Below are 72,089 nucleotides of genomic sequence, written 5' to 3'. Positions count from 1 at the left end.
GGGTGGCAAAGGCAGGAGATGATAAATGGACGAGGGGACCACCATCCTATCGATGCATTTTCTAAGCAATATGCCCATTGCTTAGAAGTCATAAAAATAAGCTGAACTGAGGTTCTTCCACAGAAGACCATTAAATTATTTTTTAAAGTCAATATTCATTCACATATATTTTATGAAGCTTTATTAGCCCTTCTTATAAATATATTTCCTTGGAAAATACAAATCAAGTTTATTGGGTTTTTTTTAAGCATTTTTCAACCCAGCCAGGACAATGAATTGCACAATTTTTTTGGGAACAGCTTTTTAATAATTTTTGGATTGAGACAATAAAAATACAAGATCATCAAAAAGATTTCAGTTGCCAGGTCTGAAAACAATTCCTCATAAAGCAATGTGAGGAACAGCTTTTAACTGTCAAAAGAATACAATGTGTGATACACACAGCATTTACTCCCAGTCCATTTCACGCTTAATGAAAAGCAAACATATAAAGGATATTTTAAATCCAAAAGAAAGCTGAACCTTACATTAGAGATAGATTACAGTAGAAGTCCAAAAATCTGGATGCTACAAATCTGGACCACCCAAGAATCTGGACTTTTCAATACCTCTCAAACTTTTAAAACTTAGCAGGCTCCTGTGTATGTTTTATTTTTCCTTAAAAATAAAGCTGCTTATTTTGATCAATGAAGCGTGCTGTATTTGCTAATGAATAAACTAATCAAAATGTATCTGTTCATCTCCTGAAATTTGTGTTTTAAAAGTACTGCCTGAGAATCCAGAAAATCCGAAAATCTGGACCGACCTAATCCCGAGCAGTTCGTATTTTCGGACTTTAACCAGACATAGCTTTTGAATTGACCTGAATTCAAAAATGCTAACTTAAGAGAAGATTAAAATGGATGTGTGCCTGGGCATAGTGAATTTTACAAAAGTTGAGAATATGAAGCATGCACCTGTTGATTAATTTGAAATGAAGGATTTTCTTCAGTTTTATATTATTGTCTGTATTCTTCCATTTCTGATTCTCTCTGCACTCACTAGTGTGCAAGGCTGCATCCGATTAAATAATCTCTTAACCTTTTGGGCACTAAATTATAAAGGAATTAGATTCCTTTACGTATGATTCAGCAAAAAATACCCCACAAAACTAGGTTAAATATCTACAACAAACATTTATCAGAGTTCTTGCAGATGATAAAACAAAACCCAGCAGGGTTTCATTTCAATGACTCCATTGAGACAACTTTAACTGAAGCTATGGCTTCTACTATTCTAAACCTTTGGCTTCTACTGCTTGGTTTGGAAGTCCATTTTTAACGGCTATTTTCTTCTTAAACAATCTCCTAATGATGAGGTTAAAGTTAACCTTTACTATAGGATCCATGTTCCTGTTGATCAAATGTTCAAATTCAAAAATTAAAAGTCACAGCGGTATGACAGGGTTGGAAATGGCTCCTACTCAAATTTCTCATTTCTGGACATTTTCTTTCACAGAAGAGGTCCTCCAACATATGGACTCCTGGGAGCTTGAAGTTACTACCCTCTCCCCCACATTCCTATCAATGCTGACAGATGTCTGGTCCCCTCAGCTTCCCCTTCCTAAAATCCACAATAACCCCCTGGTCTTGTTGGCATTGAGAGTAATATACTGACTCATCATTTCCTATTATTTGGCCAACAATGGCGGTGTCATCAGCATATTTATAGATTATGTTGGAGTCAAAGTTGTCTATGCAATCACTATTGCTTAGGTAATAGAGCAGGAAACTAAACACACAGCGTTGAGGCCTGGATTGGGTCAACTGATGAGCAAGTCGAGGATCCAGTTACAGAAGGTTGAACAGAGAACCCGATCCTTGAGTTTGATCATAAGTTTTGCAGGTATGATGATGTTAAACACCAAGACGTAGTCAACTGTGCTCAGGGTTCGCTGGGAGGCTGAACTTAGTATGTCCTATGATCAGCCTCTCAAAGCACTTCATGATGGTAGATGTCAGGGCCAGCGGATGGTAGATCTCTAGAGTCATAGAGTCACAACACAGAAACAGACTCTTCGACCCAATGTGCCCATGACAACCAAGCTAGAACCATTTACCTGCTTGTGGCCCATATCCCTCTAAACCTTCCCTATCCATGAACATATCCTAATATCTTTTGGATGTTACAATTTCCCACATTTCTACCACTCCCTCTGGCAGCTCATTCCATATATTTTTAATCTTTCCCCTCTCACCTTTGAACTCTAACTTTACCCTGGGAAAAGAAAATGACAATCTTATGATTTTATAAATTTCCATAGGGTTCCCCTTAGCTTCCTCTGAACTCTTTTCAGCTTAATATCTTTCTATAGTTGGGTGACTAGAACTGCATAGAATACTCTACGTACCATCTCGCCAATGTCTAGTACAGTGGTAACATGATTTAGCTTTACTTCTTTACTCACTGTCATATGCCATATGCCTTCTTCACCATCCTGTCTCCAGGTTATCACTTTCAGTGAACTATGTACCTGTACCCCCAAGTCTCTCTATTCCACAACACTCTCCAGGCCCTAATATTCACTGAGTAATTCCTGCCCTGATTTAACCTACGAAAAGGCAAAGCCTCACACCTGCCTGTGTTAAATTCCATCTGCAATTCCTTGGTTCACCTTCCTAGATCAGCTAGGTCCTGTTGCCTTAGATAACACTCTTTCCTGTCCACGAAACCATCAATTTTGGTGTCATCCGTGAAGTTACTAATCATGTCTACTACATTGTCATCCAAGTTGTTAATGCTGATAGTAAACAACAATGGACTCAGCACTGATCCTTCCGGCACACCTCTGGTCACAGGCATCCAATTTGAGTAAAAGCACCTCCTCTACCACCCTCTACCTCCAATTCTGTGTCCTATTGTCCAGTTCACCCTGGATCTTATGCAATCTGATAATCTTGCAGGGCCTTGTCAAAAAAACCTTGGTAAAATCATTAGACCCTGAATTATATTTTTCTTTTGGTCCAGGATGATGGGGGTCTTGAAGCAGGTGGGTGGCCTTGACTGTTAGAATGAGAGGAGCAAGATATCTGTGAATACTCCCACAAGCAAGCTGGCAGGGCATGTAATGCATCGAATGACTCAAAGACTTGTTGACTGAAACCAAGGCTTTTATTAACAAAAGACTGGAGCGTAGTACATCAAGGTCGACCAGCCCAGACTGACCTGGGTCTGGTTAGGAGCAGTCCTTTATGACCTGTCGGTAGGCGTGGCCACGGCTCTCAGCCAATCACTTCTACTATATGTAAATATATACAAATATATAGTATCCTGTACTATCACACCAGATAATTATACATTACAATGGTTTACCACAAATTGTGCACAAAGAGCCAAAGCAAGACAATGTCTTTGGCTCATTGATCATTCAGGGGATGTCCTTGTGCCACTGAGTGCTCCTCTTCAGGCTCCTGTACCATTTTTCCCAATGGTAGCAGAGTGAAGAGGGAATGGCCTGGCTGTTGCGGGTGCTTTTTTAAGACACTGCCTCTTGTAGATATCCTCAACGGAGTAAAGTCTGATGCCCATGATGTAGGAAGAGTTAACAATTTGCTGGAGTTATTTGTCCTGAGCGTTAGCACCTCTATACCTGACAGTGATGCACCAGCCAGAATGCTCTCCATGGTACATCTGTGGAGGTTTTTGAAAGTCTTCAGTGACATATGGAATCTCCTCAAACACCTCACAAAGTATAGCCGTTGATGAGCCTTATTTGTGATGGCATCTACATGGAGGTTCCAGGACTGATGCTCAGAGATGTTGTCACCCAGGAATTTGAACTTCTTAACCCTCTCCACTACCGAGCTCTTGATGAGGACTGGTTCCTATTCTCCTGACTTCCTCCTGAAGTCCACAATCATCTCCTTGGTGTTGCTAAAGTTGAGTGCAAGGTCGATGGTGTGACACCAGTCAAGGAACTGATCCATCTCCCTCCTGTTCACTTTTTCTGTCAGTTATGATTCTGCCAACACTCTTGAGAGGCACCTGTGTCGATAGTCAGTGAGGAGGAGACATTTCCAATTCATTCTTCTGATGAGTAAGTCAAGGATCCAGTTGCATAGGGGAGGGTGCAGAGGCCCAGGACTTTGAGCTTGTTGACCATCACTGAGGGAATAATGGTGTTGAAGGCTGAGCTGTAGCTGATGAAGAGCAGCCGTATGCATGAGTTGGTGTTCCTGAGAGGGTACTGAAAATCTGTGCCAGCCAACTAGCTGGAGTGTTCACAGACATTTTCAATCTCTCATTGTTGCAGCTAGAGGTTCCACCTGTTTCAAAAAGATCCAGAGCTGAGTGGAGAGCCAGCCGTATGGCATCTGCTGTGGAGCGATTGTGACAATAGGCGAATTGCAGTGGGTCCAGTCCTTTGCTTAATTCTGGCCATGATCAACTTCTCAAAGCATTTCATTACTGTACAAGTTGTTGAAGCAGCTCACCCAGCTCTTCTTGGGAACCAGGATGATTGATGTCTTTTTGAAACAGGTGGAACCTCTAACTGCAGCAATGAGAGATTGAAAATGTCTGTGAACACTCCAGCTAGTTGGCTGGCACAGATTTTCAGTACCCTCTCAGGAACACCATCAGAATCTGACGCCTGGTGAGGGTTTACCCTCTTGACTGATGTTCTGACGATGGCCTCGAAGGTTGATATCACAGGTTCCTCAGCCTTTCCAAGGATTCTCATTGGACCTGTTATGTTCTCCTTCTCCAAGCAGGCATAGAAGATGTTCATCTCCTTGGGTAAAGAGTAGCACAGCCATCTATGGTGTTTGCCCTCACCTTGTAGGCTGTAACGATCTGTCTTTGTCTCTAGCTTCCTCTGCAATTGCCACTTTGTTGCTGTGGTGGGTTGTTAGCCAGAATCAGACACACACAAAGATAAAGACTGTGCAACAGGTTTTAATCCACAAAGACTTCCACAGAGCTAGGCTGGCTGTGGCTGCAACAACTCTGAGTGAGGCCTCAGGAGGCTTATATACTGGAGGGTGATTGACACCCAACCGGGTGTTGTCCTGTCCCCTTACACTCCTGCAGGTACAGAGGTTTCCCCCTGCAGTAGGCCGATGGTGTACCACCACAGTTGTTGCAGAGCTTACTTTCCATACACTTAACTCTCTGTGTAAAAAACATTACCTCTCCTGTTCCTATTAAATCTCTCCCTCCCTCAACCTGAGGTTTGCCTGGGACAAGTTTGGGTCATGGTCATACCTGGATTTCTTGCATGGTCATATTCACCCCACTTGAACACCTCAGACCTAGCCTGAAGTAGTGAGTGGGTCTGCTTGTAAGCAGGTAGGAGAAGCATTTGTGCTCGTCACCTGCATTTTCCACCACCATGTTAGATAGGGTGACCATTTCAGAATGTCTAAAATGGAGGGTATCCCTCTAAACTTCGCATGTGTGCACGGGAGGGCTGCCTGCACATTTGTGCATGTGTGCGCTGCCCTGTATGTTTGTGTGAGTGAACACAGCTTCAGAAAACTCAGATCAAAAATGTCAACCACGCAGTCTCCCTCTCCACACCTGCACTTGTATTAACATAATGCAAGCTATCTATTTATTATTGAAGTTTAAACAAACATTTCCATAAGCTGTATTTCAAATATTATACATTTATCATATTCATATTTGCCATGATTTTCCACATAATATTTATCTGCGATATTTAATAATTAAAAGAAGAAAACTATATACATGTAGGGAGTGATTTTTTTTTAACAACATGATCATTGATTTGTAAGAATAAGGTCAGGCCTATGAAGTATTATGTGGTTAAACCATTTTCCCCAGTATGAAACAAATTGTTCCAATTTTTAATTAACAGATGCTGTTATTTTCTCCATTTTATAAATGTCCATTATTATTTCCTTTCATGCGTTTAAAGTTGGGTATTGCTGTGATAACTATTTCCTGGTAAGAGTCTTTTTATTAGCCACCAGCAATATATTCATTAAATAGTTCTCTTTCTTCAACCATTCTTGAGGTATATACTCAAAATATATGGACTTGGTAGTTTCTAAGGGTATTTCACATTTAAAAATGTCTTGTAGGGCATTATGTATCCCACTCCAATAATCTTTGATAACAGGGCAGCACCAAATATGGTAATGGTTTGCATGTTGATTTCCACAATTTCTCCAGCAAACAGGGAGGTTACTATCATAAAGGGATTTCTGAGAGCGTGTAATAAAATATCAGGTTTTTTCACCCAAACTCCTTCCATTTCTGTGAACTAGTACAATTCCATTGGCTCCTCCATATTATTTTCCATTTTTCCTCAGATATACAGGTAGTCCTTGACTTCTGACCTACACGAGTTACGTCTACCTGCATATATGACCAAATTTTTTTTTTAATTCTTATTAAAACAACTGTACGTTCATATTATGTATTAAAAGTACTGTATACAGTGGAACCTGCTCCCCATAGCAGCCCAAAGTCCCCATTCCCCATTGGCATCCCAAGGTCCCCACACCCAACAGCAGATTTAAAAGTCTGTTCCCCATCGGCAGCCCAGTCCCCATTACCCCTGGCATCCCGAGGTCCCTGTTCCCCAACTTATAACCAAACCCAAGTTACAACCAATCCTCCTGTCCCCATTACAGTCATAAATCAGGGGCTACCTGTAGGTATCCTTCCTTCCTTTCCTTATTTTGTTTTATTTTTTCCGAGGATGATTGGTTAGATATTTGTAATGATAGTGTAACTAGATTGATAAATGCACATTATGCAATGATTAATTATAATTTTTTACATCAATTATATTTAACACCTGAAAAATTTTAAAAGTATGGTTTTCATGAATCAGATTTGTATTTTAGATGTGGTGATACGGTTGGAACTTTTTTTCATGCGGTTTGGTCATGTATACATATACAAACATTTTGGAAGAAAGTTCAATTGTTTTTAGAATACCTGTATAAGATTAAAATACTTTTAGACCCGACAGTATTTTTATTGGGTAGTTTGCAACCTCTGAAAGGTTTGGGATTAGATAAGTTTCAACTTGCTTTTGTACATTTAGGTTTATCTGTAACGAAAAAATGTATTGCTAGTATGTGGAAAGATACGAATATGATTGATATTAATAGATGGCATAATGAGATGAAATATTGTTTAATAATGGAAAAAATTACATATGTTTCGTGTCATAATTATAATTTCTTTATTAACAAGTGGTTGTTATATTCAGAATATTTACATTTTGACTTACAATGATTTTTCTTTAATTTTTTTTCTTCTCTTTATGGCTCTCCTTAGGAGAGTTATATATATAAAATATAACATTCATCTTTATGGTTTACTGTTATATATGTTACTTATTATCTGTACTTAGATTGAATAAATAAAATAAAAAAAAACAAGATATGTTTTTGAAGATTGTAGATAGGCAGGGGAATATATTGATAGGAGGGGATTTTAACCTTAATTTGGACCCAAAGATGGATAAAACTGGACAAAAGACTAGCAAAAAGAACAAAGTAGCCAAATTTATGGTTAAATCAATGCAGGAAATGCAACATTTGGATATATGGAGGAGGCAACACCCAAAGGAGAAGGAATATTCATATTATTCGAGTAGACATAAAACATACTCAAGGATTGACCTGTTCCTGTTGTCAGCCCATATCCAAGGGAGAGTTAGGAAAACAGAATATAAAGCTAGATTGTTATCTGATCACTCACCCCTGTTATTGGCAATAGAACTGGAGGACATCCCACCAAGAACATAGAGATAGAGATTAAACTCCATGCTACTTAAAAGACAGGAATTTAGAGAATTTATTGAGTGCCAAATTAAAATGTACTTTGAAATAAATACGGAATCAGTGAAAGACAAATTTATATTATGGGATGCAATGAAAGCCTTCATTAGAGAGCAGATAATAAGTTATACAACTTAGATGAAAAAGGACTACAATCGGGAAATAGAACAGCTGGAAAGGGAAATCGTAAGTACAGAAAAAGAACTAACAACAAGGGAAGATACAACAAAAAGAAGAGAATTGGCGGACAAAAAATAAAATATGAAACATTACAAATGTATAAGGTGGAGAAGAATATAATGAAAATAAAGCAGAAGTATTACGAGCTAGGAGAAAAAGTGCACAAAATACTGGCAGCTTAAAACAGAACAAGCTAAAAGAACTGTATTGGCATCAAGGAAAAAGGACAAACAAATTACATATAACCCAACAGAGATCAATGAAAACTTTAAGGAATTCTACGAACAACTATACTGAACTGAGAATGAAAGGGAAGAAGACAAAATAGATGAGTTTTTAGCTAAAATTGAACTACCGAAATTGCAAGAGGAGCAAAATAAATTGATAAAATCATTTTAAATAGAGGAAATATTAAAAAAGCTACCAAACAATAAAATGCCTGGAGAGGACGGACTCCCAATATAATTCTATAAAACATTTAAAGAGTTATTAATTCCTCCTCTCCTGGAAGTAATGAACCAGATAGAAGAAACACAAAACTTGCCAAATTCATGTAAAACAGCAATAATTACAATAATACCAAAGATGGGGAAAGATCCACTAACACCAGCATCATATAGACCAATATTTCTACTTAATTCAGATTATAAGATAATAGCAGAACTATTAGCAAACAGATTGCCCGACTGTGTACCAAAAATAGTAAAACAAGAACAAACTGGATTTATTAAGAAAAAGCCTTTGACAGGGTAGAATGGAATTATTTATTCAAAGTATTACAGAGGTTCAACCTACCAGAGAAATATATTAATTGGATTAAAGCATTATATAAGGGACCATTGGCAAAGGTGACAGTAAATGGATATATATCAAACCAATTTAAATTAAGCAGATCTACTCGGCAGGAATGTCTATTATCTCCCTCACTGTTCGCTTTAGAACCATTGGCAGAACAGAAAATAAAATAAAAGGGATGAAAATAAAAGAGAAGGAATATAAAATCAGTCTATTTGCAGATGACATCATAGTATTCTTAACAGAACCAGAAAATCAATAAAAGAATTACATAAGAAATTGAAGGAATACGGAGAAATATCGGGGTACAAGATCGATGCAAATAAAAGTGAAGTGATGCCAATGAATAATGCGGATTACACAGAGTTTAAAAAAGTATCACCATTTAAATGGCAAACACAAGCAATCTGATACCTAGGTATTACATTAGATAATAATTTAGGCCACCTATAAATTATAATTACAAATTACAAATTAAATGATCAGCCATTAATGAAGAAATTACAGGATGTCTTAGAACATTGGAAAGAATTGCCACTAACACTGATAGGAAGGGTAAATTGCATTAAAATGAATATCTTCCCAAGGATACAATACCTATTTCAATTATTACCAATTCCCTTTATGGAGAAATTCTTCAGTGAGCCAAAGAAAATAATAAAAAAATTCTTATGGAAAGGGGGGAAACTGAGGATAGAGCTAGATAAATTAACAGAATGATACAAACAAAGTGGTTTGCAGCTACCAAACTTTAAAAATTATTATAGAGCAGTACAATTAAGATATCTATCAGATTTTTATCAAACAAGGGAAAAACCAGATTGGACCAAGATAGAGCTAGATAAAATAGGGGAGAAGGTACCAGAACATATACTTTATAAGTGGGATGAAAAACTTGTGCAATATAGTTCACCAGTACTGCACCATTTACTCATCATAGGGAAGAAGATTCACTTAGAAAGGAAAAAAAAAACAAATGACCCAATACCAAAATCATTATTGACTCAAAATCAATGAATCCCTTTTACAATAGATAACCTTTCCTTTAGAGACTGGGAGAGAAATAATTTATTATTTTGAGAAATAATTTATTAACATTTGAACAAATTAAGTACAAATATGGTATAACTCATGGTACAATGTTTGCATACCACCAACTGAAAACCTACTTAAAGTATAAATTGGGAAACAGACTGAGATTACCTGAAGGAAGCAGCTTTGAATATGTGATTACAGAAACAACAATAATAAAAAGATTTATAACAAACATGTACATCAAGCTTCAAGAGAAAGAAAATGATGAAATAAGCTATAAACCCAAACAAAAGTGGGAAAAAGATCTAAAGATAAAAAAAATGAAATATGGGAAAAGTTATGCTCTGGAACTATGAGAAATATAATAAAATGAGGTTACGCATGATACAATATAATTGGTTACACAGGCTATATATCATGCCCCAAAAGTTAAATAAATGGGATCCAACATTATCAGATAGATGTTTTTGCTGTAAGAAGGGAACGGGAACAACAGTACATGCAATTTGGGCATGTGAGAAAGTGAAAAAGTTTTGGGAAGATCTAAATCAGGTATTAAATAAAATCACAAAAAGCAACCTACCAAAAAATCCAGAGATCTTTCTTCTAAGTAATATAAGAAGTAAAGAATTAGGCCTCAAACAGGATGATGCGCAAAATATTTATTATGATAGCCTTAGCTGTAGCAAAAAAATGTATAATGTCAACTTGGAAATCAGAAGAGAGCCTGAGAGTACAGCAATGGTACATAGAAATGAATAAATGTATTCCATTGGAAAAAATAACAATTAAAAAAAATAAAGTCACATTATTTGAACAAATTTGGGAACCACACATGGAACACAACAGAGAGGGCCTACCGCGGACCTCCACCCCCTAAAATGGCAGAATGAGAAGACGAAATGAACTGATCCAGTATGTAAAAGTAGATGACACAATTTTCTTGTTTATTTTCATTGTGTGATGACATTGCTTAATGGGTTTATTGTATTGTATATGTTAAATGTTTAATGGGTTTGGTGGGGGTAAAAAAGGGGAAAAAATGCCACTGTGTATATTCAAGAGGGAAATGTTTGTGTGTATTTTGATTAATATGGTTCATAGTATGAAAAATAAAAAAATTAAAAATAAATTAACACATCATCCACAAATAAATTAATTTTATATTCATCCTCCCCAACAGTAATATCTTTAATATTAATATTTTGTCTAATAGATTGAGCTAAAGGTAAAATCAATAAAGCAAATAAAGCTGGAGACTATGGATAAACCTATCTCATTGATCTTGATAAAGTAAATGACGATGAAATTACTCCATTTGTGTGTGTGAGCATCGGACTTGTCAGTCACCAACGAGCCTGCAGCAGATGTGGACATACCCCTCCATAAATCTTCATCCACGAAGCCAAGCCAAAGAAAGAAGCTGATGAAAAGTGGACCAAATTTAAAATGTTCTAAAATTTTGAATTAAAAAATGCCATTCAACCCAATCAAATGCTTTTTCTGCATCTAAAGCCACTACCAAAGATAAATCATATCGTTCTATTAAAGCATTAATTAATGAAATTAACTTAACAACATCATCAGCTGAATAATGATTTGGAATAAATCCTGCTCAATCTACATGAATTAATTTTGGTAAAAATTTTGCTATCCTATTTGCCAACACTTTAGCTACAATTTTATAATCTACATTTAAGAAAGAAATTGATCTATGCAAAGCTACTTTTACTGGACTCTATCTTTTTTTGGAATGCTCTAGGAAAAGGTTCTGGAAGAGAGGACATTCCCACTGCTTGTTCTAATACTTGTCGAAATACCAGAAGTAATAAATCATAAAATTCCTTATAAAATTCCAACGTAAATCTATCTTCTACTGGAGATTTCCCATTTGGCATCATTTGTAACACTTCTTTAATCTCCATATCCGTAAAAGAAGAATCTAACTCTTGAATTTCTAATTTATTCAAAAATGGAAGATCTAACCCAGCCAAAAAAAATTCTACTCTATCAACATTGTGTTCTACCTCAGACTTATATAAATCCTGATAAAAAGGACAAAATTCATCATTAATTTCTTGAGGTTTATAAGTAATTTTTGTACCTTTTTAACAGCATTTATTGTCCTCGAAACTTGTTCCATTTTTAACTGCCAAGCTAAAACCTTGTGCACTCTTTTACCCAATGCATAATACCGCTGTTTAGATCTTTGAATTTATTTGTCATACTGATATGTTTGTAAAGTATTATAGCACATTTTCAAATTAGATAACTGTATTTTTTTTATCTTCAGAAACATTCCTCTGCAGATCTTTCTCCAAATTTTTAATCTCTTCCTCAAGCCTATTTCTGTCTACCAAATATTTTCTCTTAACTTTAGCAGTATAACTAATAATATGACCTCTTAAATATGCTTTCAAAGCATCCCATAACACAAATTTACTTTGTACTGAATTTTCATTTAACTGTAAAAACATAATAATTTGATCTTTAATAAAGGTAATAAATTCCAGCTGTAAATTGAGCCAACACTAGAAAAAATTCAATTCTTGAAAAAGATTCATGTCTCGCTGAATAAAATGAAAAGTCTTTTTCTGTCGGGTTCCTCCTCCTCCAAATATCCACCAAATTTAAATCGTTCATAACTTCCGCCAGACTATCTGCCATCTTTAATTTTCTTACCAACTTTGGGGATTATCCAATAAAGGTTCTAAACAACAGTTAAAATCTCCTCCCACCAATATATTATTATTTGCCTGATTTAAAAGCTTCAGTAATAATTTTTTCATCATTTATATTTGGAGCATAAACATTTAAAAACATCCATAACTCAGAAAAAAACTTACCCTTCTTTTCCAATACTCAATCCAATGTAAAAGACAAGTTTTTGTGAATTAAAATAGCAACTCCACATGCTTTAGAATTAAAAGAAGATGAAATAACTTGACTCACCCAGTCCCTTTTCAATTTTGAGTGTTCTTTTTCCGTGAAATATGTTCCTTGCAAAAAAGCAATATCCACTTTCATTTTCTTAATATAAGCTAATACTCATTTCCTTTTTGTTGGGTTATTCAAACCCTTAACATTAAAAGTTGCAAAATTTAAGTTAGACATTATGATAAAAATAACTCAAATACACAATAAAAATGCAAATACAATTAAGGCTCCAAACTACTACTAAATATATATATTTAAAAAAGCACCCACCTACCCCCCAAAAAAAATCCCACCCCTTCCCCCCTCTAAAATAACCCCCTTAAAAAAACTGCAAAGGCAGTACTCCCCTCTATTAACCGGCTGTGGTTAATACCAACAGTGGCTGATGACTTCGGTAATAACTGGGATGCCAACTTCTCCCCAACCAGACAACTCCATAATCAAGTACACAGTTCCATCAAGATTCGAATGTATTCGGAACTTCCACCTCCAAATTCACCAATTGTTCAGTTTCCAGCTTTCTACCTCCCTATCCATTTCCAGCTTTATTTATAGTCACCAAAGGTTTAATAGAGAGATCTTGAGTTAACTTGGAATCTGGCAAGGAATTAGCAAAAGTTAATGCATCTTGAGCCCTTTCAAAAAATTGAGACTGATACTGCCCATAAAACACCTTCAATATTGCTGGATATTGAAAAGCAAACCGATATTCCTTCTTCCACAAAACCGTTTTAGCCATGTTAAATTCCTTCTGTCTCAAAATGACCCCCTGACTCAAATCTGCATAAAAAAAGACCTTATTACCCTGTACCATCATCGGGCTTTGATTCATATGTGCTTGCTGAATTGCTGCACACAGGATCATTTCCCGATCCTGATACCTGAGACATCTAATCAATACCGCCTGCGGTGGTTGACCTGGCAAAGCTTTCCATCTTAAAGCACGATGGGCACTGTCCAATTCCAGACCCTCGGTAAAATATTCAGAACCCAAAATTTTAGAACATTTTAAATTTGGTCCACTTTTATTGGATGGGTAAAAGCCCTATATAATAATTCATCAGCTTCTTTCTTTGGCTTGGCTTCGTGGATGAAGATTTATGGAGGGGTATGTCCACGTCTGCTGCAGGCTCGTTGGTGACTGACAAGTCCGATGCTCACACACACAAATGGAGTAATTTCATCGTCATTTACTTTATAAAGATCAATGAGACAGGTTTATCCATAGTTTATCCATGCATTCTTTAAAAAACCTTGTAGGATTTGCTCCTTCAATACCCTCAGGCAGACCCACAATTTTAATATTATTTCAATGGCTTTGATTTTCCAATGAATCCATCTTCTGCAAAAAAAATTTCTTCTCATTTGCCATCCAGTAATAGATTCTTCAATCTGGTCAACTCTATCTTCAACATTTTTCACTCTGTCTTGAACCACATCAACTGCTGTCAAACATTTATTAATGTCCAACTTCATTGAGGCAATATCCCCAGACATGTCAGTTATTCTAATTCTAATATCAGCAAACTGTTCATCAACACTATTAAAGCTAATAGATATATAGTCCATCAAATTTTTGTTTTGTTTAGTTATCCCATCTAACATAGCTACCACATCAGATCCAGGCGAAGGACTCCGCAAACTTGGAGATTTATATGGAGAAGGTGCCTTTAAAGTTCAAGGTTTACCTTCCATAATATTAGCAGCTGCCATAAGAAGCTCATTATCTTCTTCATCTCACAACAAAGCTTTTATCAGATTTTCAGATGTGGGGGGACATGGCAAGATGGCGTAGGGTGAAGACGTGGGAGCTTATTTCTCCTCAGCTGGACTAGCTACCTAGTTGGTAGGTTCTTGTTCCACTTGTTCATATATAGCCCTTACCTCTCTAGCAGCCTGGCTGTGGGTCTGGACCCCCTCCATATCAGGCCAACTTCGTCAGCGCAGCCATGGATGCCCCCCCCCGCAGCCCGGACTCGTTCGAGGGTATTGCGCATGCACGCAATAGCGCAAATACTGGCAGTGGCCAACGCGCGGGAGCAGGTTTCCAATGAAGATGCATCGGCACACACTGGTGTGCCCAAGGATGTGCCGACGCATACATACTCGCATCCCTTGGGCCTCCCATGTTCGGCCACGCTACCAGATGTGCTCAGTGCAACGCCCTCACGTCCCCCTTGAAGCGCGGCCAGAGAGGCAGTGGCAGTGCTATTTTGCATGCCTGCACGTATAGAGGATGCCACCGCTTCAGACAACTTATCTGAAGGAGTATGCTGAGGCTTCAAATCCATGAAAAATCGATCCTGAGGCTTCAGTTCCACGGTAGGCCCAGATTCTTCTTTCTTTTCCAGCACTTTAAAATGTAGTTTTTTTATTGTTGTGATTTCCCTCTTTTTACTTATTTCTTTCTCATAACAAAGGAAACTTTTCCTCAACTTTTCAAATATTTATCAGTTCATTAAGTTCAGGTTTTAAAATGTCCAGCTGAGGAGAAATAAGCTCCCACGTCTTCACCCTACGCCATCTTGCCACGTCCCCCCACATCTGAAAATCTGATAAAAGCTATGTTTTTTCCAGAAAGTGTTTCTCTTTATGCATTTAAAACTGAGTTACTCTCTCCTTCAAAGATCAAAGCCAGCCACACGCCACTACTCCACAGTCTGGAGTTGACTGAAGCGATGCACAGCCAAAGATTATTCATGCCAGAAGTACACACCTAAGCCCTATGCTAAATGTTCCCAACCCAAATCCCCTCCCCCATCTACACTATTAACAGTATTTGCCAAAAGCAGATATGAAATACATGATGGGCCCATCGTACGTGCGCTGGCCAGCCTCGGTACTGAAATCCATCGCATATGCGTGAGTGCCAACTGGCGCATGCGCACAAGAAGAAACATGGCCTATGGACCCTGGGACGTCGCAAATTGATAGGTAAGTGTGTCCCTGCCCCCACTCCCTTGCACTTTCTGTAGATTCTTCCCCTTCATTTTTCTTCCATTTAGGGAGTGTAGGGCTTACACCCCCTAAATGAAGGACAAATCAATGTTCGACTCGAGGTGGCACCAGACGGAGGACAGGGTCCTCAAAAACTAGACAGTTCAGCCTAAAACCGGACATCTGGCCATCCTGATATTAAATATGATAATCTTAGCTACTGTGCATTGCATTTAATATCCTGTATAAATAACTGCACAATAGCTGCAGGGTATCCATGAAGGCTCGAGAAGTTGGTTAAAGAAATGTAAACAAAATATTATCAGCACATAAAATGATAACTCTAGACAATACAACCATTAGTGAAAGATAAATAAAATTAATGTCAAAACATCCTCCTTCTAAACTATATAGTGCAAGGCCTCAAGAGATGGACTGAATATAAAAATGAAGGCTTTAAGATGAATTGCTGAACCAAAATGACCATGCTCAAGTATAATCTCCAAACTTTGTATTTTTAAGTAATTCTTGAAGAAAATGAGTTTAGTTTTGGCATAATCGATTATTAGATACAACATGCATCAAGTACAATGCATTATAAAATGTGATCCACTGATTGCAAACAATGAATTATGTGTGCCCGTGTGTCAATAATTGCCTTTATGAATAGATAGATAAGGTGCTTGAAAGAGAGCAATCCATCAATACAAGAACAAAATCGCAATGATAGGTATTGCATTTCATATCTGCTTTTGGCAAATACTGTTAATAGAGTAGATTAATAAAAATCTCACATTTACATGTATTTTTAAAAACATACTGTATAAATAACTTGATTCCAAAGCAATCTTGTACGAGTGCCCAATAAACATAACTCTCATTCTAATATAGTTTACGTTCTCCAAAATCATTTTGTAAAAATTGGATTTCATTTTGTTATTGGTGTGATTGATTAAACAACATTCTTGGATCAAGTGACAAGCTAAGCTTATCTTTTTAACACCATTTGATAAATTAGCCACAGCTTACAAGGCTTTATTACAATTTTATTAGCTTCATGGTACTTTTTTGGCTGTAAAATGCTTTGAGAATTATATAATATGCCCCCCATAATGTTGGGGACAAAGATGCCTTTTGTTTCCTTCATTTGTCCCTGTGCTCCATAGTTTTACAAGTTATAATCAAACAATTCCTGTGTAACTGAAGCGCACATTCCAGATTTTATTCAAGGTTATTTGTCTACATTTTGGTTTCACCATGTAGAAATTACAGCACTTTTTATACATAGTCCTCTCATTTCAGGGCATCATAATATTTGGGCCTTTTAGCTTCACAGGTGATTGTGAGCATTCAGGTATGTTTAATTGCTTTATTGATGCAGGTATAAAAGAGCTCGGCTTGCTTCTAAGCTTTTGATCATCTTTGCAGACTGTCGTTGCCATTTTTCAACACGACGACCAGAGTTGTGCCACTGAAAGTCAAATAAGCCAGTATGAAGCTGAAAAACTAAGCAATAAGAATCATCACCCAAACCTAAGGATTACTAAAATCAACAATTTGGAACATCATTAAGAAGAAAGAGCGTACTGGTGAGCTCAGTAATTGCAAAGGGACTGGAAATCCAAGGAAGACCCTCCACTACTGATGACAGAAGAATTCTCATCATAGTTAAGAAAAAATCCCTAAACCTATGTCCAATAGATCAGAAGCACTCTTCAGCAGACAGGTGTGGATATGCCAATGACTGCTGTCCTCCGAAGACTTCATGAACACACGGGCACACATAATTCATGAACTTCATGAACATAAAATGTATACCATTAGTTAGCCACGGAAAGGATGGCCAGATTACAGTTTACCAAGAAGTATGTAAAAAAGCCTACAGAATTCTAGAAAAGGGTCTTATGGACAGATGAGACCAAGATTAATCTGTATCAGAGTGATGGCAAGAGGAAAGTGTGAAGACATAAAGAATTGCCCAAGATCCAAAGCAGACCACCTTTGCCATGGTTTGCATCTTGCAGTGCAGCCTCTATTTCTGTTCATGAAGTTGTGTGAAGACATATTCACACCTGCCTTCTGTCATCAGTAGTGGAGGTCTTCCTTGGAATACCAGACCCTTTGTGATTACTGAGCTCACCAGTACGCTCTTTCTTCTTAATGATGTTCCAAATTGTTGATTTTAGTAATCCTTAGGTTTGGGTGATGATTCTTACTGTTTTGTTTTTCAGCTTCAAGCTGGCTTATTTGACTTTCAGTGGCACAACTCTGGTCGTCGTGTTGAAAAATGGCAACGACAGTCTGCAAAGATGATCAAAAGCTTAGAAGCAAGCCGAGCTCTTTTATACCTGCATCAATAAAGCAATTAAACATACCTGAATGCTCACAATCACCTGTGAAGCCAAATGGCCCAAATATTATGATGCCCTGAAATGAGAGGACTATGTATAAAAAGTGCTGTAGTTTCTACATGGTGAAACCAAAATGTAGACAAATAACCTCAAATAAAATCTGGAATGTGCACTTTAATTACATGTGAATTGTTTGATTATAAATGTAAAAATGTGGAGCACAGGGGCAAATAAAGGAAAAAATGTCTGTCCGCACATTATGGAGGGCACTGTGTGTATATATATATACATACATATATATATGTATATATATATACATACATATATATATATATATATATACATACATATATATATATATATATATATACATATATATATATATATATATATACATACATACATATATATATATATATATATATACATACATATATATATATATATATACATACATATATATATATACATACATATATATATATATATATATATATATACATACATACATATATATATATATATATATATATATATGGATGTATGATCAGTTCCTTTGTTGGAAACTATTTGCTATGACTGTTCTTCTTTTCTTGGTCTTTAACCTTACATGCTCCAAGATTTCCCATGTTGTGAATTCTTGATTCAGAATTCACTAATTAAAGTGTTGAAAAAATTTTTGTTTCTTTTTCTTATGAATTTTTTTATTTGGCTTATCTTTGCAAATATAGGTTTGACATGGTTAATTTAATTGCTTTTTTCTTATGCCAATCAAGGAACTGTCTAAGGTAGTTCCCCCAATTTGTTTTTTTTTTGGTGTATACTTGTTATGTACAGGAGGTGTTTTCCCAAAATTTTGGCACAAAAGTTTATATGTTAAACTCAATAAAAACATTTTAAAAAGAAAATGTATAATGCAAGTTTGCAGAATTGAAAGGATGATGCAAAGGTTATTTATTAGTTCTTTGCCCAATTCCATTAATAAATTATAGATTAAGAATTCAAACATCCTCATTAAAAAAACCCACAGTACAGCTCTGTCCTCCAAAATAAATTGCAGTCTGTTCTCATTTTCTCATCACATCCAATGTGTACCCGACAATAATTGCACTGCAATGCTGATCTTTTGCTTTCTAACATCAGCAGTTGTATTCTGTTAAAACCTTTCACTTTGGGTTCACGTTGGACAATCACTTCAATGAATGAACTGTGTATATTCCTGCAAAGTCTTTATCTGTCCTGATCTTTCTCCACCACATCACCACCCCCCTCACTGTGTAGCCACTGATGTTAACCAAAGAAGGCTGTTGTTAGCTTTTCCATGGAAAACTTACTGGTCATGGATTTCACACTCAGCAGTCAAATGCCCTTTTGCAGTAATTTGGCCAGGAAGGCTAAAAGTGTGTAATAAAATATAACCTGATCACAAAAAAAATTTGGAAAGCATTTCTTCAATATAACTAACTGTTCTTTTGTACAAGTCCCCCAATGTCATAGTATGCTCAATTACAGATTTACTAATTAGATTAACTTTCAGAAGGAAGTGGCTGTGTGGAAAGCCTCATTAAGATTATTGAGAGTAAACAAGAATATTTATTGGATTTGGATCCAATTATCACTAAATATCTATTTCAATTCAATGTGGTCCTATATTGGCAAACTGCATCCTTTATGCCTTGGGCAGCACAGTATTTCACTGTCATGATCATCAATGACCCCTCCCATGGATGTCTATACATGCTCAAAACCATTTACTGTAAACTGTCTCACATAATTCCTCCAGTATCCCTCTCGGCGCTACAGCTGCTGTTGATTCCCAACCTCTTGGTCAAAAGATTTAACCAAGCTTTCTGCTAGACCCTTTTGTGAAAGGTGCAGGGAGTTCTTATCTACTTCTTCCATTCTGCTCATGGACTCATCCTTTGAATGGGGTCACCAATCTTCAGAGAGGTCTACTTTATTTTAATTTATGCTTTTAATGTTAAGAGAATGCATTTTTTATCTTTTTTAAAAATATACTGCATAAAAATATAAAAAACACACACATACAAATATATATATTTATATACACACATATTTAGCAACACAGAAAAGGTGATCTTACACAAGCTTTCAACAGGGCATGTAGTGAGGGGGGACAAGCTGGCACCTTAGGCAGCCACTTGTAACCTTGTTGCTACTCATTGACTCCTTCTCTTCACTAGACTACAGCTAGTGAAAATACAATGAGCAACCACCCTCATGCTAGTGTGTGCAATCTGTGCCAATCTCTTACAAATAGCAACAGGTAATCTGTACTTTGAATAGTGGAAATATGGCTGTGATTTCACTATTTATCTGCTCTTGGTGGTGGGGGGGGTTTAACCAATATCTAAACATGCTGGGATGCCTTTTAAATTGGTGAGATGTATGTGAACATTTGTGTAATATATTGGTTTTTCTGTTTAAAAACAGGAGCAATGTGCATCAGTATAGTATGTAGAGTTGTTCTTGATGCTCAATAGTTTAGAAAAAGTTAATTAAATCATCTACCAGGGCCCCCTGCCAACAGTATCTGTGATGGATGTAAATTTAAAGCATTATCTGTCCAACACAAAATGTTGCAGATGCAAAAAAAAAAATTTTTTTTAATATATAAAGTGTCAGGTATCAACATCAAAAAAGCTTCTGTTTAATATGGAAGATAGAAGTTTTAAAGGGGATCTGATGGGCACTTTTTAAAATACAGAAGTGTGGAGCAGAGGGATCAAGTACAGGCACACTGACCTTGGCAGTGGACTGTCACTGGAAGATAGGATGATTAAAAATAAAAGCTTTCAGCACATTGATCTTCAGAGTACTGAGTACAGAAGTTGGGAGACCATATTACAGTTGTACAAACCATTGGTGAGCCCCCATTTGGAATAATGTGCCCAATTTTGGTCACTGTGCTGAAGGAAAGATGTCAAGCTGGAGAGGGTGCAGAGAAGATTCATAAATCGGGCCACAGGGGCCTGAGTGAGCTGGCCAGAACTTTATTCATTGCGTGTAAAAGGATGAGGGTGATCTCAGAGGTATGCATAATCATGTGAAGAATAGATCAGGTGAATAGAGTCTTTTGCTAGAATGGGGATTGATAACCAGAAGACAGAGTTAAGGAGGTGAGATTTGACAGGAACCTAAAGGGCATTTAAAAAAGGCAAATTGAGCCAGGTACTATTGCTATGTTTTTAAAAAATAGGACACATGGATAAGATAGGTTTAATGAAATGTGGGCCAAATGCAGAAAGGTGGGTGTAGTGTGGGTTGGACATCTTGGTCAGCATGGGCAAGTTAGGCAAAAGGACCCATTTCCATGCTGGATGACATGATGAGGAAGAGGTAGAATCAGATAAAATTACTACATTTGAAGGAAATTCAGACACTCGTAGGTAAGTAGACAGTCCTAATGCAAGCAAAAGCAATTAGTGTATAGAGGCAAAAATGTCCCATGCACATGGGAGAACAAAGGTCCTCATCTCTCTGCTGTAAAAATCAAGGACATGAGGGAAACAATTAATCTTTAATAATTCCAACATTGTTTTTATTTCAGCTTTCTTTTTGAATGTTGCAGAAGTGATTTTGACATTGAAATGGTTAAATGATCTCCAGTTTGCAGCTTCCCATATCCAAGACATCCTAAGATGAGAGGGAAATGAGCCAGGGGACATGGTACATGTTGGTACCAACATCATAGGGAGGAAGAGTGAGGAGGTCCTAAAAAGTGAGTGTAGGGAATTAAGTAGGGAGCTAAAAAGGACTGCAAAGGGAGTAATCTCTGGATTACTACCTGTGCCATGCAACAGTGAGGGCAGATTAGTACAAGATGGAGGATGAGTGTGTGGCTGAAGGAGTGGAGCAAGGGGCAGGGATGCAGGTTTTTGGCTCTCTGGGACCTTTTTTGGAGGAGATGGAACCTGTTCCGAATGGATGAGTTACATCTGACTCCCAGATTCTGGTGGGGGGGGGGGGGGGGGAGGATTTGCTAGGGCTACTCAGGAGGCTTTAAACTAGAATGGTTGGGGGAAGGGAACCAAATAAAGGAGATCATCAAGAAGAGGGTTAGACTGCAAACAGAGAAGGTTTGTAGACAAAGTTTGGGGGTGGGTAGACAGGTGATGGAGAAGGAAAATTATCAGTACAGTAATGGAGGGGAGATGATGGAAAGAAATAACAGTTGACTGTTAAGGATAGAGACAGGCAGAAAGATGCGTGAATCCCTGAAATGCATTTACTTTAATGCAAGGAGGAAGGTGGACGAGCTGAAGTTGTGGATAAACACTTGGTAGTATGATGTGGTAATGATTTTTTTTTTCAAACTTTATTTATTGAAAAATTATTGGTAAACATACAAAATACACTTCACAACATTTATATATATATATATATATATATGAAAATAAAGAGAAAAAAAAGAAACCCCACCCCTCCCACCCCTTCAGCCAGCTCTCTTAAGGAGAGCCAAAGAATTACATTGAAAAAAAAACTTTAAAAAATAAATCAAAGTACCTCTAAATGCATATATTCCAAATATGACCACTCATTAACAAAAATAATAATTATCATGCAAAACATAGGTAATTTTATCCAATACAAGCTTTCATTTCATTATGCCATCGCATTATACTAATCACTGTATTATCCTTCCATGTACTTGCTATACATTTTCGAGCTACGGACAATCCTAAATATACAAATGCAATTTGAAATTTATCCAACCCCAATCCCTTTAAAGGAATCAAATAACCCAGTAAAAAAAACAGATGGATCTAATGGTAACACAATCTTATACAATTTTTCCTAAATTGATTTAATTTCTTCCCAAAATGGTTGTACATACACACAAGACCAAACAGCATGTAAAAAAGTTCCAACACATGTACCACATCTAAAAGAGGAATCTGAATTACTAAAGCCATATTTTTTCAATTTCTCAGAAGTTAAATATAACTGATGCAAAAAATTATAATTATCCATACCATATCGTGCATTCGTCAATCTAGGTAACATTATCATGACACATATCCATCCAGTAATCTTTAGGAAAAACAAAAGTTAAATCATTTTCCTATTTAAACTTAGATTTCTCCCATTCCGACTTGTCCATATTATCTTTTAATACTTGAAACATAACAAAAATATAACCCTTTTTAGGCATAGACTCAAACTCAGACAATACAGGTAAAATCATCTCTCTACCAATCATTTTTTTTAACCAGCGACCAAAGTTGATAATAAACAAATAAAGAAGCTTCAGCAATATCAAAACGCTCTTTCAATTGAGTAAAAGAAATTGACCTTCTACAAAACAATCCTGCAATATTTTTATACCCTTAAAATCCCAGTTCTTTAAATAACTATTAAACAATGAAAAAGGAATAAGCTGATTATTATATAATGGCATTAAAATAGATAATTTACCTTTTGATCCTATAGTCTTAATTCTTTTTTGTCCATAACATCAATAAATGTTTTAATATCGGCACATTATACTCCCGTAATAAATCTATATTCCACCAAAATATAAATTGATGTACTATTTTCATTTTCAGAAATACATGCCATCTAAACTTTAGCCCAACTTGGAAATTGATCCAAATCCATCAAACCACTAATAAATTTAAGTTGGGCTGCCTCATAATAATTCTGAAAATGAGGTCATTGCAATCCACCTAATGCATACTTTCAAGTAAGCTTATTTGATACTACCTTTGGTAATTTACCTTTCCATAAAAATTCCCTAATAGCTTTATTTAAATCCTGGGAAAAGTTCCTTGTAAGAAAACATAGTATTGATTGAAACAAATATTGAATATGTGGAAAAATATTCATTTTAATACAATTAACCCAGCCCCTTAAAGTTAACGGAAGGTCTTTCCACTTAATTAAGTCTGCTTTTATCTTTTTCAACAATGGAACATAATTTAATTTATTTAAAGATTGATACTCAGTATTCACAATTATTCCTAAATATTTAATTTTATCTGTCCATTTCAAATTAACATTTTTATAAACTGAATAATCTCCTTCACCTACCGCTAAAATTTCACTTTTATACCCAGATAATAGTATTGATTGATAGTATGGATATACTGTAATAAACATTCCCATAAATGCAGCAAAGATTGATCTGGATTTGTTAAGTATATCAAAACATCATCTGCAAATAAATTAATCTTATACTCTTCATCCAAAACTCTCATCCCTTGTATCTGCTCATTTTGCCATACTAATTGAGCTAACAGTTCAATGACCAACACAAATAGGGCTGGTGATAATGGACAACCCTGTCGAGTAGAATGTGTTCATTTAAATGACGACAAAATCTGTCCATTTGTCACCACCCAAGCGGTCGGGTTTGTATAAAAAGCTTTAACCCAGCCAATAAAAAAGGGGCCAAATTTAAACTTTTCCAAGACCTTAAATAATAAATTCCATTCGACCCTATCAAAAGCTTTTTCCGCATATGGAATGTTGGCCTTCATCGCTAGAGGAATTGAATTCAGGAGTAGGGAGGTAATGTTGCAACTGTATAAAGTACAGGTGAGACCGCACCTGGAGTACTGTGTCCAGTTCTGGTCTCCATATTTGAGGAAGGATATACTGGCTTTGGAGACGGTCCAGAGGAGATTTACTAGGTTGATCCCTGGGATGAAGGGGTTGACATGATGAAAGATTAAATCATCTAGGATTGTATTTGCTCGAGTTCAGAAGAATGAGAGGAGATCTTATAGAAAAACATAAGATTATGAGGGGTATGGATAGGATAGATGTAGGAAGATTTTTTTGAGCAGGCCAGGGAAATTAAAACGAGAGGACAGAGTCTCAAGATTCAGGGGAGTAGATTTAGGACAGAGATGAGGAAAAAATAGTTTCTCCCAGAGAGTAGTGAATATTTGGAATTCTCTAACCAGGGAAGTGGTTGAGGCTGCTTCATTAAACATATTTAAAATTCGGTTAGATAAATTTTTACATGATAGAGGAATTAGGGGATATGGGGAGAAGGCAGGTAGGTGGAGTTGGGTCATAAATTAGATCAGCCATGATCATATTGAATGGTGGAGCAGGCTTGATGGGCCATTTTTGATCTACTCGTTCCTACTTCCTATATCAAGTTGGGCTGCCGTCGGAATGCATTGGTCAAACTAATTAGTCGAAGAATATTATCCGAAGCATGTCTATTTTTAATAAAACCTGTTTGATCTACATGTATTAATTTAGGTAAATATTTAGCAAGCTGATTTGCTAACAATTTAGCTATTACTTTATAGTCCACATTCAATAAAGAAATAGGTCTATACAAAGACACCTTTAATGGATCTCTATCTTTCTTTGGAATTACAGTAATTAAAGCACTAGAACAAGATTCTGGTAACTCAATGTTCAGTCACTTGTTGTAATACCTCCCCAAACACCGAAGATAAATCTTCATAAAAAACTTTATAAAATTCCACTGAAAACCCATCATCTCCTGGTAACTTACCATTAGGAGCTTCCAAATCTATAATATCTTCTTCATCTAATGCTGGCAACTTTAATGTAGATAAAAAAGAATCAATAGATCCATTATCCTGTTTCCCCTCAGAAGTATATAATTTTTTATAAAATGAATAAAACTGTTCATTGATTTCCTGAGGTTTATAGGTAACTGTTGAATTCTTTTTAACAGCATTAATAACCCTTGAGGTCTGCTCCTTCTTTAATTGCCACGCAAATACTTTATGCGCCTTCTCACCCCACTATTAATATCGTTGTTTGGTTCGATTAAGTAAACATTCAAATTGATAAGTCTGTAACGTATTATATCGCAATTTCAATCTAGTCAGTTATCTTCTGATCTTGTTACTCACTTCTAAAATTCCTTCTCCAATTCATCAATCTGCTTTTCTAATTTAATACTTTCAGCTATATACCCTTTCTTAACTTTAGTAGCGTAACTAATTATTTGTCCTCTTAAATAGCCTTTAATGCATCCCATACAACAAACTCAGGTTTTTTTCAACAACATTGTATTAAACCTCCATCTATAAGATGGACATAACACCTCCAAACTTTCATAAGAAAAAAATAATAAAGAATGATCAGATATTACTCTATTATAATCTGCCTGAAATACCTTTCCTTGTAAATGTGCCGATATTTTTTTTTAAAAATCTATTCTAGAAAAGGAATCATGCCTAGAAGAATAAAAAGAAAAATCTTTCTCTGTAGGATTAATCCTTCTTCAAATATCTACCAAATTTAAGTCTTTCATTAAAGCCCCAACTTGAGTCTCCATCTTTGATTTTCTGATACATTTTGGGGATTTATCCATTAATGGATCCAAAACGCAATTAAAATCTCCCCCAACTAGAATATTTTCATTAGCAAAATACAAAAAAAGCATCTGAAATAAAACATTAATCATCTACATTAGGTGCAGATATTAAGTCCAAAGTTCATTAAAAGTTTTACAGTCCACTTTTAAAACCCTCCCAGCATTCCCCTCTACAGTCTGTAACTCAAAAGATAAATTCTTATGAACTAAAATCGCTACACCTTTTGCTTTAGAGTTAAATGAAGAAGAAAAAACATGGGTCATTTGATGAGACATAGTATCCATATAACAAGCATTCCCTTCCAACACAGTAAAAATAGAGTTCAGTCCAGATTCTAGTGCCACCTCCTCCAGTTGTTCCTGTAAACTAGCTGTGTAAGTCCTCTTCTTGTTCCCTCGTTGTCAAGACTTTCCCCGTGCGGCTGCGTGTCTGGACACCTGACGACAGCACCCTGATGTGGTCAGGGTGCCGCTGCTCAGGCCCCCCCGCAGCCCACGCACTTTTCATTAGATCGCTGATCCTGGAACCACTGCGCATGCCCAGCAGAGGGAGGAGCTGCACAGGGGCATTCTCCAGCACCTTCCTGCGCGTCCTGGACGGCAGTGCAGGCCCAAGGGTTCCTTGTTCCATCGGATCACCCGTGCACCCGGCTTCGCAAATGCGCGGTTAGTCAGTCGATTTTTTTCAACAAGCTGGCGCCATCTTGCAGAGAGAAGACCGACGCCAGCATAATATTCAACCTGGCTGGAGTTCTCTGCGGCTTGGAGGCTCCCAACGGCAGCTCTGTGGTTCCAGCTAGACAGGTAGGCCTGTTCTTCATCACTTTTAAAAAGTAGTTTAACCTTAGGTTTTTTAATATTAGTCGCCATTATAGACAACTGATATGCTTAAAAAACAGAATTAAAGCGTTTATATACCTAAATTAAAGACGGGTACTTAAAAAAACTGGCTGGGGAGGATTAGGACTGCACGTCTGTCCTTTACGCCATCTTGCCACGCCCCCCCCATGGTAGTGATTAATGAGTCATGTTTGCAGGAGGTTGTGACTGGCAGCTAAATATTCTTGGATTTTGTTGCTTTAGGTGTGATATAATTGGAGGGACAAGAGGGTGTGGTTATTGCTTGTTATTTGTCATTTACGATTATTTGGATGATAGAGTGGTAAACTGGATTAGTAAATATGCAGATGAAAAAGATAGGTGGAGTCATGGATAGTGAAGGTTTTCAGAGATTGCAGAAGGATTTGTACTGCTTAGATGAGTGGGCTGAAAGTTGGCAGATAAGAGTTTAATCCTGAAAAGTGTGAAGTCCTTCATTTTGGAAAAAAATAATCGAAACAGAACATGTGCAGTAAACAGGAGAGCACTGAAGAATGCAGAATCTCATGTGGATAGAGTGGTGAAGAAAGCTTTTGATATGCTGGCCTTTATAAATCAAAGCATAGAATATAGGAGTTTGGAAGTGATGTTGAGACTATTCAAGGCATTGGTGAGACCAATTTAGAATACTGTGTACAGTTCTAGTCACCAAATTATAGGAAGGATATCAATAAGGTAGAAAGGATGCAGAGAAGATTTACTAATATGTTGCCTGGATTTCAGAATCTAGATTACAAAGACTGAGTAGATTAGGTCTTTATTCATTGGAGCGTAGAAGGTTGAGGGGGATTTGATAGAGATATTTAAAAATATGAGAGGGATAGATAGAGTAGATGTGAATAGACTCTCCCTTGAGGGTAGGTGAGATTCAAACAAGAGGTCACAAGAGTTAGGAGGCAAAAGTTTAGAAGTAACATGAGATCACTTCACTCAGAGAGTGGTGGCTGAGTGGAATGACCTTCCAGAAGAGGTAGGTGATTGCAGCAGTCAATTTTGTCATTCAAGGTGAATAGATATATGGATGAGAGGGGATTGGAGGATTATGGGCAAAGTGCAGATAGGTAGGACTAAAGGAGATCACTTGGATCAGTACGGACTAGAGGGGTCGAGATGGCCGGTTTTCATACAGTAATTGTTATATGATTCTATATTTCAGATTTTACAACATCTCAAACCAGCAATTTTCAAACAAGCTCATTTCACTACCAATATCAAAAATCTATAATCATGCACTTCAATGCAATAATTCTGTAGTAAACAAGAGAATGATTTATTTCAAATTGAACAAGCAGGTGATCACAACATGTTTTAGCACACCATTTATTTATTGCTTTATATAAAAAAATTCAAAAACTGAAACCAAGATTACAACTCCACTTTTTAAAATTACTTTGTAGCACTAGAAACCATTTTGAAGAATTGAAGCCCACTGACCAACCCATCCAAGTTTTTCCAGGAGAAAGCAAGTCAAAAACATTTCCAATTATAAAATTGTAGCATTTTAGCAGTGTAAGTAGTTACAAACGTTACTATTTTCTTATTGTATATCAGCATACGTACACTAAAAAGTTACAACTAATCCTAAAAATAAATGTATTTACAAAAACACTTGATAAAAATATTTTCAATTCTATAAGGAGGTACACAAAAATGAATTGAAGATGGCGATAGGTTTCTCAGGCATTCTGATCATTTGCAGATTCAGTTTTCTGTTCCTAGAAATAGTAAATACTTTGATTAGACAATCATATTCAACCAGATTCACTGCAAACTAGCATTTTCATAGCTAGCTAAATCAATTCATTAATATTTTTAAACAGTACAAATCTATACATTGTAATAAACCGTGAATGCATTCATTAAGCAATTTTTAGTTAGTGCATTTGAACTCTTGCAACCTCCATGTTACACGTGTTTGGAATTCACTGATCTGAAAATTTGAGATGGGGAATAAAATTCATTCTCACCAAATTTGTGCGGGGTGAACAAATTTAAGCTTGCATTTCTTGATACATGCATATGTCACGGATTCAAATTATAATACAAAATAAATCTATGAACTGTTTTCCAGAAACACATCCCTGTAACATGGGGGCTTGACTCACTTGGGTCTTTGAAGTGCTTAATGGCACCTGTTGCTTTGTAGCAGAGTGCAAACTGGATTGTTCAAGCTGCTTCTCACTTGCTGAGCTACAATATCCGCATACATCAGGTACCAATCAGAGTCGTCATGAAACTCCCAACCTACTCCACAATACTAATAATTTGCATTTTAAATACTCCTGCTCTTTCATATATCTATTTATTTATTTAAAGACAACCAAGGTACCCAATTGATTTAAGGAGATAAAAAGATTTATCTCAATACAAGATGGATAATAACATCCATTAAGTGCGCTATTCTGCTGAATCAGCTATTTTTAAAAGGAACAACTCTGGGGTGGCTATAGCATAGAGCACTTTCAAGATTACGTTTTGTTTGGCCACCATAACATGTTTAGACTTTATATTTTATAATTTACAAGAATGTAACATTAAATATGGTTAGATTTTTCTCATATTAGTTTAGAAATCTTCAGTTTAATTGTATACTGAAACCATACTATAAGCAACGTGGACTATTATCACATTTTGCAAGGCTGAATCTCTTTTACATGCCAGAAATAGAGCCAGGAACTGTTTGTTCACCCAAAGTAGTAACAAGCAATAAGCAAGCCATTGGTTTATATGAACCATGTGCATTGTTACTGTTTACATACCACCCAATAAAACTAAATTACTTGTTCCAATCATGGAGTAAGAGTCAAGCTTGAATGTTTCTCGAAGAAATAATCCTTTGGTGTGTTAATTTCATGGACATTCTGTTCAATATTCCAATTACTACAAGAGATTCAGTAAGAGATGCTGAAAATGGTAGGAACACTGCACTCAAAAATCTTCACTACAGTTCAAGGGAACTCTTTAGTTTTAGTAACCAAGCAACCACAGCACACCATTATATATACACACTGTAGCAGTCTTGCTATCATACCCTTAATTGCCACATGCTCAACCTGTCCTTTCACTGACAGTGAGCTGGGTGGGATACATCTAGCTGATGTCACACTAACAGAGGATCGAGACACATGGATCTGCAATAAGTGTTGAGCAAAAACTGAACGTACAATCAAAATTCTTGCACTTTAAAAAAGCCCCCCCCCTTTTTTTTAGTGCTTGAGATGCAAGTGTTACCTTATCAGGTTTGGTTTCACCATTTTGAGCAGGTGCAGTTTCTTCCTGAGTAATCTTTTCTTTGAGCTGTGGTTTTTTGAGTGGAGAACTCTTCTACAAAATATAAAATGGCCCAGAAAGCACATTACATTGCAAGTTGAGCATTCATTTTATTCTGTAAAAAAATATGGAACTCAAACCAATTAGATTTCAAACTTTACAATTTCAAAAATTAGCATCAAGCTTCACAAAAGGTGCAGATCTATGCCACACAAGTCACTCAAATCTTATGACCATTTGTGGCTATATACATCAACAGTTATTTTAGCTCAAACATTTTTTTTTAAAAATTGACATACTGACATTTGCAAATTTCCCCTTTTGAAAACATCATGAGATACTGTTTACACTATAAACACAAAATTAAGAACAATCCTCACTTTCAATCACATCTGTTCTAAATCTTGTTCAAATGTTAACAATCCACCCATTTGTACCAATTATCATCTTGGTGAATCACCTGTCACAGAACTTTACATAAAAGTTCTGCTTTAAGACTATATGAATTCCAGAAACAGGAGCAGGTTACTTGGCCCACTGAGCCTGCTCCATCCTTAACTAACATAGTGGCTGATTTGGCATGGACTGAGCTCCACTGACAAGTCATTTCTCCACAACCTCGAATTCCTTATTATTCAAAATTTTTTTTTTAAAAATAAATATCGAATTGTGTCTTAAATACATTTAATGTGGCAGCATCCACAGCTTCATTGGACAGAAATTTCCAGATTCATTACTCTCTAGAAGTAGTTCCTCTTTAGCTGTCCGAAGTCTTCTTCCCTAAAGCCATGTCTACGGCTGAGTAAAAGATTGTCAGAGCTGAATACCAAGATCTAGTGTGAACCAAATATTGAATTACAAGCATTTAATTTTGCTGCTTCCTTTTTAAAGAAAGCTCCATGTGGCAACAAGAGCTCATAATTCACATATCTGCTGAAAGCAATCAACTTATCCCCTGCACTTCAACAACAATGCCTCCACTTTCTTTAAAGCTGTTGTAAAATGTGGGGATGGCACTAGAAATCTTTAAGACAGGATTAATTTATCATAAAATCAACCATCTTTAACCTGCTGTTGACAGATTTGAACTCGACAAAATGGTTTTAGAGCTTATCAAAATAAATCAATCTCCAGGAACTACCATTGCAGATTGATTTTTCTTTTTAAATCATTTTCTACATTAAGTAAAGAATAATTAATGTTCATGTTGAATTAAAAGAGTTTTAAGCATTAGGACTTCACCTTAAGACCTATTCTTCACGGAAAATGTTTACAAACTGATACACACAAAAAAAAAAAATCGGAACCATTCAACTAGACAGAATGAGTTCTCAGGAATGTACACGGTCACAGATTTAACTGCTTCTTAGGTGTTCTCCAAGTTGCTTACCAACAATAAAGTAAAATTAGCCCTTCAAAAGCATTATTAGTATGCAAAACAAAATTCCGTAGACACAGTGGTTGAAGTCAAAAAAACACCCAAAATGCTGGTCAAATGATGTCCTTTACGTAGCAAAGTTATAGATACATAACTGACATTTCGGGCTTGAGCTACTTTGATGAAGGGCTCAAGCCAGAAACATCAGTTATGCCTCCTCACCTTTGCTACATAAAGGACACCATTTGACCTGCCGAGCTTCCCCAGCATAAAAGCACGCATGTGGAGATCCGAGGCAATCACTGCTCCAGATGTAGCTGCAACATCTTCAACTGCAGAATAAACCCACTATACCGTGTTTATTGTGTCAGCTCTGTACCACACAACTGTATGAATATGTCACTGGGGCTACCACACTTTACTAGAAGCATCAGCACAAGTCAGGAGGGGAATTTCTTTAAAATAATCACATTTTAAAAATTAAAGGTAATAATTACTGCAAAATGCTATCTGTGTAGATTCTCACCCTGCCACGTTTCTGTGGTTTTGGTCCTTCCTTTTGAGTAGCGGCAGCATTCTGTGATAGAAGCATTAAATTATTTAAAGAGTATAAAAAATCCAAACTTCACACTCAGTAAATATGTAATACCTGCATTTTAAGGTTTTGTAATTTGAGAGGGAGGTTGTTAGAGGGAAATAATGAAGATTGTTGATCTTTTCGCTGACAATACCACAGTCGCAAGATGTATAAAAGGGGCAACAAGTCAGCATACGTCAATTGTCATCTGCAGGTCCAAGTACAACCCCATGAAACAGTGTTCTCTGCTCCTCAGTACCAAACACACATACACCAGTATTACATCAGACTAGCAATAGAAATTCACCAAGACAATGTTATCTTCAAAACATTTTTTTTTAAAAAAACAATATCAAGTCTAAACTTAACCCCCAACTATATGCAAATGTATGTGTGTGTGTCAGTTCCCCAAACCATTACAGGTTAGGCACAATTCTGAAAAGTCAAAGTTCAGTCTTAGAAATCTTGTGTTAAAACACAATCTTTAAACTGGTGTTCAGAAGTAATTATGAAGTATGAGAGACAGTGACTTCTCAAAACTCACAAATTCCTTCCTACGAGAATTTGCCACAACTCTCCTCTTCCTTGCACAAGGGTTACAAAAATCCCATGGTTTCACAAACCCAGGCAAGGGTTAAAGAAAATGATCAGTAGAATGGTCACAATCCAAATATAGGAATGATCCTGTTTCCTTTACCAGACATGGGTCGACCAAAACTTACCATTACAATGGCCATAATAGATCACTGCTCTTCTCTGACAAGGAGAAACAGCAGAAGTGACCATCTCTCCCAAAGTCACTCCAATTCTGTCTTTCCAGATGACAAACATGCTGCTTTTCAAGTATCTTAATCACACGTCTTGTTTGATCAATACTGGTTTTCAGTTTCAATTTCCCAAAAGCAAGTAATAAGCAGATAGGCTTCTCTCTCTGAATATATGTCTTGAGTAAACATTCATTTATAGTCTTTCAATTGAGAATAATGCTGTTTATAGCTTTAACAGTGCCTCTGTCTGTTCAAAATGTTATTTATGAAATCTATGTCCATGCATCCCTGTCCTAAACCCCAAAGTAAATTTACTAAAAAAAAATTAAAAAAATAACAGAACCCTGCAACAACCACACAACATACAGACACACAATACACATTCAAGTATTTCATCTACACAAATAAATAAAGAATTCTTTCATGAATAGGAGTCTCAGATGGTCAGTGTGAGCAGCTTCTTTGATCATTCATCATCTCACTGGCCAAGGGAAGAAGCTGTTCCTCAGCCTGGTGGTACTGGCACTGATCCTCCTGTATCTCTTCCCCAATGGGAGGAGTTGAAAGATGCTGTGGCAGAAAAGGTGTTACAGAATCATGTTATTATTAATAAGCTTTACTTTATAAATATTATTTTTAGAAAAGTTATTTGTGTGTGTTTGGAAACAGGGGGGGGGGGCAGAAAATCAGACACTTACACCCACAGAGAACACCATTTTGAGAGTCACCATGTCTCCAATGTCCAGCTATAAACAAGCTTGTATCATTGTTCAGTTGAAAAGTAAACAGCCATATTGTTTGATAGAAATACTGAAGACATTGACGTTTACTCAGAAAGGCACCTGATCAAATAAGCAGCCATTTTGCTGGATGGTGTGCAAACAACTTGGGAGGCATATGCTCTTAAACTTTTGAAAGAGTTCAACTTCAAAACCAGTGGTGATATCATGTGATTGAGACACTTCAAGGTGGTATCTTTAATATTTAACCATGCCTCATCTGAATTTGGAGATGCAGCAACTTCAATGAGAGAGGTAGTGTTGTGCACTCTCCCTTTGATAGGGAAGGAACACACAATCAGTGGCTTTGAAAGAAAGGTCACTTCAACTGTCTTTGTCATGAGAGGGCAGTTCTACATGTCCATTTGTAATGGTCACTTCATTTAACTCTTGGCTGGCTTGTCATCGTGTGAAATACAAGTTCCAAAACCTCCAAGCAAGAAAGTAGAATTAAAAGTCAGTTGTATGAAGAAATATTTCTCTGAGAGCAAATCTTCAAGAATTTGGGAGTTTGAGAACTTTTGAACAGCAGTTTAAAGACTGCATTTCAACATAAATGATTTCTGAAATTGAACTTTAAAATCATCTCTTCAGAACTGTGCCTGAACTGTAATGGTTTTGGATTGGCATACACATTTGCACAAAGTGAGGATAAGTTTAGAGTAAAGAAAGATTTTATATTAAGTTAGTAATAAAATAATGTCTTGAAGATTCCAATGACTTGGTGAATTTCTTCTGGTCTATGTCGAAAGCAAAGGAGTCCCCAATGATTTTATGCTCCATCTTCAGAGAACAATCCTGGTAGATCTCATCAAATTAAAAACTCGGTTGAATGGAATACCAACAACACCCTCACACTCAAAACCAACGAGCTGATGGTTGACTTCAGGAATGGAAAGCCAGAGGTATATGATCCAGTGATCACGGGGAGGGGGTTGGAGAGAAAGGAGGAGGGGAAGGGGGAGGAATAGGAAAAAAGATGTGGAGAGGGTGAGCAAATTTAAGTTATTTTGAGTAACTAACTTGGAGGATCTTTCCTGGACCCAACATACAAGTGGCATCATGAAGAAAACACAACTACACCTCTACTTTCTCAGGAGTTTGAGGTGGTTTAGTATGACATCAGAAACCATAGCAAATTTCTACAGATGTGTGGTGGAAAGTGTGCTGACCGGTTGCATCATTATCTTGTATGGAGATTCAAAGTCCTCCAAAAGGTAGTGGACATAGCCCAGGACACCACAAGCAAAACACTTCCCACTATCGAGAACATCTACAGGGAGCCCTGTTGCCACAGAGCAGCAGCATCAACATCAAAGACCCACACCTCCCAGCACACGCTGGTGCCACAAGACTCATACCACCAGGTTCAGAAATAGTTGCTACCCCTCTCCACTATTAGCAAACTCAAATCCTTGACTCATTTAATGACTCTTTTGCACTTTGATTTTTTTTCCTCTCTGCATTGCAGTTTGTTTACACATGTACATTATGTACATTTTTTTGCGCTACCAAAAAGTGGTAATTCTGCTTCACCCGCAAGAAAAGGAATCTCAGGGTTATATGTGATGCCATGTATGTGTTAACAATAAATCAGAATCTGATCTAATTAGTGGATACAGTTATAAATATTTACATGAGAATGTTCTTTGGGCAAACTAGTTACATTTTAAAGGTTGTTACTACTGCAAACCCATAGCCCTGTAGATGTTTTGAATAGCAGGAGGAGCAAGGGAATAGACACTTGTTGCTTTAAAGGTGGATTTTACTAGAAGGTGGATTATTATAGGGGTAGAAGTTACAAACATTCCACATAGGTTTGAGACACAAGGCAGTCAGGTGCTAATGACAAAGTAAATGCTAAAATGATAGCAGCAACTAAGAAAATAGGTCAATAAAAATAAATTGTAAAAAGCAAGGAAGTTTGCCATTCAGAAGTAGGTGTGGACAATTTCCAAGTACACACATCAACATACCGACTGGTGACAAAATTCATCTTAAAAATGGAATTTACAGTTACACATGGGCTAGGAAGGGAAAGGTAATGTTTTCCCAGAATTGAATTGATAACACAAGGTTAGAGATAATCTACAGCTGGGTATCCATCAGCATTCTAAAAAATAAAATAGTAGGCTTTTTCAGGTGCATTCTACGCTGAAGAAGCAGAAGCGGCCCTTTATTGCTGTTCAGGTGGCAGCATTTAAAGCACAACGCTGGCCACCTAAAAGACACAGACAGGATGCGGCTCTGAGCACACTCCAGCTCCTGCCCAGTGTCAGCTGTGATCAGCAGCCTGACCCTTTCACATCTGCTTTCAGCCAGCTGCATTCAGGTGGCTGGGGGAGCCACTGAGCTGAGCTGATTATCCCTCTCGGAGGAGGGTTACGTAGCTCACCTCAAGAGCGCCTCCTGCACATTCAGGTGGCCTCAAAACAGCTTCTAAACATGCGGCTTTACATACGGGGCAATTGGCCACCTGAAAGTGCCTATTGATGTACTCAAGTTATGTTGAGAAATTGTATTAATTGGTCTATGAAATTCAAGTCTACTACAACAAAGCTCTCCAAAAGAAAGCTTAAAATGCCAATTTTTAAAATTTTATTTTAGAAATACAGCACAGAAATAGAGCCGCCCAAACATCCCATGTGTAGGGCAGTAATCAAAGGCTAAGCTAGTAATTCCCAAAAACACAAAGCACTTGCGATGCTCAAGTATTAAAGTCAGCAAACCAATTTATTTCATTTTTTTTAAATAGAACAGTTCAGTTGTAAACTACTTACTTTTTCCAATCTTTCAGATCTTCTGAGCTGCAAAAGAAAGTATTTGAAAAGATTAAGATAAGGCATTGCTTTTGTTAAACATTATTTTGCTTGGCCATGAATACAATTTTTTCTTTCTCTGGTGGCAATTTAATTTCTACATTGTTTATTAGAGCATGCACGTGTAGCTGCAGCAAGAAAGGAGGATTTCAGTCCATTTGTATGACAATAAACCCAATTCACCCATGAACACAGCTGTTAAAGAAAGCCTCTTTGAATTGAAAACAGATCATAAAGAAACTCACTTTCTGAACTACCTTTGGATCCTGTTTTTGTTCACTTTCACTTGATGCCTGAAAAGACAAATATTGCATGCAACTTTAATCTGTAATCTACCCAGGAGAATTTATGTTTTAAAGTTGCCAGCCAACTTCACTTAAAAAAAAACCATCCATGCAGAACAGCAAACACAGTGGGCAAACAAACATTTTCCCTTTCCACTTCAAAAAACAAAGAATGCACATCCAGCCACATTGCCCCTGCCCTCTCTCCTCGCCTCCCCCCCAGGTCTTTGAGCTAATGCCTCAAGACACCAACTCAGGTTCAATCATGATCTCTGTTGGGCAGGTGAAATTTCCATGGGTTTTCTCCAGGTACTCTTTAATTTCTCCCCTTTATTCCAAATGTGTGTGCACTCACCTACATGTGTGCAACAGCAGGAATTGCTAGAAATGGAAAGAAAATTCCATACCCACCAATCTCCTTCAGTCATAAAACCCTCACATCACTCACTGCTTTGATACCAAAATGTTTGAGAGGTATTTGCAATAAAGGATTCAGATTTAAAAATCAGTTAAATGGAGTCTAGCTTTCTGAAGTGACAATAGCACCTTGTCTGTTCATTTTTTAAAAATTTGCATAAAATAAACATCATTTGAAATTTTTTAAAAAATGTACACACAGGTGAGAGGACTTGTTAGATGAACAAGGGCAAGTACCCAATGCAGAGGAGTAAAAAGCTACAAAATAAAGAGAATTGGCCTTTTCACATTGCCGTGAAAAAGTGGGCAAATCGGGCAATTTAACCAGTTATCTATCTGGGAATCGTACAGTGTGAACAGGTTGGACTGGTCAAAATTGACCAGGCTTCAAGACCTGGGGGGTGGGGGCACTCTTATAGCCCAGGCAAGTTCACCTACCAATCCCCTTCTAGCAGGGTGAAGCAACAAAAGGCTTACCAGGATGGCTTGTGAAATCAGCGCCTACGTGCATCACATAGGCAATCACCACTTTTTTGAGGATTAAATGATAATGTTTTATACTGTACTCCAGTTTAGCCAAGCATGCATGCTAAATCAACAGTCATTGTACTGTATTCATAAACTTATTCCAGTTGTAAAAAAAAGGGAATTGTACCATTCCCAAATTATCCAATGTGTTTATGTGTGTGAGATGAAATAAGCATTGAAATTTAACAGATGAGGCTGTGGAGAAAAGGCAATTCATTTTGTTAACAAACATTCTCATAACCTTCCACTGGATGCAAATGTGACACAGACAACGTGGTTTCCTTCACTCGTGTTGAAGGTTTAATTTTGCACCGATAAATGAAACGGCTTTGCAAATCTCTGTGATCTCAGATTGTGGATCCAGCAAGTTTTCAGTTAGCTCTGTGATTGTGTTCAATGCCTAAATGTGAGTGCGTAACACGTCACTCTTGACATCATTGCTGGGGGTGGGACCACCCCCCCTTAAAATGGCCGGTTGTTGATTTCCCAGGTAAGTATGGCTGCGCTGTGAAAGGTTTGGGAGGTGAGCCTTCGTGGGAATTTTACCTTGGTCCTAAGAGTGTAGCCTAGATTTGGCGGTGAAAAAGCCTAATGTTGCAAGGGAATAAGCAAAATTTTGACAATCATTCAATATTTCAAAGTTAGAACATCGAAAACTATTGCACAGTACAGGCCCTTCAGTGATCAGTGTTGAGCCGACCCATATATTCCTTAAAAAGTACTAAACCCACCCTCCCCCTCTATTTTTCTTTCATCCGTGTCCCTGTCAAAGAGCTCTTAAATGCCCCTAATGTTTCAGCCTCCAACGCCATCCCTGGCAAGGCATTCCAGGCTCCCACAACTCTGGATAAAAAAAAATCCTGGATGGTCTAATATTAGAATATTTTCTTCATGGGACAATAAACTAGAAAAGAAAGATGATAGAGTGTCCTTGTGCACAAATCACTAAATGCCAACACAGATGACAAATATCAAAAAGAGGCAAAGGGAACATTGATTTGTTTTTAAACCAAGATTATCAAATTATGAGAGGAATAAATGCTTCAGCCACACAACCTACTCAGGAAGATTGAAGTCAGATCTATTGAAATTACACCAAGACCTGAATGCTTAAATTATAGAGATGACTCTGCAAAATTGGCTTTATTCCCACTAGTGTAAAAGGGTAATCTAAACGGAGTTCAACAATGATAAAAGGGTTCGATGTTAAATGTGAGTGTGCCTGCAAAATGAATGCAGAACAAGGGATCAAGATTCCAAAATTAGAGCCAGGCCATAATCAGAAGTAAACAGCAGTCCTTTGTCCACCCCAAAGCAGCATTGGCAATTTAGAAATTTCCATTTTTCAAGAGGTTCTGAATGTTGGAAGAGCCAACACTGAAAGTCAGGCCTTTTTTGGTGAGAATACATAATGTGCAAGAAAGGCAGGTACAAAGGGTGCAGACCTGCTTTAATTCAGTTTGAAACAAATGAGCAGCATCTTTTGGCTTTAGGACCTGGGTACTGGACAAATTGGCAACTCTGCTTTAGGGAAGACAAAAGTTAAAGAACTTTATGCATGTTACATTCTAAATGTAGTATTACATGACAATAATGGAACCTTTACCCTTTCTCCCATTTTTGAAAGTCGCATCCCACTAATGAAAGACAGCACTTTCTCCAAAGTTAATAGTCCCCATTCACTCCCTTATTGACTTACTGGTATTGAAACATTATATTCACATTCACCAGGACTGCCAATATTAGGCAGAGGGGTACCACATAGACAAGGTTCTTCTGTCCAGAGCCTGAGTCAACCATTAACCACCAATTTACTCTAACTTAATTTTATTCTCTCCATAAAGTTTGCACCACTCCCTCGCAAATTCTCCTAATGTATATATCAATAGTTTACAGTGTCCAATTAAAGCATTAGTCTGAACATTTCAGGTATGCAAAAAGAAACCCATGTGAACACAAGAAGAAAATTCCAACTTTATACAGACAGCATCAGACATTACGATTGAACATGGGTTCTCAGGAGGTGAGATAATAGATCTACTACTCATGATAATGAGCTGTCATTCATTCCAAGAATATGGTACCAGTTGTAGGAAGGCCTTGTTGTAGACAGGGTTTTGCTCAGTTTTATTTCTGTTTCCTTGGGTCTGATGTTCCAAGGACCACCAAAATGGATTACAGTCCTTACCTGTACTTACCATCTTTTACAATGCCGTGTTATCCAAATGGCTAGAGATGCCAGGCCACAGCTATCTGTTAAATCTAATTCACTGTTACTGACCTCTCTGAAGAACAGTACAGGCTTGAGTTATCTCCCAATGCTTTTATACCACTGTTGTTCCAGGCCACATTAACTCTGGTGAACATCAGCAAATATATTGGAGTGCATTATTTCCCAGCTTCTCCCAAGCCTTTTTGAAGCTAGACTGCTACATCCAACACAGACATTGGTGAAATAGAGGTAAAACAAAATCTTGCCCACACACATGGATTAATGAAATCTTAAGGCAAACTTTTTAATCAAAATTTTTGATTTTGAATGAGATCCTCCAGCCACACCATCAATAACTTTTAAAAAAAAATATATTTTTATTGAGTTTAACATAAACTTGCATACAAAAAAATTAAGAAAAACACATAACAATCTCTCATAGATGCAAGTACATAAAAGATGAAACTAAATTAAACAGTTCCTTAATCCACATGTGAAACAAGTTATGAATTAATCTATGGTGACCATGTTACACCCATATTTACCAAAATGATTCAAATTAAAAAATTGAAGAAAACAAAAAACCTAAAAAGTAAATCTAATTCTACCCCCTCCCTCTAATCAAGGTAACCTTGTATCAATAACTTTTTCATTTTGTGAATGGGCCCTCACTGTTACTTCGTTAGTATCATGCTCTTCATACTTGCATAAACTTTTAAAGCCTCAAGTATTTTCTCTTTGTCCTTTAAAATTATTGAAATCATGGAAATGAGACAATATTAGACTGTGTGCAATGTCATTAACTTTTCTTCTTCATAAGAACTCCAAAGTTAGCGACTTCCTCAACTACTTTGTGGATCTATTGGCAAGGGATAGGTTTTTCCTCTTGCCTGCCATCTTTCTCCAAAATTAATACTTTCTATTCACTCCCCTATACTAGTATTGACACATATTGTATTCACATTCATTAGGATTGCCAAAAATTTTGGTCATATGTGCGGATAGACACAAGTGGCGTCGGTCATGAGTCGGGGAATATCCGTACATCATTTGACCTGTTGAGATTCTCAGGCATCGATTTTTTTAAACCTCAGGGGAGACAAAGCTCAGCAATGCAAGCACTCAAAGGGAATTATAAGTAGAGGATTCCAGTCATGAAAGCATCTCAAGTTGACAAGGTTGTAACAAAAGAATAAGGAAAATAACACCTCTACTTCATCTGATCTGCAAATATTCACATTCCACAGAAGACTAACTAGTTACCTCATGGCTTAAGATTTTTATGTTTACGATAAAACGTAGGCTTAGATCACCCTTATAGTGTTAGGGCTGGCCTAGGGATTTTGAGCCAGAAATATTGGCTTCATGTATTAAAGAGATAATTGGCAGCCAATCGACCATCCATTTTAATCTCTTCACTATATCTTCTGTTCCAATCTTCCAATTTCTAAGCTTTGTAGGTTCTAGAAATGATGACTCAGCTTTTCTTTGGTACTGCAGAACCCACAACTCTTGTCGGTTCCATTTCCTGGTATTCTGCTCTCATCTTGGACACAAGTTTGGGTTTTTCAAATCCTGACCTTTTGCCCAATTCACCACAATTTCTGACATTACCAAATGCAACACTTCACTCCTTTCAATATTCCAAAATATCTTGAGAAACTCTACCTCGACTGCCCATCTCCACCAACACTCAATTGCACTCCAACCAAATTCCTTACTTACATGGCTGCATCAAATAAGGATTTCAGTGCTTCTGTAAATTGGACATGTATATGACAATAAGCTCTTAGATTCATATACATCCCTTCCTATGCAACCACAAAAGATACATCACCTGCCCTTTTACCACCTTGTGTCCCAGATAATTTTTAAGTGAGAGCATACATTAAAAGGTAATAACTGTGGTTCTCAGCCTTTTCATTCCGACTCACATGCCACCTTAAATAATTCCTTACTAACCACAGAGCACCTATGGTGTAGGAACACTTCTTTAGCTCCTATGAATGCTTATGAGGACTGCAGAGTCCTTCCAGTATTTGTGTTTTTACTTTCGAGGTGAAATCTGTGGGCCTCCTACGTTCAGTTTGTCCACAAGAATCTGATCTTCCACTCATCTACCTCTTTAATTCTTCCTCTCTGATACAATGAGGCCGACAACCTTTTCAAAGATCCGAACTTCGAACTGTACAAACTATAATGCATTGGACCAGTGGTGTCACCACCCCCCCCACCCCCCCCACCTCATGTACCTTCTCCTATACCAGACCATCCAGAATCCTTAGTAATGCTTTTGTAAAAAAAGTTACTCCTAAATCCCGTAGATGACTGAATGTAATGGCAATAGTAAACAAATAGGAAAATTAAAATTACAATATTATATAATCATATAACAATCACAGCACAGACACAGGCCATCTCAGTCCTTCTAGTCCCCACTGAACTCCATACTCTCTTCTAGTCCCACCTACCTGCACCTTGCACATTCTCAAAAAAGTTATTGAAAGAGGTTCACAAATACTAGTTACAACAATTTTGTAGCTATAACACCAGAAAATTTGACAAAAGCAGTGACTATATAAAAAAAAAAGACCAGCAGCAATGAAAACAACAGCGCATGCTTGTAGCGTGCGCGGACGAAACCACACGATTCGAAGTGTCATTGCAAATTGGGTAATAATGACAGCTCTGACTGGAGCACATTCAAAAAGAAAATTAGCAGAGTTTTAACCTCAATGTTTTACCCGATAGAAATATTAATACATGCAAGCTGGGCTTACAAAAAAAATGTTTTTGTTGCAACTAAACGACAGGGATTTTTTAAATAAAAATAATAAATTTCTCCTGAAACACTGCACCAAAATTTATAGTCAATTTTTTTGTGTCATCGGTGGGGTCCGCGCTCCCCCCCACCCCACCTTGTGGCCGGTGGGGACCGCGCTCCCCCCCACCCCACCTTGTGGCCGGTGGGGTCCGCGCTCCCCCCCACCCCACCTTGTGGCCGGTGGGGTCCGCGCTCCCCCCCACCCCACCTTGTGGCCGGTGGGGTCCGCGCTCCCCCCCACCCCACCTTGTGGCCGGTGGGGTCCGCGCTCCCCCCCACCCCACCTTGTGGCCGGTGGGGTCCGCGCTCCCCCCCACCCCACCTTGTGGCCGGTGGGGTCCGCGCTCCCCCCCACCCCACCTTGTGGCCGGTGGGGTCCGCGCTCCCCCCCACCCCACCTTGTGGCCGGTGGGGTCCGCGCTCCCCCCCACCCCACCTTGTGGACGGTGGGGTCCGCGCTCCCCCCCCCCCACGTTGTGACCGGTGGGGTCCGCACTCCCCCCATCTTGTGACCGGTGGGGTCCGCACTCCCCCCATCTTGTGACCGGTGGGGTCCGCACTCCCCCCATCTTGTGACCGGTGGGGTCCGCACTCCCCCCATCTTGTGACCGGTGGGGTCCGCACTCCCCCCATCTTGTGACCGGTGGGGTCCGCACTCCCCCCATCTTGTGACCGGTGGGGTCCGCACTCCCCCCATCTTGTGACCGGTGGGGTCCGCACTCCCCCCCACCCCGATGACGCCAGTGGGTCGGACTCACCGAGCTCCCCGCACCAGCCCGGGTCCTTCACCCGGGTCACAAAGACGAGAAGCAGAACCGGTTTCATCTGCCAACTCCAGGAGCCCAGAAGCGCCAAATTCCTGCTGCTCGCGCCCGCGACGCGGCCCCGTGGCGAGGGCAGGTACGTGCCGGGCAGGAGGGCGGCGACGCGCGCCGGGCTGAGTGACAGGTACATACGGGCTCCGCTGAGAGGACGGAGACGGAGATTAGTTTTAAATATGGCTTTAGCTTTCGTTCGGGGGGGGGGGGGGGGGGGGGGAACTCCGCAAATCAGTGTCTTCTCAAGATCTGCATCAAATACTCGAAACCCCTTGGTGTTTTTATTTGGGTATAAAATGTTGCAAAAACAAACAGATCCGCCTCGGAGCAGGCAAGTCATTTCCAAAAGTGAAGAGAACGGACTCATTTACTTCAAACATCATGGAGGGAAGAAGAACGTCAGACGATTCGAAAAACCGTGGCTGCGCCACGCTTTTCATTTCTTTTCCCCGCCTCAAATTAAAAGTTTTTTTAAAAATAGATTAGAAACTTCAAAGGGCAATAATTTAAAATTATGCAGCCGATCAATGCAAAAAAAAAAATTGGTTCCCCTAAATTGTGCATTTTGCAAAAAAAAACACATCGTACGTTCTGAATTGCAAACAATGTTGTCAAACTTACCGTCCTTTTAGGACCCATAATGGCAGAATTGGGCAAAAACTCGCTGATGAGGTGCGACGGCTTTAGTTGCAACCGCTGTTGCAAGTTTCAAGTCCCGACCAGCGCGCAGAGCGATTTCAGAACACCTTACTCATCGGTTGATAATGGCATGCTGATGAGATGCAAATCAGGTCCAGAAGTCAGCGCTCGAGTGGTGGAAAGCTGCTCTGGTCCTGCCCACTTCACCTTGGGCGAATCATGCTATTGGTGCAGGGACAATCGATGGGGCCTGACATCATGGCGCCCTTTCAGCCATTGGTTCTCCAACATGTCAATATTGATCTTTTTTTGTGTGTGTTGAAATGACTGCCAAATCAAATGAGGTGGGGGGGGGGGGGTAGAGAGAGAAGGCGCCTCGGCCATTGGTATTGTTGTGCACAGAATGCCTGCTCGGAGCAATTCTATTTGACGTCCAATCAAAACGCTGGAAAAATGCAATCGCCTGGTAGGACATTTTGAATCTTTTTTAAAAATATTATGCAAATAGAGATCAAGACCAAGAAATTTGAAAACAAATAAGCCTAGAAATCAATATTTAGTGATTGAAAAATAAATCGTAATTCTTTGCACTGAAAACTTGTGATATTTGGCCAAACTTTTCATTTAAACAAGTCGAGCAACCCGCCCTTTTCCAATAAAAGCAGTTGAGGCGTGCAACACGAAAGCCTGGTCGAAGGAAGAAGCAGGTCAAACGGTGCACATCATCCAACGAATAGGGTGATCCATAACCTGATGTCTTTGCTCCATATAAATTACCTGCTGCGTTTCTCCAGGATTGTATTTTCACTGCATGGGCAGATATAGTATTAACACTGAAATAATCGCAGCCACCTTTGATTTGATGTAACAGCGAGTAACCTTTTCATTTAAATTGCAACAATGTGGCCTGTCTGTACGAAGAAACATTTGAAAGCACTTTCATAATTGTAACCGATACGGGAGCAATAAAGAGCGGGAAGATGCATTGCTTCGATAGGCGTTTCAAAGTAATGGAGACCGTTTGCAGTGTGAAGCATTATTGTGGAAGAGTCGACCTGGACTTGCATGAGGCTACGTGTGGGGTAGGCGATGCCAACAATCATTGTTCATTCCTAAATTCCCCTCAGAAGGTTCACAGAACCAGGACCCAGCATCGCCAGAGGAAAGGTGATATTTCAAAATCACAATGGTGTGCGACTTGAACGGGGATCTGCCAGTAGGGTGTTTTCAATGGGCATGTCGCCCTTTTCCATCTTGAGAGTAGAGTCCAGGGCCAGATTAAGGCCTTGAGAGTAGAGTCCAGGGCCAGATTAAGGCCAACTGATGCTCCCCCTCTTGTCGAACTGACAAGACATTAAAACTCAATAAGTGCTGAATGTGAAATAATAAATTAAAAATTCAGTTTTCTTCCAGATCAGACCCCACAACTATATTATGTATATGTTTTGTTTTCATTCATTGTTCAGCTGCACCATCTGACATTGGGGGAAAAAACTCTGTGGTACCTCCTTTCCTTGGTGCCCTAAGCACGTGCTCATTTTTCTTAACGGTTAATCCAGGCCTGGTAGAATCGAGATTTGGGAGGTGCTCTTGGAAATCCTAAGACCAATGACACCAGTAACATGGTCCCTATTCTACATGGGAGATGGAAGGAATGAGTGCAAAGGACAATGGATGTGGTGCCAAGCAAGAACACTATTTTCCCCCAGACCAATTAGCTGTTAGAGGGTCAGGCAATGTCCATGAGTAGAAACTGTCAGTCAACATTATGGGTCCAGACCTTTATTGAGTCTCAATAATAAGTCCTTGCCCCAAACATTGAGTGACCATTTTTACCCATGGATGCTGCCTGACACACTGAGTCTCTCCAGCAACCCTTTGTTTGCTCAGGATTCCAGCATCTGCAGTTGTTCCTGATTAGTGTCTTGCAGATGGTGGGAAGTCCTTGAGAATTCAGTAAACATTGTCACTCTCTGCAGGATATCTAGCCATTGATCTGCTTTTATAGTCACAGTATTTATATCAAATCAAGTTTATCATCTTATTGCATAATTACAACCTTTTGAAACAGCATTCTCCTAACCTCAGTGCAAAACATGCAGTCACACAACCAGACATAACACATACAGACAAACAATACATATTAAAGACAAGTATTCATCTATACAACTAAATATATAAATGTTTTGTAATTATGATAGTCTCAGATGGTTAGTGTGAGCAGTTCCTTTGGCCATTCATCATTTTCACCGCCCGTGGGGAAAAAGCCGTTCTTCAACCTGGTGGCGCTGGCTCTGATCCTCCTGTATCTCTTTCCTTAAAGGAGCAGCTGAAAGTTGCTGTGGCGAGGTGGAAGGAGTCCTCAATGACTTTGCACGCCCTCTTAAGATAATGATCCCAATAGATCACATCGATGGGGAGGGGGGGGGAAGTGAGGGAGACTGGAGTGATCCTCTCTGCCACACTTATGATCCTGTGGATTGACCTCCGATCAATTTCTCTGCAGTAACTGTACCACACTGTAATGCAGCCGGCCAAGCCACTATTGATAGAGCTCCTATGGAAGGTTGACATAATGGTGGTCAGTGGCCTTGCCTGCTTCATTCTTCTCAGGAAGTGCCTTCCTGAAAAATGAGGAGATGTTGAGTGTCCATGATAGGTCACTAGTTAAGTGAACTCCAAGGAACTTGGTGTTCTCCAATTTCTCAATTATAGGGTTGTTGATGTGTGGTGGAGGGTGGTTGTTCCTGGTTCTCCTAAAGTCCACGATCATCTTCTTCGTCTTGTCCACGATGAGACTCAGGTTGTTCTTCTCGCACCATATCACAAAATTTTCCACCTCTTCTCTGTAGAGCAATATCGTTGTTGCTGATGAGGCCAGCTACTGTTGTGTCATCTGCAAAGAATGACACTGTTGGAGCTGGATCCGGCATTGCAGTTGTGGGCCAGTAGCATGAACAGGTGTGGTCTGAGCACTCAGCCTTAAGGTGTGTCAGTACTCAGCGTGACAGTGCTCAATGTTATGTGTCTGGTCAGGTAGATTCTGATCAATGGTGATGCCCAGAATGTTGATGATGGTAGGTTTCCCAATGATAATAGTCGCTGTTTGATGATTAGATTCCACCATGTTCAAGATTATTATTTCCTAGTAGTTTTAGTGGTTTGAAAGCTACTGACTGTCAACGTACCCTGACTGAATGCAGAGTTACGAACACCACTGTTTTAATTGTACCTAATTGACTCGTTATGTGCACGGTTTCATAACTCCAAAGGAAATGGGCCAATGACAATTTTTCCTCAAGCAAAATATTTCAGCAACAATTGGGTCTAGAGCAGTGATTCTCAACCTTTTTTCCCTCTTATCACCTTAAGTCACACATGTCAAACTCTGGCCCACGGGCACGCCCGCGATATAATTACATTTGGCCCGCAAGATCATGTCAAAAATGTATTAGAGGAGGCCCGCTGGCCACCGCGCCAGTATAGCGCATGCACAGTAACCGTTGTGTCCCAGGGTGAGAGAGAGAGAGAAAAATCCTGGTCCTTGAAAAGTAGTGGTGGGTGGTTTTATAAACATGCTGTCGTGTCCCCCCGCCCACCCCCCCACCTCAGCGCGGCCTGGCCGGTGTCAGGGGAAGCCAAGGCCACTTCCCAGCGCCCGGAACCCCAGTGGCACAGCGTTTCCTGGAGCTGCAGATGGAGTCGGGATGCCGGAGGGAAAATTGGGGCTCCCTGCCAGGCGATGGGGGCGCCGGCCGCCCTGCGCCTTCCCACCAGACCAGTAGCGGGTGCCCGGAGTATACGTGGAGAGCGAGGCTGGTCGGGCAGGTAGGGTGGAACCCCCCGCCAATCTCGGGAGTGGCGTGGGCTGGATCGGGATTAGCTGCGCTCACCTGCTCCTCCACCGCTGACCGGGATCCCAGCGCGGTCCTGAGCACGGAGACTGCCCTGGAAAGGTCCTGGGACACCGGCACGGAAAGAAAAGGGGGTCCGGGAGAAACTTAACAGGTCAAGGGAGGTCCGGGAGAAACTCAGCAGGTCAAGGGGGGTCCAGCAGAAACTCAGCAGGTCAAGGGGGGTCCGGGAGAAACTCAGCAGGTCAAGGGGGGTCCGGCAGAAACTCAGGGGGGGCCTGACCTCGCCAGGACCATTGCCCACTCCCCCTCCCTGCCGCAGGCCGACCCGCGACTCACGGTGACGGGGCCGCTGATCCGCCGAGATGCCGCCCTGCAGCGAGAGCCGATGCCCCCGCACTGTCGTTGTCCAAACCGATCGCCCGCAAACCCCGCCCTCCCGCACACAGGCCTGAGTAAGGATTATGAACTTTAATCTCAGGATAAAACGATCTTCCAATAGTTTCATGTCACAGTGATAAATATATTCCTGGTTAAAAATGGTCCTGCACCTGGATACAAGCTCATTAGGCATAAAACTTGAAAAGTGTGTAAATCAAAGGATATCTGTACCAATGGAAAAAGGGCATGGCAAATAACCCTGCTAGAGTTCATGCCCACAATCAGTCACCCATTTGATTGTTTCAGGAATCATGTTATTCTCCCACATTCTCAATAGCCCTCAGATTTTACTATTCGACAGCACACTAGCAACATTTGACAAATCCTCTATAGAGAAATATTATTTATTGAATATTTTATTTCTAATTTGTTAATGCTTCTGGAAAGAGTTTATCCAAAACTACTATTAAACATTTATTTTAATAAGAAAAAGTTTAACATTACATATGTTGAAAGAAGAGAAAACATGCAGATGTTGTTGAAAATTTTCAATAAATATTTAGTTTGGCCCACAACTTAGTCCAAGTTTTTAATTTTGGCCCTCCGTGAATTTGAGTTTGACACCCCTGCCTTAAGTAATCCCTTACTATTCACAGAGCATCTATGGCATTGGGATTACTTCAGGTGGAATGTAAAGTAGAAAGAAAAAGTTTGAAAACCATTGTTCTAAACTTTCAAGTCTTATCAGAATTTTTTACATATCAACGAGGCTCTCTCTTATTTGTCTAAATTTAAATGTGAGAAAGGCCTACCTCTCTTCATCAGACAAACCAACTCTCTTTTGAAATCAGACTTTACTGTGCTTTTTTCCAATTTGGTCTATTCTTCCTTAACAAAGGAGACCAGACTGCAGAGTATTTCAGATCCAGTCTCACCAAGGCCTGATGGTCATGTGATGGAAAAGTGGCTGGTTAGGGAAAACCAGCCCTCCACAGAGAAAGTTGGAAAAAAAAATCAAGCAGAGAAGTAAAACATAAAAAAAAGTTGCAAGATAAAAAAGTATAAGAAGATGAGGATGGCTCCAAAGAAGGAAAAGACTACAGAGACAAGCAAAGAAGAGGTGAAGAAATCACTGGAAAAAAAGAGAAAGGCCTTTCCAGAGTCCATGAACAGGGCTCTCCTGAAGAGGATGGCCCGAGCTGCGAAGCTGGTAAACGGGAAGATCGGGAGCGACATCCCCTGGGGCGGTCTAGTATGCTGGCTTGCGGAGACTGAAAAAGAAATGCCAGTGCGCATGCGCGACTCCTCACACATGCGCGGTACTCATACTGAAGAGGATGCCAAAGAGAATGGATGCCGACAGCAAGACGCTGATACTATAATGGGGGATGCCGCAGAGAAGTCAACTATAGAGCAAGATCAACACAGAGCCAAGAAATGGAGCAAGAAAAAAATGATCCAGAAGAAGATAAAGACGTACAAGAAAAAATACCAGGTAAAAAACAAACGCAGATGGTAGATAAGGAATATTTTGACAGTCAAATAAAGATTCTAATGGAAACAATAATGGTTGAGTTCAGTATTATTTAAAAAAAATCATGCAAGAGACAGATATAAAAATATAAAGAATGGAGAATGCTATGGCAGAAATGAGAAAGCAAAGTGATGAAGTGGAAGACAGAGTGATAGGTGTGGATATGGAGGTGAATGAATTAAGAGAAAAATTGGAAGATGGAGATAAGGAGATTAAGAAGACACCTGACTTTTGACCCAAATAATTGACATTTTAGAGAATTTTAGCAGACATAATAATATAAAAATAGAGGGCCTGACAGAAGGTGAAAAAGGGGCAGATATAAAAGGATTTATAAAAAGATGGATACCACAGATCTTGGGAGTAGAAGAACACCAAGAAGAAATAGAAATTGAAAGAGCCCAGAGAGTATTGTTGCCAAAGCCGCGGCCACAGCAGAAACTGTGTTCCATAACTAATAAAACTACTACAATATACAACGAGAGAGAAACTGGAACTGGCTATTAAAAATGTGAAAGAAAACAAGGAACCATTGGAGTACAATGGGAAAAAAATATCCAGATAAAAGCTTCAAATTTTTGAAGAATTTTTAACAAAAACTGTACTATGGAAAAAAAGTTATAATTTTGTGTTTCAGCATCCAGCAGTGTTGAAGGTATTCATCCCTGGTGGGCAAAATAGACTGTTTTCAGATCCAGAAGAAGCTACTTAAAAAGGAGAAAATAGACATAGCATTTATACAAGAAATACAAAAGTTAGAACACCGCAAACTGAAGAGAGACTGGGTAGGTCATGTAGTGGCATCATCGTACAATTCAAATGCCAGGGGAGTTGCTATATTAGGTAATAAGAATCTACCAATTAAGATAAGAGAATTAGTAACAGACCCAGCAGGTCATTACCCAGCGGTAATGATGATGTGCCATATTTATTCAGAATTTTGGAACTTGCTGAACATTTATGCATCTAATGAAGATGACCAGGAATTTATGCAGGACATATTTTTAAAGATAGCAGATATACAAGGACACATTTTACTAGGGGGAGGGACTTTAATTTTAATCTCGATCCATTGATAGATAAAACTATCAATAATAAAGCAGCCAAATTTACATTAAACTCAATGCATGATTGAAGATAATTGACCTATGGAGAAAACAACACCCAAAAGAAAGAGATTATTCATATTATTCAAACAGACACAGAACGTATTCTCGGATTGACATGTTCTTGTTGTCAGCTTAGATTATCACCTTCCCTGTTTGCTTTGGCTATAGAACCATTGGCAGAGCTGACAAGAAGGGAACCTATGATAAAGGGAATAAAAGTCAAGGAGTAAGAATTTAAAATTAGCTTATTTGCAGATGATATTATAGTATATTTAATGGACCCAGATAAATAAAAGTTATATACAAAATTGAAAGAATATGGGGCAATATTAGGATACAAGGTTAATATTGATAAAAGTGAAGTGAAGCCAATGAACAAAGTCGATTATACAAAATGTAAAAAGGAATCCCCTTTTAAATGGCAATTACAGGCTATGCATTACCTTGGTATCAGGATAGATAATAATTTTAATCATTTGTATAAATTAAACTACCAACTGTTAATAAAGAAAATACAGGAAGACTTAGAGAATTAGAAAGATTTACCATTAACTCTAATAGGAAAGTAAACTGCATCAAAATGAATGTATTTCCACAGCTACAATACCTGTTCCAAATACTACCAATTCCCTTGACAGGGGGATATTTTTTTTAAATGAAATTAAATAAATTAATAAGAAAGTTTCTATGGAAGGGTAAAAAACCAAGAGTGGCTTTGGAAAAATTAACATGGGTATATAAACAAGGAGGATTGCAGCTACCAAATTTCAAAAACTATTACAGGGGAGCATAGTTAAGATATCTATCAGATTTTTATCAGACGGGAGAAAAACTGGCGTGGCTCAAGGTAGAATTATATAAATTAGGAGAAAAGGTCCCTGAACATTTACTCTCTAAATGGGATGAGAAGCTGTGCAATCTACCAATACTACATCATCACTTTGGCATTCCTTGTAGTCTTCAGCTCAGAATCACACATTGCACACAAGTGACCAAGGCTAGTATAACACTTATTGGTCTATTTTATTTTTCCTGGTAACCTTTTGTTTTGCAAATCCCAAACCTTAAATACTAGAAATCTGAAATAAAAATAGGAAGTGTGGGGAACCCCACCTCCTAAACAAAAATGTCAGACAGCACCTAGAGAGAGGGAAGCAGAGTTAGTGAGTCAGGTTGAAGAGTCTTTGCCAGAATGAAAGATCAGCATAACCTGTCATATAATGATAACAGCATTGGTAAATTGAATCATAGAGGAGTATTGCATTGAAATAAGCCATTTTGGCCCTCAAAATGTGGACCAACCCTTTTAAAGAGCAATGAAATTTCTTCCTTCTCATGTCTTTTCTCCTTCAATGAGTCATTCAATTATGCTCAGAAGACTACAGCTTAATCTAGATCTGAAAACTGATCAGGCATTCCTGATCCTTGCCAATCATTGCGCAAAAACATTATTCCTCACTGCCTCAATAATCATCTTCCTTCTGAGTCTATGGCTATTCAATCAATATTCTTCCACTGAAATAGTTTTTATTCTTTCCTCTTAACCTTTCATGATTTTAAGAAGCTACATCTCTTGACATTCTTTATTCTAGGTGAAGAACTCCTGCTGCTCTGGGATCTGCTGTTTCTCATCTATAGATTCCTTCTCTTAAATCTGTTCTGTATCTTGTCCTCTCTGAAACTTGCTTTCCAGAACTTGAAAGAACTGAAAATCAAATTATTTTGCCCCCATATGCTGAGCATAACCTCCTGCCTTCTGTGGTGTTATCCCATGGAAATTCTAGCTCAATAAAAGGATGTACCAGATGAGCATTTCAGTGATACCCATCAACGTTTAGATAACATCCCTCCCCCTCTGCTGCATTTTCCCACGTAATGGTCCATTCTGAGGCTGGCTGAGGCTGGATAAGCAGAGAGGGAGAACCAGTGGATGTGTGACTGATTTAAGACTGCGGTAAGGTCGGAAAGAGAGCAGGCTTTAGAACCTTTCATGCTGATGGTGAGTTTGGGAGGGTGGGTGCACAATGAAAAAGAGGAATCCCACTGAGTGTGAGCTAAGTGATGTGGAGTGGAAGTCAAGATCTGTACCAAGAGCTTCAAAAGCATGTAGAATTGGGCAGTGGGGAACTGGAGCAATCGAGCGGTAGGTAGCTAGGGGTGAAATATGTCAGGATAACCAAAAGAGAAACCTGGCCCAGCATCATCCTGGAAGTGCCCAGTGACAAATGGCCCTAAAACAACACAGTAGAAACATATCCACAATGCTACAAAAGGAGGGTTATATGTTGGGACGACTTCATCCTTCGCACCCCAAGACACAACTGACTTTTTGAATCCTGGAGTTTCAAGTAATGACCTGAAAACATTCATCACTATATTTTGCTGTGGAAGGAAAAAATAATGATTTTCTGTCATTTAAAATTATTCTCTGGGATTGATTTGTTAACTTTTCATGTCACCTTAAAGATTTTCACACTCTTTGATCCCCTTCTTGACCCCTTTCAATATTACACCCTTTGAAATGGATCATTCTCTCTCCATTCTTTCTAAAAATGTATCACCACTCTCACCTACATTGGAATTCATCTGCCTTTTCCATCAAACTTCAAATCTCTTCCTAGCATTTTTTTGTGCATTTTCATCATGTTTGCATATTTCCAAAGTGTGCCCTACACCTCTACAGTTCAGTAATTAATTGTTGTTTAACATACAGCTTCTGATAGTAAACCCTGGGAACACCACAACATACCACTCTCCAGCCCGAAAAACAGTCATTCCACACAACTGTTGTCATGAAAGGTCATTGACCTGCTGAGCAGTTCCAGCATTTTCTGTTTTTTATTTCAGATTTCTAGCATCTGGACTATTTCACTTTTGCATTCAACGCAAATCTTTTGTTTTATTCCTCTGAGCTAATTTTACTTTTTTTTTGCTGCTGCCTCTTTATCAGCTTTGCTAATTATGTCTATCTAAACCACATTACTTTATCAAATATCATTTGAAATAAACATCAACACTAACTTCATTTGACCAGCCTCTCAACCTTATCACAAAATGTGTGCAGGTTCCTCTTTATTGGTCAAGTGGCCTCTAACTCTCTCTCCAACAATATGAAAGGGTGGCGGAAGCAAAGTCAACAGTAACTTTCAAAAGAGAAAGGATAAATTACATAAAGATACGCAAGCCTTCAGTCAGAAAACTAGCAAAGGTCCAACTGCCATGCCAGCCACAGGGTTGCTGCAGTTTCCAGCCAAGCTCATTCAGTCAGTTCCTCAAGGCCAGAGAGAGACTGAGGTTCCTGGAATCTGGAGGAAAAAAAAACAAACTCTTGAAGGAATTCAGCAGGTCAGGCAGTATCTGTGGAGAGGCAAGGGACTAATGGATGTTTCAGGTCGAGACCCTGCAATCTTTGTCTGTCCACTATGAACTCCCTACCTGAACTACAACAGTTCCTGACCAGCTGGCTTTAAATCATTGTGGAAGCACCTCACAATAGAATAGACAAAGGATCACTCTATACCAAGACAGGGGCTTCACTGAGGCAGGTGGAGGGATATCTATCAGAGTTTTTGTTTGATTTGGACATTATATTCGAAACAGACATGGGCTGAAGATCCTGTTCCTGTGCTGTACAGTTCTATTAAAACACAATGCTGGAGAAATTCAGCAAGTCAAACAGTGCCCTTTACAGTATATAGCAAAGATAAACATACATAACTGATGTTTCAGGTTTGGGCTCTTCATCAAGGTATGGAAAAATGTTGGCCCACATCTGAACAAAAAGATAAGGGGGAGAGGGATGGGGGGAGGAGCGTGCTCCCAAAGACATGAGGCAATAGGTAGAGAAGGGAGGAAGCGCACAGCAGCAAGCAGGAGGCGGTGGGATGGCTTGGTGAATAGAGAGAGAAGAAGGTGGAGAGTTGAGGGAAAAAAGGGGGAAGGGAAGGGAGGGAGAAAGGAGGGTAGAAGAAACCAGAGAAGCCAATGTTAATGCCATCTGGCTGGAAATTGTGAGTATAGTTGTGAATTGCAGAACTGAAATGACTGGCCACTGGGAGGTCCTTGCCACTGGTGTGGACAGAGCAAAGGTGCTCGGCAAATTGATCTCCCAGTCTGCATCCAGTCTCTCCGATGTAGAGAAGGCCACAAAAGGAGCTCCGGATGCAGTAAAACCATCCTGCAGTTACACAAAGTGAAATGATGCTTCACTTGTAAGGCCTGTTTTGGGCCCCAGATTGTGGTGAGGGAGGGGGCATTGGAGGATTGGTAGGGAAGGATTACCACAAGGGAGTCATGGAGGGAGCAGTCCTTACGGAAGGCAAAGAGGGGAGGAAAGGGGAAGATGTGTCTGGTAGTGGGATCCTGTTGTAAGTGCCAGAAATTCCGGAGGGTGGCACGGATGTCATAGGGTGGCACGGATGGCGTAGGGCAGCATGGTTGGCATAGCAGTTAGCTCAACACCTTTACAGTGACAAGAGTCAGGACCTGGGTTTGAATCCCGTGCTGTCTGTAAGGAGTTTGTATGTTCTCCTTGTGTCTGCATGGTTTTCCCCGGCAGCTCCTGTTTCCTCCCACTGTTCGAAACATACCAAGGGATGTAAGCTAATTGGGTGTAAATTTGGTGGTATGGAGTTGTGGGCCAAAATGGCCTGTTATCGTGCTGTATATATAAAATTTTTTAAAATAAAAATTTAAATTAAAAAAATGTTTTGGATGTGGAGGCTGGTGGGGTGTTAGGTAGGACAAGGGAAATCCTGAGTTTATTGCGCCTGGGGGCAAAAGGGACAAAGGCAGATGAGCGGGAAATGGAGGATATATGGGTGAGGGCTGAGTTGATGGTGGCCGAGGGGAAACCACATTTGTCAAAGAAGGCAGAGATTTCAGATGATCTAGACTGGAAGTCTGTTGCATCTAGGGGTAGAAGAGGTCAGAGCAGATGAGTGGGAAATGCAGGAGATGAAGGTGAGGGCTTGTTGTGTCTAGGGGCAGAGCTAGTCCACAACCTCATGTACTATCCTACCAACACCACCTGTAAATTGGAGGAGCAACACCTGGTTTTCTGTCTGGACACTCTCCAGCCAGATGGCATTAACATTGATTTCTCCGGTTTATGCTAACCTGATCTCCTTTCTCCCTCCCTTCCCCCATTTTCTTTCCTTCAGTTCTCCACCCCTTTCCCTCTCTATTCACCCCGCCATCCCTCCTCCCCCTACTTGCTGCTGCCCCTCCCTCTCTTCTCAACCTTCTGCCTTTGGTCCATGGTCCTCCCCCACTTACTTTTTTGTTTGGGTGTCTGCTGACATTTTTTCATACCTTGATGAAGGGCACAAGCCCGAAACATCAGTTATGTATTCTGACATTTGTTCCTCCAATTCGTGGGTGGTCTCAGTCTTGCAGTGCATGAGATCATGGACAGCCAAGTCAGCAAAGCAATGGGGTGGAGAAATGAATGGGTGGCCACTGGGAGATCCATGCCATTGCACCAGAAAGAACTGAGGTGTTTATTGAAGCAATCTCCCAGTCTACTTCCAATCTCTACAGCATCTCACATCTCATATTCGGTCTGGGCACCATCTAACCTTCCCTTCTTGGAGACAGAATGTGTGTCCTCAGTAAAGGCCTCACCTTTGACACCCTTCACCCACAAATCAACAAGTTCCACACATGCCATGATGCTGAACTCTTCCGTCAGCACTGTCTCTGTGCTCACCCCTACAACTGGGATTTTCCACCCCCCACTACAGACACTTTCCTCCTGTTTTAATCCTTTTTGATCCTCCTGAACACCTCGTTCCTGCCTTTTGCCTGCTCTGGACCTTTATATTGCCAACTGCCACCGAGATATCAACAATAACGACTGCTCCACTCCCCTCACGTATTCCAACCTTGGAACGCCTGGTCCTAAGCTCTTTCTGCACTAATCCCAACCTTACCATCAAACCCGCATAAAAGAGTAGCACTGTTGTGGTCTGGTGCACTGATCTCTATACAACTTAACCATAACATCCCAACTCCTGTACTCAATACTTTGATTTATGAAGCCCAAAGTGCCAAAAGCTCTCTTTACAACCTTATCCACCTGTGACGCCACTTTCAGGGAATTATATATCTATTCCTAGATCACTCTATTCTGCTGCACTCCTCAGTGCCCTACCATTTACCGTGTATGTCCTTTCTTGGTTTGCCCTTCCAAAATGCAACACCTCACACGTATCTGCATTAAATTCCATCTGCCATTTTTCAGCCCATTTTTCCAGCTGGCCCAGATCTCTCTGCAAGCTTTGAAAACCTCCAATCTTAGTGTCGTCTGCAAACTTGCTGTTCCAATTTACCAATTATCATCCAGGTCATTGATATAGATGACAAACAACAATGGTCCCAGCACCGATCCCTGAGGCACACCACTAGTCACAGGCCCCCAGCCTGAGAAGCAATCATCCACCACTACTCCCATGCATATTGTCAAATCTAGTTTCCCTTCTTCACCTGCATCTGAACCTTCCTCACTAACCTCCCATGTGGGACCTTGTCAAGGGTCTTACTGTAGACAACATCCACAGCCTTTCCTTCATTGACATGCATGATAATCTCAAATATCTCTATAAGATTGGTTAAACATGACATTCCACGCACAAAGCCATGTTGACGATCTCTCATCAGTTTCTGTCTATCCAAATAATTGTATATCTAATCATTTAGAACATTTTCCAATAATTTACCTACTACTGATGTCAGGGTTACATTTAGAGCCTCTTTTAAGCAATGAGACCAGGTGGGCTACCCTCCAATCCTCTGGCACCACACCCGTGGCTAAGGATATTTTAATTATTTCTGCCAGAGCCCCTGAAATTTCACACTAGCCCCCCCTAAAAGTCTGAGGGAATATCTTGTCAGGTCCTGGGGATTTATCCACCCTTATTTGCTTTAAGACAACAAACATTTCTTCAATGACACTGCTTGTTTTCCTTACTTCCCACAACTCTGTTCCCATTTCCTGAGTGAATAGTGATTTAAAAAAACATTTACGATCTCCCTCATCTCTTTTGGCTCCATACAAAGCTGATTACTCTGATCTTCAAGGAGAAACTATCTTTTTTTCTCTTAATATACTTGTAGAACCCCTTTGGATTTTCCTTCGTATCTGCCAAAGCAATCTCTTGTCTTCTTTCAGACTTCCTGATTTCTTTCCTGAGGTTTTTCTTCCATTTTTTTATACTCCTCAAGTACCTCATTTGCTCTATATTTCCTGTACCTGCTAAACACCTCTCTCTTCTGAACCAGATCCCCATTATCCCTGAAAACTATGCCTTCTAACCTTGCCTTTAACCCTGACAGGAACATACAAACTCTGTATTCTCAAAATTTCACCTTTGAAGATCCTCCACTTACCTTGCTCTTCCTTGCCCGAAAACAACTTATCCCAATCCACACATTCTAGATCCTGTTTCATTTCCTCAAAATTGGCCTGTCTCCAATTTAGAATCTCAACCCAAGGCCCAGACCTATCCTTCTCCATAATTAACTTGAAACTAATGGCATTATGATATCTGGACCTAAAGTGTTCCCCGACACGTACTTCTGTCTCGTTCCCTAAAAGGAGATCCAGTATTGCACTCTCTCTAGTTAGTACCTCTACATATTGATTTAGAAAACTTTCCAGAACACATTTGACTCCTCCATTCCTCTATCTGCTCTGGCACACTGGTTCCCAACTCCTGTAAATCTAGTTTAAATCTACCGGAGCAGCTCTAGCAAACCTTCCCTCAAGGATATTAATCCCCCTTCAGTTCAGATGCAAAGCACCCTGTCAGAACTGGTCTGACCTTCCCTGGAAGAGAGCCCTATGATCCAGAAACCTGAAGCTCTCCCTTTTGCACCACATCTTTAGCTACATGTTTAATTGCACTATTCTCCTATTTCTAACCTCACAAGCACATGTAGCAATCCTGAGATCACAACCCTGGAAGTCTAGTCTTTCAACCTAGCACCTAACTCCATGGACTCTCCTTGCAGGACCTCCTCACCTTTCCTACTCATGTCATCTCACTCTCCCTCCTGAGAATGCTGTGAACTCGATATGAGATGTCTTGGACCCTGGCACCAGGGACACAACATCCCATCTGGGATACTTGATCTCATCTACAATCTCTTATCTGTCCTCCTAACTATGGAATCTTCTCCCTTCCCTTCTTAGCCACAGGGCCAGACTCCATGCCAGAGACCTGATCACTGTGGCTTGTCCCTGGTAGGTTGTTTCCCACCCCCCCCCCCCAACAGTATCCAAAAGATTTGAAGTTCATCCAACTCTAGCACCAGCTCCAATTCCTTAACTCAGCTTGTCGGGGGGTGCACCGGGTTGACACTTCTTACAAATGAAGTCATCAGGGATATTGCTGGCTTCCCCGACAACCCACATTCTGCAAGAGGAGCATTCCCCTGCCTTGGCTGCCATTCCCACTGTTTATGACGAGAGGAATTAAAGTATGATATCTAAACTCTGCCCTTACCTGTGCCTACATGCCAAAATTCCCCCAAAAAATGGTGGCACTTCCAGAGCTGCTGTAATGGCAATGATGTTGCGGGTGCGGAACTATGGAGAGTGTGGAGCAGAGACACAGCGCTCCCGTGGGGTCCAACCGCCCTGTTCAACTGCTATCAGCTCCGTACAGGCTCGCACCAGAATGCAGATTGCTGGAGACTGGCTCAAAACTGGCTGAAGGGATACCAGGTATTGGAACCAGGATGCGAAAGAGTGCCAAAGGCGTTCAAAGGTTCAAATCTGGAACTTGGGTTGCCGATGGTTTGGTCTGGACTGTGTGTGGCTGCGGGGATTACGGGAGCACCAGAGGCAAATCCAGAGACACTCGATGACTCTGGGGGGACTCTTCTGCTTCTCTTTCTCTGATTGTAAGAGGTGCTTCAATTTCTGCCAATAGTGAATCTATCTGCCTTACAGCAGACAAAAGCAATTTTGTGTCATATGACACTTTTTTGTTACATGACAATAATTGAATCTTGCATCTTTAAATAGGGTGGCTCTTTCTTGAACTCCACCACTTCAGCTCCTATTCATCAAAGTCTTTCCACTCTGGCTGTCCACTTTCTTACTTTTATAGTGATGTGTGGGTCACCTGACCTCAATTGTCCAATCAGCTGCTCCTCTGTCTTCAATTGTTGAACTCGATTGCCTAATCAACTACTGTCTGCTGAGTCTCTCCTTTTTAAACCGTTTTGTCTTGAACTTGAACTCGATTGCTCGATCAATTGCCCTGATTGTATACCTCTTCAAAACAGATTAGTAGCCATTAATGCATCATTCTTCACCCTCCTTCGGTCATCTGTATCTCCAACATGAGAAGATTGCAAGTCATTCTTGTACTTGAATGCCACCCTTCAGGAAGCTCCCGTCACAGTGTATGCAGATGGTAATATCCAAGTTCAGTCAGCACTTGTGAACGTAGCATTAAGAACCAATTGTTTTCCAACAGTATTGAGATAGAACTGCAAACAATTTACGCGAGACTAGGTTATGCAACTTGCCTTCCCTCATCATCTGTTTCGCAGCCATTTTCCAAGCGTAATTTCGGTATCAAGTCATTCTATATTAAGTGACACCTTATCAGCTTCTCTGAATTGTCATGTATTACTTTACAGGACTGACCTTTCACTCATTCATACAACTGAAATCTCGCATTGCCAGACTCTCTGCTGACAGGGATCGAATAAAATAGCATGTGATTTATTTAAGTTTGCTCTCTGATACATCCTTAAAACCACCTGTATCCCAATTTTTTAGGCTACTGTTGACAGACATCTTTCCCCTTGAACAAGTTATTCACCCATGGTAATAATGGGGGATCTCAATTGCATAAAGACATCTGAACTGTAGTCATGTCATTAACATTTACACCAGTACCCGCAGATTTCCTTTAGTGCACTGATTCTTTATAATGATTTTGATCTTCAGCATTGAAAATACAAAGGTATAAAAAAGGCGCCCACTCACACTGCTGCATTGGGAACCTAATGCAAAAACCCCTGCCCTCCACACGGATTGAAGGAGAATCTGTTGTGAACTTCTTCCCACCCCATTCTTGCACACAGTGCCTGGAGCAAGTCCTTGCCCTCCAGTCCTCCTGCCACACCCTGTTGCAGCACTTAGAACCGGGCGTGAACCCATATCTACACAGTCCTGCAGAGAACTGTTGTGTTGGGAAGAGAATCAGGTTCGGTGGGTTCGCAAAGAGACGAGTCTGGACATACATAACTTTTATTAACACATGGGAAACAAACGGGATAAAATTAAACAGAACTCAATCACTATTTCACTTAAGCGATGACATAGACGTTCACCTCGTACTTCGGTTGGACTCTGACAACGGTAAACCTATACTTAATCCTCTCACATACTACAAACAGGGACTCTTACACATACCCGGTTCCCTGACCAACGGGGGTGTGGTTTCCTGCAAGTATTGATCTATCACAATACTATAGCTCAGGTTCAGTATGGTGTACACCTTACTTGCTACCCTTCCGATGATGTCCACAGTAGCAACCTGGCATTGAGCGATGTCCAGGGCTTGGACCATGGAGGCAGAGAGAAAGAATTTGCTGTGCATTGGTCTTATATACAGTGCTAATCTGTGCTTCTAGCCAATAATGACTCTAGATCAGGGGTGTCAAAACTCAAATTCACAGAGGGCCAAAATTAAAAACTTGGACTAAGTCGTGGGCCAAACTAAATATTTATTGAAAATTTTCAACAACATCTGCATGTTTTCTCTTCTTTCAACATATGTAATGTTAAACTTTTTCTTATTAAAATAAATGTTTAATAGTAGTTTTGGTTAAACTCTTTCCAGAAGAAGCATTAACAAATGAGAAATAAAATATTCAATAAATAATATTTCTCTATAGAGGATTTGTCAAATGTTGCTAGTGTGCTGTCGAATAGTAAAATCTGAGGGTTATTGAAAATGTGGGAGAATAACATGATTCCTGAAACAATCAAATGGGTGACTGATTGTGGGCATGAACTCTAGCAGGGTTATTTGCCATGCCCTTTTTCCATTGGTACAGATATCCTTTGATTTACACAATTTTCAAGTTTTATGCCTAATGAGCTTGTATCCAGGAGCAAGACCATTTTTAACCAGGAATATATTTATCACTGTGACATGAAACTATTGGAAAATCGTTTTATCCTGAGATTAAAGTTCATAATCCTTACTCAGGCCTATGTGTGGGAGGGAGGGGTTTGCGGGCGATCGGGTTGGACAACGACAGTGCGGGGGCATTGGCTCTTGCTGCAGGGCGGCATCTCGGCGGATCAGCGGCCCCGTCACCGTGAGTCGTGGGTCGGCCTGCGGCAGGGAGGGGGAGTGAGCAACGGTCCTGGCAAGGTCAGGCCCGAGGCTTCCGGTTCCGGGCGCTGGGAAGCGGCCTTGGCTTCCCCTGACACTGGCCAGGCCCCAAAACCAGAGTCCACGGTGAGACCCTGCAACTAAACAGAGGAGGTGGGGGCGATTAGCGGGCTGACGCCAATGCATTCTGGGATTTATAGTATTAGCTGTGCATGCTCTATACTGCCGCGGCGGCCAGCGGGCCACCTCTAATACATTTTTGAAATGATCTTGCGGGCCAAATATAATCATATGGCCCGCGGGCCAGAGTTTGACATGTGTGCTCTAGATGATTTAAATTAGCTAGTGGCAAGGTGTGCACCAATGGGTGGACGGAGCTCAACCTTGATTAACAGATGATGTGACTTCCGAATAAGTTTCAGACAGGGAGGACATGTGACCACCCACAATTCTAGTCAGGCAGAGAGGTCACGTTTCCTCCACACACAACATTCCACGCCTCAGAAGTCACATCACTCTGCAACCACTTTGATGACAGTCAATGAATATGACTATAAAAACAGGAAAAGAAAATAAAAGAACAAAAGACCTGTTAAAAATGGAACTAACCAAGTGGATCAATATATACATGTGTTTTCTGTATGGTGGACAAGGCACATAATCAAATTCAATGGCAGCACCTCACTAGCTCCCCTTCCCTTCGCCCCCCCTCCCCCCCAACACCCCTGACCAAACAGGGTCACTGTGTTTCTAATGGAACACAATGCTGAGGAAGCTGCTCCCCAGTGTCATAGGGGAGGGTAGAGAAAGTCATTTGTCTGATCACTGATTCATGTGCTTGGCTGGTAAATGTGAACATCCTTACCACTAATGTCTGCAAGCAGACAGTGTAAGGTCATTCATCAGGTGCCAGATTCCTCTCTTGGCTTGTGCATCCCATCTTTGCCTCGTGCTTGGGAGCTCCCTAAGTTCCCTAAGCACAATGCCCAAATGACCATCTCCATGCTTTATCCTCATGAGGCAGGGAACAGGTTGGCAGGCATATATCCAGGGTGCACCCAGAGTGTCCCATTTTTCTGGGCTGTCGTCTGACATCAGGATGCTATTCCTCCTCATGTTCTCTTTAAATAGCTGCAACAAGTGCATGTGTTGGATCCTGGTAACGAGAGCCAGGAGAAGTCGGGACTGAAAGTTAGCCAATTTGTGATTTTAAAGTTCCTGAAGCGCCCATAAGGTATTTGTTTCTGCTAATGGGAAGGCTGATGGGGACATTGTCATTGTCGAGTGGTAACAAAATATATATACAATATTTCCTACTAGTGTGTGATCTGTAACATCATAACTATGATCTGTAAATTGTAATTAAAAGGTGAAACTACAATTTCTTGATGTGCTGTGAGACATTATGCAGAATAGATACCACAGTCCAGATGAAAAAAAACAAGTCCATTACAAAGGCTGTACTTGGAAGATGCATAACAAAAGCCGTGATCGAATGTCCAATGTTGAGGTTTGTTTCTTTGCAACAGTTCTTGGGTGCCTTATGGAGAGTTCATTGCATAATAAGTGACAAACTGTCTTGCTGGTTGCGGTAAAGGTGCTGGCTGAAAACAGTGATGGGATCGCAGCAGTCTGTGTTAAGATCAGTGTGAAAAATTGCAGCTGTCTGTGGCGATGAAGTGGTCCTGCAGAGTGGGTGGATAGGTGGAATTTTTTCACTCCCTCTTGGAGAGTTCGTTAGTATGGTAGCATATTAATGCAGTTTTTCCTGAAAATGCAACCCACCGAGTGCTTCCCAGTCCCCAAGCGACTACCTGCCCCTTTCTGGGCTGCTGCTGCACCCATACTCTACCAGATTCCTCAGGGTCATGAAGCCCAACCTCGTCCAATTTTTGATGTGCCAATGTGGCCAAATGTCTAGAAAACAGGGACCCCCCCCCTCCACCCCGTGCAGTGGGGCATGAATTGAGATGGTCCACTGTTTCTTGCAACATGCTTGAGCATTGCTCACCCCTTGAGCATGTTTTCGGATGTCGGCGTGCGTATCTTTTGCTTGAGAAGTCTGTTCTTGCGCTTCATTAACCCTGATACCTGTGGGTGGTAGGGGATGTGCAACAGCCATGAAATACAGCTTCTGTTGCCCAGTTTTGTACCTTAGCCCCCATCAAGTGTGAGCTCTGATTGGACCGTACCTCCCATGAAGTTCCATAAATGGAGCAGAGGTATTTCAGTCCTTGAATGGTGTTGTCCTTGTCGGCCCACTCACAGGGCACCGCCACCAGGTGGTCAACTAGGGTTAGGGTTACCACCATCGTCAGTATGTGTGTATTTTTCTTTTGGTGTGGGAGAAGGCTGACATAGTCGGCTTTCCAGACTTGGCCTGCTCCTGTGGCATGCCAAATGTGCCTCAGTGTTCCCACTAACTGACCAGCCCCGTGGTTTGACCAGCTGGCACGTTGGTCAATTATCTACGGCCATCCGTGCCTGGTACAGGGTTAGGGCCAGCTCCTAAGCCCTCTTCCCACCGTCGGTTCTGTTGGACCTCAGGTGATTGCTCTTCCTGTGGGCCCATGTTTCCAGGGCCCCTCAGTCTACCTCATTGGAGTGGGTGGTGGCTGTACAGATTTGAGCTGCATGGTATTGTTGGTGTGGGCGTCCATGTGGTGGACTATGATTGCACTCTGCCCAATCTGCTCCCAGATATAATTCCAGTGCTACTGACCCCATAGTGGGAAAATTGTGGCTTTCCCACCCTGTCTCGTGCCAGCGATGCATCCATTCGCCACTGCCCATGAGTTGGTATAGAATGTCACTGAACCTACCATTGATTTTATTGCCATTGCTACTGCAGCCAATTCCGTGAACTGGCTGGATACCCCCACCCCTCTTGGGTAAGGGTCTTACCTGCACCTGGGTGTAGGGCTGTCGCTCGCCATATCTGCTTCCCGTTCTTCCACCGACTGGAGCCATCCATAAACCAGGCTGATGGAGGGAACTTCAGGTGGGGGATCGTGACTCTCAGGGAGGAACGTGACTCGTTCATGCAACCTGCTGACTCTTTCTGGCCCTGTATCTGCCCAGTTGGCGATAATACATCACCACTTCACAATGGAGGAATGCTGCGCGTGTCCCTCCTTGTTAGAGGCATCTGAGGACTTGATCCACCGCGTGATGGGGAGGTGAGGCTGGAGGATGATGGTTTAATTGGCAGTTTGATGGTCAGTGGTGAGGAGGGCCAAATAGCATGCCAGGAGCTGGCATTCGAAGGGGGTGTAGCGGGAGGCAGGTTCGGGTAAGGATTTTGTCCAGAAGCCGAGGGGAACTATGTAGCCATTGATTTTCTGCAATAGTCTTCACTTAGCTGCTGTGGTAGTGGCTGAGACCTAGAGTTCGAGGGGGACTCAAGTCAGTCAGAAGGCTAGCGGCAGAGCCTGTTTCATGGCTTGTTATGCCAATAAAAGGTGGTCTTCTTCCTGGGTGCATCAGCATGGTGAGATGGGGAATGTGCTACTGCCAGTAGCCCAAAAAGCCAACAACATCTTGTGTTTCAGCCTTATTGGTGGGCACTGCTTTAATGAGAATTTTATTTCTTGCTGTCTCCGGGATGTCCCTCCGGCCTGAGTGCCCAGGTAGAGGACCATCTTGCTGGGGCCCTGTACCTTCTCCTGATTAATAGCCCAGCCATGATTGTGGAACCCAGAAATGAGGGAGACCTGTGCCACTGTCTCCTCCATGTGTCATCGATGTAGTGGCTTACATCAATGTTGGGGGAAGGGCAATATTTTTTCAAATCGAAGGCCACTAATTTATGGCAGAGCTTGAGGCTGTGGACAAACCCCTGGGGTAGGCAGCAAAAGGTGTACCGCAGGAAAATAAACAGATCCTGGGAGTTGGGGCTTAAAGGGATGGAGAAGAACATATTGGCAAAGTTGACCATGGCATACCAGGGTTTGTTGACCACGTCGGGAACAGTCAAGGCGGGGGAGGGGATTTATTTAATTTGCGGTAGTCAATAGTCATTCGCCACCTGCCATTTATTTTTTGGACAGGCCATTCTGGGCTATTGTAGGGGAACATGGCAGATCTTATCACCCCTCTTGTGGTGGAGGGCATCAATCGCTTCCATGATCTCCTCATTGCCCCCTGGCTGGGTGCAGATTAATTTGGACGGGGGGAATGACAAGGGGAGTCCATTTGGCCGCTCCGATGATGATGGTTGCCTGGGTGACCCCAAATGTGAATTTCCCTTTACTGGTTCACAGTGACTGCCCCATGAGTTCATTCATTCCAAGAATGCACTCGGGTTAGGCTACTATCAGGACTGGGATGGGGTGGGGAGGTTTGTTACCAATGGAGATGCAGAGAGGATGGAACCCCCTAGCCTCTCTACATTGACTTCGGGACCCCACCCCTACCCCACAGGATTCCTAGGAATAACTGTATGCTCTGCCCATGTCGACCAGCACCATTCAGTGCTGGGTATTTCCCTTTTCCTAGTGGACGGCCACTGGAATAAATGCCTTGTGTCACCTGGGTGGGACAGGACTGCTGAGCAGATCTGCCAGGTTCCCTGGCCTCCATTCTATGGAGCAGTGACTGCATTGTCCCACACAGCGGTAGGGTGAGGGGAGGGGCGGTCTGGTTAGACAGGGTGCCCTTGTTAGCCATTTCCTGTTGTACAAGGGAGATTATCTTTGTCCTGAGGGTAGCAGGCGCCACTTCAGTTGGGGGAGGAGCAAAAGGCTGCCTAGTGGGAGGAGCAGTGGGCAGTGCAGTGGGCAGTACGGGTTTGCGTGGGTTTTTTCCACAGTAGTCCTGCCACATGCAGAACATGACATGGTCTACCCCAGCATGTGCTAGGGCATAATACATGACCCAACGGGACAGAGTGAATGCACCCTCGCATTCCTATTTTCCCGATGTTCTGCCACCACCCTGCAAATCTATCAAGGACCCCCTTTACTCCCCGTTCTAAGTGCTCCAGCCTTTCCAGCAAGGCGATGGTTTCACGGACTGTTTTGCCACTTGCTGTTCCCATCAAGAACAAGACTACCATCTGAGGTTGGGGCAGATGGTAGTGACTAGATGTCCCACCAAGGTAAGGGTTACCTGGATGTCCTCAGGGAGATTGTGCCTGCAATACACACATTCCACACAAGCAAGGTGGCCACATTTCCTCCATACACAAGAGCCTGCAATGAACCCCATCCACACAGTCCAGCAGGGAACATAGAGTGAACCCCTGTCCACACAGTCTGACAGGGAATGTGGACTGAACTCTGGTCCACACAGTCCTGCAGTGAACCTTTTTCCTGGGGAAACCATAGCAAATACCAGAGGATACCTAAGTAGAGGAAAATTTAGGGCAGATGTCTGTGGAAAGTTTTTTATTACTACACAGAGCATGATGGGTACCTGGTATACACTGTTGGGGTGGTGGTGGATGCTGGTACAACATGAACATGCAAACCACTCTTACATTGGGACATGGATGTAAGAAAAATAGAGGGTTATAGGTGTGAGGTCAGGAAGTGCCATGAAATAGCTCTCATCTCTCAGTAGAGTAAAACACGAAAATCTGTAGACATTGTGGTTTTTTAAAAATAATTTTTTATTTAATACTTCACTATGAACTACATCAGTAACAATATATACAGATATTCAATAGTAATATGTACACAGTGACATTTTCTTTTTCTTTCCTCCCCACCCCATCACTTAAAGCAAGAAAAAAAACAAACATAACAGAAGAAAAGGAAGAAAGAGAAAAGAGAACTTGTTTCGTCCGATATACTATACCTATTTTCTTAATTGTAACTTGTCACATCAAGAGATGGAGGCCTGAAATTGGCTGTTCTTAATAAACTTTATGTATGGTTCCCAAATTTGTTCAAATAAAGCATATTTGTCTCTTAGGTTTTAGGTATTTTTTTCTAATGGAATACACTTACTCATTTCTATGTACCATTGCTGTGTTTTTAAAGGTGTTTCCATTTTCAAAGTTATCATTATGCATTTTTTTGCTGCCGCAAATACAATCATAATGAATCGTTTTTGAGTTCTGTCTAATTTTAGACCTTGTTTTTTGTTAATCTTTTATGTTGTTTAACAGGAAGATTTTTGGGTATTTTGGTATCTTTTTTTTTTATTTTATTTTTAATATTGAGTTTAAATCCTCCCAAAAGGTTTTCACTTTTGTACATGTCCAAATTGCATGTATTATCGCACAAATTTCTTGTTTACAATGGAAGGATTTGTCCGATAGTGTTGGATTCCAGTCTTAATTTTTGAGTAATCTTTGGAACCAATTGTATTGAATCATAAGATACCGAGTGTTTATTGTATTAATCATGGTACCTGCACATAGTTCCATCTATGTTTCATTCTTTATCTGTATATTTAAATCTTTTTTCCAATCTTGTTTGGGTTTATATATTACTTCATCATTTTCCTTGTTTTGTAATTTACTATACATGTTTGTGATAATTTTTTAAATTCTCACAGTGTCCGTGATTAAATATTCTAAGCAACTACTCTCAGGTAACCTTAGACTAGCTCCCAACTTCTCTTTTAAATATGTTTTCGATTGGTAATATGAAAATATTGTACCATGTGATATTCCATATTTATCTTATAACTGTTCGAATGTCAATAAATTATTTCCCAAAAAGCAATCCTTTATTCTTTTAATTCCTTTTCTTGCCCATTCCTTGAAGAATAAATTATCCATTGTAAAAAGGAATTAATAGGTTTTGCATTAGTAACATTTTTGGTATCTGATAATTTATCATCTTTTGTTCTAGATCTATTCTCCTCCAATTTTTTAATATATGATGTAGTATTGGCAGATTGTTATGTTGCACCAGTTTCTCATTCCACTTATAGAGTAACTGTTCAGGATCATTTTCCTATTATTTATATCTTGCCAAGCCGGTTTATCTCCTGCCTGGTAGAAGTTTGACAAAAATCTTAATTGTGCTGCCCCATAATAGTTTTTGAAATTTGTTAACTGCATTCCCCTTTGTTTATATATCCATGTTGGTTTATCCAAAGCTACTCTTGAGTTTTTGCCTTTCGATAGGAACTTTTTTGTTAATTTGTTCAATTTTTTAAAGAATTCCCCTGTCAAGGGAATCAGTAACATTTGGAATAAGTATTGTAGTTGTGGAAATACATTCATTTTGATGCAGTTTATTCTCCCTATTAAACAGTGGTAGTTCTTTCCATTTCTCTAAATCCTTTTGTATTTTCCTTATAATTTAATTTATACAAATGATTTAAATTATTATCTATTTTGATTCCTAAGTAATGTATGGCCTCTGATTGCCATTTGAAAGGAGACTCCTTTTTACATTTTGTATAGTCGACTTTATTCATTGGCATCACCTCACTTTTATCGATATTAACCTTGTATCCTGATATTGCCCCATATTTTTTCAATTTTATATATAACTTTTTTATTGATTTATCTGCGTGTGTTAAGTATTTTATAATATAATCTGCAAATAAGCTCATTTTAAATTCTTCCTCTTTTATTTTTATTCCTTTTATCATGGAATCTTTCTTATCAGTTCTGCTAGTGGTACTATAGCTAAATGTGATAGTGGGCATCTCTGTTTTGTTCACCTGCTCAATTTAAAGTAATCTGAAACCTATCCATTTGTTACCACTTTTGCCATAGGACCATTGATCCAATTCATGAACTTTTCCAGTAATTTAAATTTCTGTAGCACTTAAAAAATATAACTCCATTCAACCCTATCAAAGGCTTTCTCTGCAGCAAGAGCTATTGCCACAGTTGGTGCTTTGCTTGTTTCTGTCATACGAGTCAGGTTAGTAAATTTACACATTATCTGCCGTTCTTCTGTTTTTAACAAATCCTGTCTGATCTAACTTCACCAATTTCAGTACACAATCTGTTAATCAATTTGCTAATAGTTTTGCAATTAGTTTGTGGTCTGTATTTAGTAGAGATATTGTTCTATATGTGTGGTGATATGTAATTACACCACTAGGTCACCAGGGGTCATCCCGGTGACCTTGTATATAAAGTAGTCCAGAGCTATAGTCTAGCCTTCCAGGCTTGTCTTGCAGAGAGACAAGACCTCTTGGTGTACATATTAATTTATTAAAGCTGTCTTGTACTCACTGCTGTTGTGTCTATTGTCAGTACAATATGAAGCCAGTGACAGCGGGTCCTTTTCTGTTTTGGAATTACTGAGATTATTGCCATTTTGCAAGAGTTGGGCAGATCCTGGGTCTTTTCCATTTGTTTCATTATCTTTAAGAGGGGAAGAATTCATAGATTATTGAATACCTTGTAAAATTCTGTGGGAAATCCATCTTCACCTGGTGCTTTATTATTTGGTAATGTCATTAATGTATTGTATATTTCTGTGGTTGTTAAGGGTTTTAGTAATTTATTTTGTTCTTCCAATCGTAATTGAGGTAATTCAATATTTGACAAGAATTCATCTATTTTGGCATTTTTTTCCCTAGGTTTTCAGTTTCATATAGTTGCTTATAAAATTTCTTAAAATTGTCATTGATTTCTTGTGGATATATGAAATCTGCTTATCTCCCTTCCTAGTTGCTGCAATAGTCCTTGTTGCTTGTTCTGCTTTTAATTGCCAAGCCAAAATTTTGTGGGTTTTCTCTTCTAATTCATAATATCTTTGTTTTGTTTTCATTATTTTTTTTCCATTTGGTACATTTGTAATGTGTCATATTTTAATTTTATCTCCACCAATTCTCTCTTTTATCTATATCCTCTCTTTTCATTAAATCTTTCGCTAATGATTACTATATCTTTTTCCAACTGTTCTATTTCCCAGCAGTATTTTTTTTTTAAATTTTGGTCATATAACTAATTATTTGCCCTCTAATTAAGGCTTTTATTGTGTCCCATAATATAAATTTGTCTGTTACAGAATTTGCATTTGTCTCAAAGTATATTTTAATTTGTTGTTCTGTATACTTCTGAAAGTCTTGCCTTTTCAACAGAATGGGATTCAGCCTCCATCAGTAACTTTTCGGTGGAATATCCTCCAGAGTAATTGACAACAACGAGGGTGAATGGTCTGATAAAAGTCTGGCCTTATATTAAGTCTTTCGGACTCTCCCTTGAATTTAGGCCAACAATAAAAACGTCAATCCTAGAATAAGTTTTATGCTGGTTAGAATAATATGAATAATCTTTCTTTTGGATATTATTTTCTCCATATATCAATTATTTTCATATCTTGCATTGAACTTAGTGTAAATTTGGCTGCTTTTTTTGTG

The 72,089-nt window shown here is 39.7% G+C and overlaps 1 protein-coding gene and 1 long non-coding RNA gene across 3 annotated transcripts; one reads left to right on the top strand and one right to left on the bottom strand.

Annotated features, from left to right (window-relative positions):
• Positions 1-28,557: 28,557 nt before the first annotated feature.
• On the bottom strand, positions 28,558-44,712 carry hmgn3 (high mobility group nucleosomal binding domain 3). 2 transcript variants are annotated; one of them, XM_069887421.1, is made up of 7 exons: positions 44,546-44,712; positions 37,087-37,134; positions 36,803-36,829; positions 32,426-32,476; positions 30,483-30,575; positions 30,283-30,382; positions 28,558-28,966 (listed from the first exon to the last, which is right to left on the bottom strand). In XM_069887421.1, exons 1-7 carry the CDS (start codon positions 44,561-44,563, stop codon positions 28,953-28,955), a joined length of 351 nt encoding a protein of 116 aa, XP_069743522.1. In that variant the 5' UTR covers positions 44,564-44,712; the 3' UTR covers positions 28,558-28,952. The 2 variants fall into 2 exon arrangements, with proteins under 2 accessions (XP_069743522.1, XP_069743523.1); XM_069887422.1 differs by lacking the exon at positions 30,283-30,382 and having other exon boundaries at positions 44,546-44,709.
• Positions 44,713-60,636: 15,924 nt separating this feature from the next.
• Positions 60,637-68,692, top strand: LOC138737028 (uncharacterized). The gene is made up of 2 exons (XR_011340719.1): positions 60,637-60,866; positions 68,532-68,692. It is a non-coding gene; the product is annotated as an uncharacterized lncRNA (long non-coding RNA).
• Positions 68,693-72,089: the final 3,397 nt, after the last annotated feature.

Source organism: Narcine bancroftii, chromosome 6 (assembly GCF_036971445.1).
Source record: "Narcine bancroftii isolate sNarBan1 chromosome 6, sNarBan1.hap1, whole genome shotgun sequence".
Classification (NCBI taxonomy): domain Eukaryota; kingdom Metazoa; phylum Chordata; class Chondrichthyes; order Torpediniformes; family Narcinidae; genus Narcine; species Narcine bancroftii.
Note: the sequence above shows the minus strand (reverse complement) of the source record. Positions and strands in the feature narration are given on the sequence as shown.

Excerpts from the sequence above, each read along its gene's own strand:
- hmgn3 (XM_069887421.1), bottom strand. Across the intron at positions 32,477-36,802 it reads GATCTGAAAGATTGGAAAAA|AATGCTGCCGCTACTCAAAA; the intron begins GTAAGTAGTTTA and ends CTTCTATCACAG. Across the intron at positions 30,576-32,425 it reads AACCACAGAAACGTGGCAGG|AAGAGTTCTCCACTCAAAAA; the intron begins GTGAGAATCTAC and ends TATATTTTGTAG.